The following is a 72,089-nucleotide window of genomic DNA, read 5'->3' on the forward strand; positions in this document are numbered from 1 at the left end:
GGTGTCCTAGGGGTCATAGGATAGCATATGACACATAACGACATCATGTGGTGTCCTAAAGGGTCATATGGTGTCCTAAGGGGTCATAGAACACCATATGACCATTAGGACACAATATAACCCCTAACAACACCTAATGGGTCATATGGTGTCCTAAGGGGTCATAGGACACCATATGATCCCTTAGCACACCATAGGACCTATAACAACACCAACTAGTGTCCTAAGGGGTCATATAGTACCATATGTTGTTGATATAGGTTGTATGGTGTCCTTAGGGGTCATATGGCATCCTATGAACCTTTACAAAACCATATGGTGTCATTATGGGTTGATGGTCTCCTAAGGGGCCATATGGTGTCCTAAGGGTTCATAGGACACCACATGACCTCTTGGGAAAAAATATGATTGATAACGACACCTAAGGGGTCGTATTGTATCCTAAAGGGTCATAAGACATCATATGACCCCTTAGGACACCATATGACCCATAAAGGCACCATATGGAGTCTCAATGAGTCATATGGTGTCCTAAGGGGTCATAGAGCACTATATGACCTCTTAGGATACCATACGACCCATGACAACACCTAAGGGGTCATAGGACACCATATGGCCCCTTATAACACCATACGACCCATAACAACATGAAATGGTGTCCTTAGGGGTCACAGAACACCATATAACCTCTTAAGACACCATACAATCCATAAAAACACTATATGGAGTCCTAAGGGGTCATATGGTGTCCTAAGAGATCTTAGGAGACCATATGACCATAACAACACATAAGAGGAGAAATGGTATCTAAAGGGGTCATAAGACATCATAGGAACCCTTAAGACATCATACAACCCATAATGACACCATATGGTCTCCTAAGGGGTCATAGAATAACATGTGACCCCTTAGGACACCATATAATGACACCAAATTATTTTCTAAGGGGTCCTATAATGTCCTAAGGTGTCATAGAACACCATATGATGTCTTCGGACATCATACAACCCATAACAACACGATATCGAGTCCTAAGGTGTCATATGGAGTCCTAAGGGGTCATATTGTGTCGTACGTTAGGATACCATATGACCCTTTAGGATAACATACGACCCTTAAAAACACCATATGGTGTCCTAAGGGGTCATAGGACCCCATATGACCTCTTAGGACACCATACGATAGATAATGACACCATATGGTGTCCTAAGGGGTCATAGAACACCATATGACCCCTTAGAACAACATATGACCCATGTAATGACACCTGATGGGTCATATGGAGTCCTAGGGGTCATAGAACACTATATGGCCCCTTATAGCACCATACGACCCATAATGACACCAAATGGTGTCCTAAGGGGTCATAGAACACTATATGAACTCTTAGGATACCATACAACCCATAGCAACACTATATGGACTCCTAAGGGGTTAAATGGTGTCCTAAGGGGTTAGAGGAGACAATATGACCCTAATGACATATAAGGGGTCATATGGTGTCCAAAGGAATCATAAGACACCATAGGAACCCTTAAGACACCATCCAACCCATAACAACAACATATGACCCCTTAGAACATTATATAACCTATAAGTACATCATATAATGATACCAAATTGTGGTCTAAGGTGTCCTATTGTGTCGCAAGGTGTCATATAACACCATATGACCTTTTAGGATATCATACGACCCACAATGACACTATATGGGGTCCTAAGGGGTCATATGGTGTCCTAAAAACCCTAACGACACCATATGGTTTCCTAAGGGGTCATATGGTGTCCTAAGGGGTCATATAGTGTCCTAAGGGGTATTAGGACCCCATATGACCCTTTAGGACACTATATAACATATAACAACACCATATGGTGTCTTAAGGGTCATATGGTGTCCTAAGGGGTCACAAGACAACATATGATTCCTTAGGATATAATATGACCCCTAACGACAATTAAGGGGTCATATGGTGTCCTAAGGGATCATAAAACACCATATGACCTGCTAGAACACAATACAACCCATAATGACACCATATGGTGTTCTAAGGGGTCATATGGTGTTTTGAGGGGTCGTGGGACACCATATGACTCCTTATGACACCATATAGTCTCTATCTCTTTCCCTATAACTCTTTTTACCTCTCTCCCTCCCAATCCCCTTCTCCCTCTCACCCTCTATCTCTATCTCTCTCACTCCCCATCTCTTAGGTGTCTCTCTCTCATTAAATCCCTCTCTCTATCTCTCTCCATCTCTCCCTACCCCTCCATTTCCCTTTCCCTATCTCTCTCCCTCTCTCTTAGTTGTCTCTCCCATTCTCTCTATTCTCTCTCTCTCTCTCTCTCTCTCTCTCTCTCTCTCTCTCTCTCCCTCCCTCCCTCCCCCATCCTCTATCTTCCCTCTCCCTCTATCTCTCCCATTCTTTCCCTCTCTACCCTTCTCTCGCTCTATCTCTCTCTCTCTCCTTCTACCAGGTCTCTCTTCCCCCCTCTCTCTTAGGTGTCTCTCTTTCCTATTCTCTTCATCTTTCCCTCTCTCCCTCCCTCATCCTCTCTCTTCCCTCTCTCTCTCTCCTTCCCATTATTTCCCTCCCCCTCTCTGAAGTGTCTCTCAGTCACATTCTTTTCCTCTCTCCCTTTCTCCCCTTCTTTTTCTCTCTCAAGTCTGTCTCTCTTTCCCTCTAAGACTCTTTCTTTCTCTCCCATTCCCTTTCTCTTTCTCTCCCAAATATCTCTTCCTCTCACCCTATCATTACCTCTCTCTCTCCGAAGCCTAACCTTAGAGAGAGAGATACCTAAGATAGAGAGGTAGAGACTAAGTGAGAGGGAGTAAGGGATGGAAAATGAGTATGAGACTAGAGAAAGAGCCTAGGTGAGAGAGATGGGTGGAGGAAGGGAAGGGTTCAAAGAGAGAGAGAGGTTGATGGAAAGAGAAGAAGAGACTAGAGATAAAGAGATACCATGTGAGAGAAAGGGAGAGAGGAAGGGAAGGGTTGAGAGAGAGTTGAAGTGAGAGGGCAGGAGGAAGGGAGGGGTTGAGGGAGGGAGAGGGGGAGAAAGAGGGAGGGAGGAAGGTAGGGCTCTCTACTTTTTTCCTTCGCACTTCATCCTTCCTTCCTTCCCTGTCTATTTTTCTTTATCTTAGACTCTTAAAACTCCCTCTCCTTCTCTCTACCTACCACTCTTTTCATCCCTCACTACTTTTAACTCCCCTAAATCTCTACATCCTTCCCTTCATACTCTCTCCCTCTCTCTAATTATCACCTCCACTTCTATCTTTCTAGCCTATCTATATATCTCTCTCCTTCTTTTTTCACCTATCTCTCTCTCTCTATCTAGATATTTAAATAAATATTTTAAGGGGTGAGTGCAAAAAGGTAGGTAGATTATGTAGATAATAAGAGATTAGTGATTATTAAAATTTGATTATGTTTGATAAATTATAATATCTAAAGGTTGGGTAGCGAGGAGACAGTGAGATAGAGAGAGGTGAAGAGAAGATGAGAGAGATAGGGAAATAGATGGGTCTAGAGCTTAGGGGAGACAAATAGCGTGAGATAGAGAGAAAGAAAGTGAATGATCATACAAGCCTACTGATTACTGAAATTTGACTGTCTGAAAAGTTATAGGGTCTCTTAAAACCTAGAATCTGCATTATGACTCCTAGAGATGTGAAACCACTCTCAAACATCCTGACATTGTATACATAAAATATATCTTAAAGTATGAAATGCCACTTATACTTAAATGTTATATTTTATGTCTATATCTTACTAAAAAGCCTAATGAAATGTTAAATGAATTGCATACAAGTCCATATTACTAATCTAACTTTATTAATTTGAACCCTGTACATGGTTTGTCTTCTTAAAACCTTGTATGCAGTTTTGTTTATTAATACCCCATATGCAGTTTTGTTTATTAAAACCCCATACACACTTCATATTCAAAATACCTCGTATGCGCTTTAGTTTATTTAGGCTTGTGAATAGGCTTGGATGACAAATTTGAGAGTTGTAATTTTAATTTCCTCCATTTCCCTCCTTTTTGACATGTTTTGTTTTATCAGCTTGGTCTCCCAATAGGATCCTGGTGCTTGACGAAGTCATGCTTTTGTCAGACACTGCTTTAGGACAAGCAATATTGGGAAGGGTGAATTATAATGTCCCCTTTCTAGCACATGTTGTATGAGGTTGTGGTTAGCCTATTTCTTCATGGTCCCATAGGCTAACCATGACATTTAAGGGATCTTGAGGATATTTGGCCTAGACAATTTCAGTTGCAAGCGATTATGAGGTGTTTTGGTGTGTTTTTGGGATACTAATTATAGTAAGTCAACTGGGCCAGGTTTGGATCAATAGAGAACTCATGTGAATAATATCATGTTGATGTTAGTGTTGATTTTCACTAAAGATTTTAATAATCTCTTGTGATTATTAATTTATTTAACAATAAAGTTAAGTTATAAAGTTTATTTAAATATTTACCTTTATTAATGTGGGAACTTAAGTCAAGGGAAAATTTATTTAAAAATTAAAAGTTCCCTTCCACTAGAAGTACTTGGAGACTTGAATATTAAAAAGAAAAGTGTATCTATTTATCCCACATTGGGTGGAAAAGTGTGTGAGATCTCCCAAGTGTAAAGTGGAAAATTTGTGCTTAGAAAATTCACCACATGGAAGGGGGAAATCACTAAGATGATTTTCACTTGGAGGACCTTACATTGAAAAGAGGGGATGAATAAACTAGATCCAATCCTAAATTATACAAGGACTAAATAATAAGTAGATTGATTATTTAACCCTCTTTTGTAAGTTGAATAAGTAAAGTGTTGAAATTGAAGACAAAGTAACTGGAAACAGTGAGCTACAGATTCAGGATTTCATTGTGCATCTTGATCTAAGAAGTTTGAGAAAATTTGGAGCTACTTTGAAAAATCAACCAAAAGTAGTAGGGACTATGTGTTCAGACCTGGTTGCCCACCATCTTGGTCCTTCGAACTTTTCGCATGTCGAAAAGTGTTTTTTCGTCTCTACAAATAAAGCTTAATTCCAATGGTACAGCTATACACCTATTTCCTACACACAAAAAGAAGAAGAAAAGGGTTGGGAATAGAGGTTTGCCTAAGGCAAACCCTAGTTTGGAATCAACCTTCAATAAAATACTGAAAATGCTTGAAATAAATAATGGAAAGGTATACCATTAAATCTACAATAGATGATGATGATTATTTGCTTCCTATACGTAATCACATATGTTGTATTAAATGGCATGAACATGATAAAACCCTATCTTACACATGCTTGAAAATGAATGATGTATATATGTGTGTGTGTGCGTGTGTGTGTGTAATAATGCTCGAATGGATAGATGAAGAATATGTAGCCTTGAGGAATGCTTGATGATGAATGTTTGAATGCTTGAATGTAGTCTCCTTGCCTTCTCCAACTTGTCATGCTCTTTTAGTGTATGATTGATGGATGGAAAATATGAGGGGAAAATCTCCTTATATACTTGCCATGGGTGATTTATTTCTCTCTCTAATTTGAGATAGGGCCTAGGGGCTAAAATAGGTCCTGATTAAGGAGGACCAAGGCATGGTGCCCTAATCCTACCCTAATTTAGGCCAGGAACAAGGGGTTGTGAAATTTACAAGATGCAAATATGAAGCTTGGTTTCATAGGGGAGACATAAACAGGTCCCAATTAAGCATGGAGATGAGAATGATAAGGTGAGGGCCCAAACTACGGTCAAAATTGCAAGGGGTGTAATTTTCGGACGCTGCACTAGGAAAGTTATAAAGACTCTTAAGAGTTCATTTTTATCATTCTTGGTTGGAGATTATTTCTCTGAGGTTTGTGAGGATGAAAACCCTCATAAGCAACATTATTCACTCTATTGCAAGATATAGCCTGGAGAATCACTTGGAAATTTCACGCAAGAAGCTCAGTTTTGATTCGCAAAGATTTATATTAATAGAGGAGTTGTAAATTAGTGATAGATTTGAAGTGCATATTTGGAGGAATTAAGTGTTTTTTTGCTGATTTGATACCATTAATGAAGCATCCTCTTTCAAGCTAGTTATTCCTTTCTATTCTAGCCATCCTTTTCCAATTTTATTATACGAACTTATAGAGGTGTGAAGTTGCTGATGTGACTATTTATTGAGGCATTTAAAAGGATATTGAATCTTATATTCACCTATCATTCAGTTTTGATCAATTTATCTTGTTGTGGAGTTGGATGCCTAGGGTTTTGAGCTTGAAAAATGCAAGTTTTGTGAACAAGGAAATTTTCAATGCTACATTTTGTGGGTATGTAATATTTTGATAATAAGTGATATATTTTTATCTAGGTTGTCATTACTTTGAAGAAATGATGAATATTTAAGTTTGAGATTAGATCTGGAATTTTCAACAATGTTATTTCTAGAGTTTCTGGTATGTTCCATTCAATATAAATATAACAATATTTTCTTTGAAACCTACACTTTATTTGGCAGTGTGGACATTGTAAAAAACAAGGCTGGATATTTTGGCATTCATATGTGAGTGTAATACACCTCTTGATATTATCATTCACATGAAAGTAACATACCACCAACTAGCATTATTTTTAACTACTAACATAAAACTAACATCTAATTATCTATTTGTTATCTAGACTAACCTATATTATTGTAATATTTAGCAATATTCTCCTCTTATTATATCAATCTAAATAAAGTATGAAATATTCCAAGAGTTTACCATAACCATTTTGGAGACTTTGATGAAGTTCCTTCACCAACCCCCCTTTTTCACCTAAGAAACGCTACACTAAATCCATCAGTAGATCTCATGACTATAAAACCTAAAAATTCCTTTGCAAAATGAGAGAATATATTTTTTCCCTATCCTCCTTACATAATGAGAAAAATAAATTCCTCTAGGATAGAACGTCTTATTTGAGTGCATAAAAAATTCCTCTAGTTTTTCACTTCAGAGAAAATATACTCTCTGAATGTTAAAATCTTATCAAAATCTGTCACTATCCCTCATTTTGTTTTATAGAAACAATCCCTTGATTGTATAGAAGGAATCACACTTACAAGCTCTTCCATGAAACACCAAGCCCCCATTTATCCTTGAAGGAATACAAATAAAAAAGGTGTTTCTCATGAAATATATCATCTGCAAGAGAGAAGGTAGCTCAAGATAATCTAAAAGACCTCTATCCTCCAATGACTTCAATCTCAAATTTAAGTTTGTTAGGTCGTAACCACCAAATTTAACATAAATGATTCTAATTGCACATAAGTGCTCATAAATAAGGATGTGAAATTCATCTAGTGATGCATTTATTATGGTAATTTTTTAAATATATTTGGAATATTAACTATCTTTGTGTTTTCATAGGGGTGAGAAAGTCCTATATAAACCTAAATCACTAGATCCCCTTAACTTTTCTTGTATGAAACCATTCTTCTAATTGTTCTCCTTATTTTAAAAATACCATACACCCTTCTTTCTTATAAAAATATTTGACTGAAATGAATACAAAATAAATCAGATTTATAACATTATTATTAAACCCTAAATTTCTTTGAATAAAACATGTCAACCTCCTCCATATTCCATGAACAATGACCATTTGTTAAAATTAAGAGAATGCCAATAAATAGAAAGTGGGAGATAAATGCAAGCTAAAATATTATAAGAGCGAATATATCTTTATAATTTAATGAATGAAATACAAGTTAAATGACTTAAGTAACTATTGTTTACTATTTTTAATAGCTTGCATACAATCCAACCCTATAGAAATTACTTTCGATGATCAATAGAGCTATATAATGTATAATCTGGTATAGTGCCTTATTTACTAACCTTTTCTTTTCTTTCACAATATGCATTTCATGCACAATAGGTCTCTACCTTCAAGAACTATCTATAAGACATTATTAAACACTACATAATTATATCTGCAAATACTACTCCAATCGACACCCTCAATAAATAGAAATGAAACTCACAACACCTTCTAGATACATGAAATAACATCACACCCAAAAATAACTATCTTTATTCAAGCTAACTCTAAATGTAAAGAACATACACCTTCTTCACAATAGGTTCTTCATGGACCTTGGGAAATCAATCTCTCTATGCTCTTGTTCAAACAAAAAACCATGTACCATTATATAGAGAGTCATCCTACTCATCAATGCATCATCACTACCCACAATAAATTTAATAGAAATGAAAAAATAAAATTAGATCATTAATACATCTATTCATGATGGAAGTCTATACTTGGGCCTTACAACGTCTCTCCATGACTATGGAAATAATATAATCTATAGTTCTAAAACAAAAATTAATGAAGAAAAATAAAACTTGATAATCACTCGGATGATTGCTACATTCATCTGCAATATCTTATAAAGCCTTTATTTACTATACAAAAATTCTTAAACTTACTCATGAAAAGTAAATCCCACTAACTAACATTATTATTTAACTATTAACATAAAAGTCACAAAGTATTTAATAAATTTATAAATATAATCAAGAAATTAATTATGTTACTATGACCACTTTAATGAAGAAAAAATATACTCAATCCTATAAAAAGGCTAAGGGAAAATATGAATGGGAATAAGTTACGTAGAATGAATATGAGTTTTTAACAAAGAGAAAAACATGGGAATTAGTGGATGTTTCCAAGAGAGAATATGGTAAAAAATAAGTCATTGTACAAGACTAAATTCATGGTTTATGAAAGGTTAAGGGTCTAGATCAATTGGAAAGAGCTTCCTATGGTAAAATATGAGGTCATGAGGTTCAATATCCCCCCAACGAATGTTGTATCGAATGATGTGTCAAGTCGATCTCACTAGACAGGTGAAATTTTTTACCAAGCATGCTACAATTTACAAGGTCTGTTATACTTGATTCTTGTAGTCTAGAAAAAAAACGGTTCATGTTTTATGAAATAATTAAAAAATAAATGGTAAGACTAGTGGCCAAGGATAGTCATGAAAGGAGGGAATTCTCTATACAAAATTTTTATCTAATAGAAAATATCAATACTAATCTAAGTGTTATATAAGTCTTTTCTTGGAGACCTAAGATTTATAGGTTATTCTAATTTGGATTGGGCAGGTTATGTGGATGACTAAAAATCTACCGCAAGATATGTTCTCTATCTTTGTTTGTTGGCATTATTCTGGATTTGGTTTAGTGTTGTCATTGATGTCAACATTGTATCCCAGTTGGAAGCTATCCTGGTTAGACCTATCTCGGTTAGTCTCAGTGATCATCTTGGTTTTGGCTATGATTCTGATCTACTATGATTAGATCTCTGGAATCGGTTTTGGATGCTTATTCTAGATGGTTATATTCTTGCCACATTCTATTGTTTCATAATTTGGTGCTCTAATTGCTATCTCTTTTGATCCCGATTGGTATTTATTGGTATCGGTTAGCTTTACCGGTAAGCGTTATTTGGCGATTTGGTTAGTCAATTTCGGTCTAACTTATGGGAATGGTTTCTATTATGTTTAAGGTCCTTCCTGATCATGTTCTAGCTATTTGATAACTTTGTATTTTTTGGCATGTTGTTATGATGGTCTCATTTGGATCCAGTTAAACTTTCTGTTATTTCATTGAGGGTTTCTATCGGTTGGTGAAGCATGTTGGATTTTGTTCTTAGCGGAATTCCCGATAGATATAATTATTTGGTTACTTGAATTAGGTCCATGCTATGTAATGGAAATCATAATATTGGTTTGTTACTATCGTGTGATGTAATTTTTGTAATTATGGGTTTATGGGTTTATGGAAATCATAATATTTTTGCTTCTAAATGCCCTGAAAGAGCTTCTAGGAACCATGAAAGATTTGTAAAGAGTTATAAGCCTAATCTTGAATATTAGAGCAGACCTAGATTTAGAAGGAATAAGAATAAATCATGCCATTATGCTGGTGATTATGATTTTGGTATTACTGATGATGATGATGATGATGATGATGATGATGATGATGATGATGACCTGTCATTCAAGCAACTCATATTGAGGAAAAGGCTTTGGCTGCTAAAATTGAATAAAATGTTGAATGGGTTATAAACAGTGGATGTTCACATCACACGACTGGTGACAAGAGAAAATTTCTAACATTGCAAGAATTTGATGGCAGACTAGTCAGATTTGGAGACAACAAGGCATGTAGGATCAAAGGAAAATGAACAATCTCATTGGATGGTAAGAATAATAATGATAATGTTTATTATGTTGAAGGCTTAAAGCATAATCTTTTAAGTGTAGGTCAAATGGTGGATAAAGGATTTTATTTGTAATTCATTGATGAAAAATGTAAGATCATCAATAGATTTGGATTGGAATTTGCTTCTGGAACTCAAACTAAAGGTAGCATCTTTCATTTGAACTCCAGTGAGAAAGCTTGCTTGATTGCTCAGATTAATGAAAGTTGGTAATGGCATAAAAGGATGTGTCATGTAAATTTTGATTGCATAGTGAAGATCAGTTCAACATAAGATGTCAGAGATTTTCTCTAGATTTTTCAACCTCAAAATCCGGTATGTAGAGAATTTCAAAGCGGTAAGAAAGTTAGAACTTATTTAAGAAGTATACATGATAAATCTAATGAAATTCTTGATCTTATTCATACTAATTTATGTGGACCAACAAGGAATAAAAGCTTTCAAGGTGATAGATATTTTCTGTTACTTATTGATGATTATTCTAGAATGATGTGGGTAGCATTTTTGAAAGAAAAATATGAAGCTCTTGAGAAATTTAAAATATTTAAATCTATGGTTACAACTCAGACAAGACTAAAGATAAAATGTTTAAGATTGGATCAAGGTGGCGAGTTTAACAAAAGATTGAATACGATAATTGAAAGCATAAATATCAAGGTGGATGAACATGGCACTAATCAGATTAGATCATATGACTATGGACCAAAAGATGAATATATCAGACCTGAACTGGTAATGCAAGAATTGGTTCAAAACAGTGACCTTGTCAATTCGGTAACATCACAAAATTCAACAGTGACATATGAACAACATAAAGAGTCAAAAAATCAAGAAAATTCAAAGACTCCCAGGTATGTGAAACTAAATCATTATGAAGATCGGATCATTGGAGATAAAAGGAAAGGTGTGATGACTAGAAGAATATTAGCTACTAAAGAGGTATACTTAATTCCTCAAATTGAACCAGAATCATTTAGTAAAGCTAGAAAGGATGAAAATTGGATTAAAGCAATGGAAGAGGAATTAGATCAGATAGAAAATAATAATACATGGGAACTAGTTCCTAGACCTAAAGATAATAATATTATTCCATAACTAAATGGGTTTTCAGGAATAAGTTAAATGAGAAAGATCAATTTGTGAGGAACAATGATAAATTGATTTGAAAAGGTTATTCATAGGAAGAAGGAATTGATTATGGTGATACTTATGCCCTGGTTGCTAGAATTGAAGCGGTGAGACTTTTTCTTGATTATGATGAATAAAAGAACTATAAAGTATATTAGATAGATGTCAAATGGACATTTTTTAATGGAGATCTTGAAGAGGAATTATGTATTGAAAAACCTAATAGATTTTATTTATCAGAAGATAAGGACATGGTTTGCAAACTAAAGAAATATCTATATGGACTAAAATAGGCCCCTAGAGCATGGTATGCTAGATTGGATAAGTATATTTTAAATCTTGGTTTTAGAAAAGGTAATGTTGATAGTAACTTATATTATAAAATTAAGCATGATAGCATATTGATTATTGAAGTCTTTGTGGATGACATAATTTTTGGAGGAGAAGATAGTTTATTCATGAAATTTGCTGATGATATGAAGAATAAATTTGAAATTTCTATGATTGGTGAGATAAAATTTGTCTTAGTTTTGCAGATTATCCAGACTGATAAAGGTATTTTAATTTGTCAAACTAAATATGTGAAGGAGTTACTTAAGAAATTTGGACTTGAGAACTCTAAACCTGTCGGTACTCCTATGATAACTGCTTGCAAATTGTCAAAGGATGATGAATCTTCTAAAGTGAATGCAAGTAGATACAAATCAATGATTAGTGGTTTGTTGTACTTAACTTAGAATAGACCTGATATAATGAATGGTGTTTGTATTGCCTCTATATTTTAGTTAGATCCTAGAGAAACTCATGATATTGCTATCAAGAGGATATTCAGATATTTGGTAGGTACAACAAAATTTGGGTTATGGTATCCAAAGAATGATGACTTCACACTATGTGCCTATATAGGTTTTGATTGGGAAAGAGATGTGGATGACAAGAAGAGCACTACTGGCAGTGCATTCTTTCTTGAGAAGAAGTTTGTTTCATGGCTTAACAAGAAATAATCATGCACTTCATTATCTACCGCTAAAGTGAAATATGTAGCTGCTGCTACCAACTCTACTTAGATTTTATGGATGAAACAGATGTTGAAAGATATAGGGATAAGTTATGATGAACCTATTTTTATTCACTATGATAATGTTGTTGCTATTTATATGTCACAGAATTCAATATTTCATTCCAAATCAAAACAAATTTCTATAAAGTATAATTTCTTGAAGGAAAAGGTTGAAGCAAAGGAAGTCAAATTAGTTTATGTGCCTACTAAGGAATAGATTGCAGATATTGTAGCCAAACTATTTCCTATAGACACTTTTGAATATCTCAGAGATTAGTTGGGGGTTACCAACCTACCAGAAGAGACTTAGAGATGTAGGGATGTATCAATCTAATGAGCTTATCAAACATATTTTTTTGATCTGGGTTGATGAGATGATGCTGCTACTCAAGGAGAGTAGTTAGCTATTTGGTTCAGTATTATTTGTTTGGTATCCATCCTTTTTCATTTATTTCAAAGGGGGAGAGATGGTATACATGTGAAAAGCAGTTAATCAAAGGGGGAGAGATATTTTAGATCAATCATTTGGAGATCATTGGCATTCCTTGGCACTTGGATGGGTTTTACATTTAGTGTTGCCATCAATGCCAAAGGGGGAGATTGTTGGCAATATGTTGGATTTGGTTTAGTGTTGTCATTGATGTCAACACTGTATCCCGATTGCAGGCTATCCCGATTGGACCTATCTCAGTTAGTCTTGGTGATCATCTTGGTTTTTTCTATGATTCTGATCCGGTATGATTAGATCTCTAGAATCATTTTTAGGTGCTTATTTTGGATGGTTATATTCTTACCAAATTTTTTTGGTTCATGATTTGGTGCTCCAGTTGCTACCACTTTTGTTCTTGGTTGGTATTTCCTGGTATCGGTTAGCTTTACCGGTAAGCGTTATTTGGTGATTTGGTTAATCAATTTTGGTTTGTCTTATGGCAATGGTTTCTATTGTGTTGGAGGTGCTTCTTGATCATTTTCTAGCAGTTTGGCAACTTTCCATTTGCTAGCGTGTTGTTATGATGGTCCTATTTGGATCCAATTAAACTTTTTGTTATTTCACTGAGGGTTTCTACCAGTTGGTGAAGCATGTTGGATTTTGGTCTTAGCAGACTTCCCAATGGATATAATTATTTGATTACTGGATTTAGGTCCATGATATGTAATGGAAATCATTATATTGGTCTGCTGGTAATGTGTGATGTAATTTTGGTAATTATGGGTTTATGGGTTTAGGGATTATCCAACCTTGTCAATAAGGTTGATGATCTATATTTATAGGTGACTTATTCATGTGATTGGCATGGATGGTTATGGGATGGTTATGTCTATATTATCAGAGAGTATTTTATGTGCGAACAAGGTTATATCATTCATTGAAGGTTTGGGAAGGTTTTATATTGCAGGGCAGATATTTGTGCTTAACCAGAACTATATCAAGCATTAGTAGATGCTACTTTCACAGTTCATTCTTTATAGATTGCAGTTCGATGTTTATGTAAGACTGTGAGGCTTCTTTTTGTGATGAGCAGTGAGCTCTAGGTAGTTAGCCTGATTGCAAGTGCAATCCCCATTGTAATTATTTTAAATATTTTTGTAGAAGTATTATTTGACTGTGGGTAGGATTTATCATCGTGGTTTTTCCCTTTACCGGGTTTTCCACGTCAAAAATATTGATGTTTTGTGTATTGCGCTTTCACGTTCTATCTTTCATTGTGTTGGTTTCTTTTTTCTCTGGTTCAAAGGTGATGATATGCTATAATTCTAATTTTTTATAGTAAACTAATTCATCCGCCGCCCTCACTTTACTCACGATATCAAATATGTCTAGCATTTTTATAGCCCCATTTCATTTTGTAATAAAAAGTAATATAGTATTACTTTATCAACTACAATGGATAAATATATAGTAGAAAATGAGATAGCTAAATAAATAACTTGTTGATGCAATATTCTTCAATACTTAAACAATATCAAATAGGACCTTCTTTTCTTCAATCTGATGTCAAGGTGCCACTTTTTAAATCCAAGAATATATTTCTTACTAGAACAAACATATAGAGGTACAAAACCATAATATTAGGTATTTCATCCATCTATATGTACTTCATACATCAATAGGTGATTTATCTTCATTATTGTGGGGCATATGACCTGTTAGTTATTCTTTTCACCAAGGCTTTATGTGATATTGAGTTTATATATCATAGAAGATTCTAGGATTATGAGAGTTCAAGTGAATATTTAATGGTTGTCATTTAGGGGGGATTATTTTGAATGTCTACCAATGTATTAGTGAATAAATTATTTAAAATGGGTACTTAACAAGACTTTCTACAAGTATCCATGTATTAAGATTATGGGGACATTGAAAAGTAATCATTATAATTAGTCTATGGAGATATTATAATAAATTAATTATTGAATTATTGTTAGAGAAATTGTTCTCATAGAACCTATAGTTTCCTATTACCTATTGTCTCTTAGTGTTTCTTACCTCACCATTCATAACAAATATTTGAAATAACAATAATGCACATACATTGCAAAGTCATTAGATTTTTTTACAACAAATGAATATAATGAGAATGTAATTTATGTGCTCTAATTAGTAGAAATGCAATCTATTTGTTTCTTTATGTGTTCTTTTTCTTCTCAATAAGTTTTTTCATTATAGTTAGATTCTCAAGGGAAAGATGGTTGTAGAAGTTTAAAGGTGATAGCCTATTATAAATGCTAGTGAATAATGTAGTCAATTAGATTTTTGCATAATATATTAATATGAAAATATATGTTTATTATTTTCCATGTATTTGATTCTATAATTAAAATATCTCATGACGACATTTAAATGTAAAGGAAGGGTAAATAAGAAGTAAAAATGAGCATATTTTTCATTTGCATGGTTAAACAAACTATCTATTACTTTTAAACACTTTGATGTTTACAACAAAGTTGACATTAGAATTATAATTCTTTAAATACTATTTTATCTATAAAAATTTCATTGTCTTATCAAAATTATTTATTAGTTTTGAATTTTTTTATTGTAATAAAAACGTAAAGATTTGTAAATTTCAATGAACATTGTTTTAATATTGTATAGAAGGAAGCCCATTAATGGGCTTTCAAGGGTTAATCTTTATCATAGTTTAGATAAAAAGACTGTATGGAAACCTCTAGATCAAGGATGGGTTAAGATTAACTTTGATGGTGCAACTAAGGGCAATTTGAGTCCTTCAAGTGCAGGATGTATTGCAAGAGATGGCAAAGGAAATTTGATTGCCAAATGTTTCCAAAATCTAGGAAAGGGTACAAGCAATGTTGTAGAGGCTAAAGTTGCACCACTTGTTTAATTGGCGAGATTATTGAGAATTGCCAATATCTATTTAGAAGGTGATTTCAAAGACGCATGTGGATGATGAGCAACTGAGAACAGTGAACAAACAAGGGGGTTCTTCTAGTGGGAAAGGCAAGGCGATTGTGCTAGCAAGGTAAAAGTTGTTAACATGCAGGTGGCTTTTTCATTTTTTGGCACGATGGTTGTATATTTATGTTATGTATTTATGTATATCTGCAAATGTAAATTTGAGAGGGTTTAGAGACAAATTACTAGAGGAAAGGAAATTAGATATATAATCTTTTGAATTTGCTGAACTCTAAGGGAGATGATCAATCTCTATTAATACATCATGGTTTTTGTATTACTTTTTGATATGAATACAAATACAACAATTACCGATCAAAAAAAAAAAATTGTATAGAAGGAAAACAATCAAAAGCAACATAAAATATAGATTCGGAAAGAAAATTATATATTAAAAAAATGGTGATTTAAATTTTTAATATTTTTTTCTCAATTCTTTTTGAAAAATATTTATTAATCTAGAAATAAATTTTGCTAATTAGAAATTCTATCCTTGTTAAAAATGTAAGGAAGTTCATAAAAAAATGTATACAATTAAACAAATTATTTTTCCACAATCCATGATATCTGTTGTTATTGCTTATGATTTTGATTGTGTTTGATTTTTGCATCAATGTTTTGCATCACACTCTGTGATCCATCATCAAGATGAAAGAATGCTCAAGAAATAAAAAGATGTTAGAATAAATATTTCATAAATAAATGTACATAATTTTTAATATTCATAAATAAAAATAATATTTCTTTATTCTCTTCTTCTTTATCCTATATTATTAAGTGTGATCTAAAACCTTGAAAACAATATACACAATTTGAAGAGAGAACCAATCCTACATAAATATGACTAATTAGAAAACATGAAATTAGGTTCCTCCTCTAGATATGGTAGACATCTACCATAAACCTTTCCCTTAAAACCAGCTACTATTTTGCGGGTACGGAAGAACTTGATATGGAAGGGAGTTTACAGAAGCTATCGCTGTCCTCATCGTCTACCTGATCAACTAGCACGTGTAGAAATCTCGGAATTTGTGGCATCGGAGCCTCCATCGTGCCTTCCAAAATCTTCACTACTTCACTCATGCTCGGCCTATGATTCTCATCGTCTTGAATGCACAACCCAGCCACCAAAGCGGCTCTTCTCACCTCTTCGACGTTTGCTTCACTCACTATCCTTGCATCCGCAATCTCTATTATGTTTCCTTTCTGAACTTGGGATGAAGCCCAGGTAGGAAAGTAGAATCTGCAATCATCAACTTTTAAATCCAGATTTCTTCGGCTGGATATAATCTCCAACAATTTCACGCCAAAACTGTATACGTCAGCCTTGGGAGTGATAGGAAGGCCGGAGATCCACTTGGGAGCCAAGTACCCCCGAGTTCCTCTTGTGGTCGTCAGGATGCGGCTGAATTCTCTACCTACCAGCTTCGCTAGCCCAAAATCTCCCATCTTGGGGCTGAAATCGCCATCCAGAAGAATGGTTTCAGGCTTGATATAGAAGTGAATAATGCGATCCCTGCATTCCTCATGCAGATAAACTAATCCTCGTGCAGTGCCCACTGTGATCTCAAACCGGGTCCTCCAACTTAGAGAAGAGGAAGGAGTTTAGGGATCCGTTGGGCATGTAGGCGTACACCAGTAAATTTCGTGAATGCTCTACGCAGAATCCCCACAGCCTGACCAAATTCACATGCTGTATTCAGACAGTGGTGATTATTTCTTCACGGAATTGTTTCTCTGCTTGCGTAGAACCCTCTAATCTTTTAACCGCAACAAGCGTGCTGTCTGGCAGGGTTCCTTTGAACACAGAGCCGAATGCTCCGCTACCCAACTTATGCTTGAAATTATCTGTTGCAGTTCGCAGCTCTTTGTAAGTGAACTTTTTGAGCGACATTGGTACCTCCTCTTCCACTTTCTTCTTCAACAGTCCTCGACGTTTCCACAGAAAAATGCTACCAACAGCAGAGCTGAAACAGCAATAAAGGATGCGGCAGCAGAGCTGAAGCAGCAAGTGCAGAGGCTTTGATCCTTCGCTCCGATGTGCAGTTTCGCAACTCAGATGCAGCCAGCCTAATGAAGACGGATTGGCCCTCCGATGAAATGTGAATTCCGAATGGATCCGAAATAGCGAGAGCAAAGGCTGTGCAGGAGCAATTGTTGAGACAAGAAGTACGGTAGCCTTGTTGTGTCTGCTCGTTTTTGTAGAAGACAGCTTTTTTTTCGGACAGGTATTGGTTCTTTTTTGTGCCCTCTATGACAGAGCAATGCAGGGGCCTTCGCCGTGTACACCCGCTTGACCACCAACCTTGAGAGCCGTTCTTGGGCGTGAAACCCTGGACACAACTACACACATCATTCGCAGATTTAATAGTCAGTGCATTCACCTCGGTATGTCAACGACCTTAGACTCCATCCACCATCATCCATCAAGTAGTAAAATTCAAATCCGCCATTCTCAGGTAACAGGAACCGTCCCGTGAGGATATGATCTATCTGGTTAATAACAAAACTAATGTATATTCTTGAAGGAGAAAGCCTCACACAGGACGCTTGAAATTTGTTCGAACTTTCCATTACGGGCTCGTTAGCAAAAAAATCCCCCGTCCATTCTCCACTGGACAAATATGGAACAGTGTTGTTATATACCATCATCACCCGCGTATTTCCTGAAGACATGTCCTTTCGGAAAAGAAGAGCCCGCTTGCAGGATCTGAAGACCTCTTCCAGGAAGTTAGGTTCATGCCTTTCCACATCTTCATGCCAGGCAACCATGTATCTGTCGGATGCGCGAAACTCTCCCAAACAATCGCAGACACGTTGTAGGCGTACAGCATAATAAAATTACCAGAGTCCATTATCACTCTTCGTGATCCTTTCTGGCCAATATCAGCTAACCAAACTGACCGGCCATTTCTATCAAACAGTCTAAGATAACCATCACTTGAAAATTCCAGAACATCGGGTATGCTTCTGACTGGATTCTCTCTGTTAGCCACCCAAACTATGGCCTTTTGAGAGTTTCGTGCGTACCAGATGCCAATGTACCAGTTATTCGTTACTCTCGGACTGAAAAAACCAAATGCGAACGTGCCATTCTTTGACATTGTGGTCTGATTTCGAGTGAGTGAAGCCCCTAAGAAAAGCGTATCTCCACCATTCACTGCAAGTGAACTGCAGTAATGCGCTGCAAAAAGCACAGCAATTACATCATGGCTGATTCATTAATAATGCGCTGCAAAAAGCACAGAAATTACTAGGAACAAATACATCATGGCTGATTCATTAATAATCATTGTAGCGTTTGTATTTTTCTAAACAATTGCTTCTAAGTAGGGCGCAGATGGCCCTATGTTTGTAGTATATTTCCGAATTTAAATAGGAAATGAACAGGCTACGCAGCGAAGGACAAGGCCCACGTAGTGCCGTAAATGAATTTTGAAATTTGACATATTTCGCCATTCACGCGTTCTTTCTAGATAATTATTCATGACGACTAGATAAAGTGACTGACCGGGCGTCTGCATCTTAATCTACCAACTCCATTAAGGTCCTCTTCAAGATATTTTTTGCAGTGAAGACTCTAGTGAAAATATAGACAAATAGCCTTAGCCATACAACGTAAAAAGTATAGACAAATTTGACTGACCGGGCGTCTGCATCTTAATCTACCAATTCCATAGCCTTAGCCATACAACGTAAAAAGTACAGACAAATTTGTAGAAGGCACCAAACAAAGATAGCTTTGACAGCGTACTGACCGCACTCCGTTCTTGGTCTCTGCACGCGTTCTTTGTAATTATTCTTGACGACTGAATGAATAAAGGAATTTCATTGATGTTCATGAGACACAAGGGAAGAAAAATTAATATGTTTTCAAAAAAAATTATATCTTTAACCCTGGCCTCCTCAAAAACAATGTGTTTATATGCCACACAAAATGGTAATGAAGTATACGTTTATGCAAAATTTCAAATTCGCATATTATGACGGATTTTTGTAAGATTTTTGTTTATCAGATATTAATAACTCATTATTAATAACTCATTATGACAATCTTATAAAAATGTAAGAAATTGGTGGAAACACACTATGTTATGTGGATTTGTATTTTTTCAGTTCAGTTGTAGGTGTGCCATTTTGTGCGGAGAATAGTCAAAGCTCCTAAAAAAGACATGTCAAGTCTTTTCTAAAGCGGTATATTGTGCAAATCAGTCTTTTATAATTTGCTATCCAACATTCACATCCTACTCTGATAAGCTTAGTTGTGTTTTATTGATGTTTCTCAAAATTAATGAAATATTAATAATGTTTATTCTTATATTATTTTTTTCAAGATTTTAATTATTTTTTGTTAAATTTTTATTTTTATTTTCATTATAAATAATAATTAAATTCAAATATATTCATCATGAAAATAAAAATTATTGTAGTAAAAATTATTAAAAAGTTGAAGAAATATCAATTTTAATTTATAAATTAAATTTTTATTTGAAAATGTTAATGAAGATCATGGTTAACTCATTTATCAAAGTTAAATTGTTCCTTCCATATGCGTACAATGTTATGAGAAACAAATTGATATTCATTGTTTCTAAAGTAATTTATATTATTATAAATTATGTTAATGTCTCAAATTCTCATCTATATATTTTTTTTTTCAATCAACATCTAAATTAATGCTCTTAGAATATTATATTGATGGAATTCATATATAAAAGTAATGAGAAATAATTTGATCAATATTATGTTGTAACTAATTATATTTATTAAAAAAAATTACATATAATTTTATTGATTACCATTATACTTAAAATAAAAACATGTAGAAAAGAACATACTTTACAAAAAGAAAAGACGGAACTAAAATTTAATCCTCTTATATTATCAAATTGAAATAATATAATCCATGTTTAATCATGGGCAATTCACAATCCAATTCTTTAAAACAAAACATCCTTATCACAACTATATGGTCCTAACATTTAATTATTCATGTTTGGTTCCCAAAGTAACTTTACACTCTAATGTAATAGTTTTTATATTATATGATCACTATATTAAGACTACTCCCCACTTAGTTCCTATAGGACTACTCATCCTAAACTGGTATGCGCTATTGAAAATTTATTTTTGTAAGAAAAATATATTGAAGTTTAATTTATTTTTAAAAAATAGTAAAAATGAAAGGGGATTTTTTTAATAAAAAATCTAAAACTTAATTTTTTTAAAATGACAAATAAAAAATGAAAGGAAATGTGACTGCAAATGATGGAGAACAAACTAAATGAAAATTACATTAGATTTATTTAATCATTACATTGACACTTAGTTATTTCAATGAATTATAGTTAGAGTAAAATGACATCATCTATGATTTAGTGTACCATGAATGCAAGATAGACATTTTCATTGCTATAAAGATGAACACAAAATCTTGTGTACTCTTTGATGATGATAAATTTTGTTAACTAGTAATTAGACCCATTGGTTTAATGGTCATGACAAGTTTTTTATTATAGTAAAATAATTGTTAGATATATATATTTTAAAAATAATTTTTAATTATATAGGCATAAGAAAAAAAAAATTATTATAAAGTAAAAGAAAGGTAGAACTAGAAGTCAAATATTATAATTAAAAATCTATCTTGTCTAAAATATATTAAATTAATTTATATCATGTCTAAATTTTTTAATTTGGTATCATTGGAATCTTAATATGAATATGTCTTAGAGGTTGCATTAGACTTGAATTACACTTCTCGATAGAATTTGTAATTTTACATCATGAAAGGGTAAGTAGCTCATTGGTAAAAATCTCACTAGTCATAAGACTTTCTAAGATTTCATGTTATCCTATAAATTAATTTTATTAACGTATATATAATTCTTTGTATAAAAAATATAATTATTACTATAAATTAAAAAAAATAATAAATAAAATTATAATAAATATGTAAAATAAGTAAAATGACTCAAATAAATCTTATATGCAAATGAACATCAATTCATTCTATATTTGACAAATATACATACTTCATTAAATACCTAAAATGACACAAATAAATCATTCTATTGGTAATAAAACAAAAAGAATATAGGCTTAACACATCATCATAACATAGTTAATTACTAAATTATGTTGACAATAATACATAATTCTTCTCATTACATTATCATCTATTCAAAAAGACTATATAAGACCTTTGTATTGCTATAAAATAATGTATACAATTCCATGAATATATAACCCTTAATATATAAGGGGTTCAAGAATGAAACCATCAATATATATGTTTTACAAATGATCATAAAAAAATTATTTATTTGAATAAAGTGGATAGGAGTGTGGTCCATTCTAACACAAATCCCTAATGTAGCATTTGGAACCAAAAAAAATAAAATCGTAAACCTTTAATTTCTTAATTTGGTTTAATTAGGTGACATAATGTAAAGGAGGAAATGTAGCTATCAAAAAGAAAACTGTGTTCCTTTGAGAATCAATTTCACTACATACACTCAAATTAGATGAGTAGTTAAAATTCTTAAAATGAAACTAATTGATAAAAAAATATAACAATAAAAATGACCTTCTAACTACAAAAATAGAAAATAAAAATTATAAAGAATATTTGATAAGGATTTGAGCATCTTGGCCAAGGTTGGCATGATTAATAGATGTCCAAACATAGTGTTATCATCTCATATAGAATTCAAATAGAGAATGCTAATTTAAAAATAGTGAAAAAAAACCTATCTATACAACTCAACCAACCTCTATACATTTGAGTATCTTGGATAAAATTGTGCACACACAAAGAAAGAGGGAAAATTTATGGGATTATTTGGGGACTTACTTCAGTCAAGTCCCTACTTTTATGTTTTGACTTCCACAATATATACATACATAGATAGATAGATAGATAAAATATAAATAGATAAAATGATAAATAATTTTATAGATAGATAAAATATAATTAGATAAAATGATAAATGATTTTATAGATAGATAAAATATAAATGATAATGATCAAAGATACAAGATAAATAGAAAGATATTGCTAGATAAGTTGAAGAAGACAAGAGAGATATAAAGACTACTATTATGTTGGTTCATTAATACAAAAGTCTTCAATTACATTAGTTTATCTTCTCTTCAATTACGTACTATTTTTCAAATATCACAAGGAAAATTCTTTATAGAGATCACAAATAAAAAAATATAGTAATTTGGACTAGTTTTTCTCTTGTATTTACCATGCATAAATCATCATATCAAATTTATGAATCCTAAACTTTAAGAATCTTTTTTTTTTCTAGACATGCAGTATGGATGAGTGACGCATTACATAATAGCATACTCCCTCCTGATGCTAAGAGATGAGTTCTCAAGGCCAAAAGAATTGAAACTTTGTACATCATTATGCAACATTACCACCACTATTATTCTTATAGACCCACTTAGTACCAATATACTTGTGTAATTTAAGTACCCATTTATTCTATTTTCTTACTTCAACTTGTAGATCCTACAACTTATTTTTGTGACTATAAATACATTCAATATAGTAATGAACTTTCTCTCTTTATACATAATTAACTTGCATTGATAAACCTTACCTCCATCTATTATCCCCCTTTCAAGGATGCAATTTTGATTTTCTTTGAAGATCCTTCCTTTTGTAACCCCCTTAAATATTACAAGTAGTTTTAAAAATTGTAATCAACTTTCTTATCTATTTTGCATTGTCTTTTCTTTACAAGGTGACTTTTTTTTTTTGGTGACAACCTAGCTATGAGATCCTTTATGGAAACTAAATTAATATCTTCTTGTAGTGACATTATTTCTTAACATGTTTTGGTTCCTTCCTTCAATGTATTATCTTTCGTTTATAGTGATCAATTGTGCTTCTTGAATTTTAGAAAAATAAAGAGTTGTAGAGAAGGAAAATTCCTCCCAAATATTTTTCATTACCTACAGTCACCATCCTTCCGCAAAAATAATTATTGATGCAGAGCATCATGAAAACGTCAATCAAATAACCATTATCAAATATTCTGCATATATATCAATCCATAATGATTGTAGATCCATATATCATGAATCAAACCTGAATCATTTAAACCCTTCATCTATTCATTTCTTACAAATGAAAACCAAGAATTTGTCCAAACTATTAAATTTACTCTATTCTGGTCATGAAATTACAGTCATGAATAGTCATTAATAACTCTTAAAATATTTTTCACCCAGTCAATCTCTCCGGTCAGAGTCTACAAATTCTAGTTATAAAACTCTCCACAAAATTATAGAAAGATCCAACGGTTAAATAAAAAGTTATGATGTTTGTTCCAAAACTGGTCGCCGTGAATCAGGGTTTTGGGTAGTTCCAAACGGTTTTCACCAAAACTCTCATAACTTTCTAAAAAATGCATGAAATCAACTAAAACCAAAAGAAATAGAAATATTATTCAATATAATACACTATCATGATATAAATACACTTGTTTCCAGGCTGTACATGGCTGTACGAGGCCTGGAAACAAGAGGAAAAACTTCCAAGATCACAAAACAAGAGATTGAAAACAATGAAAATATGATACCAAAATATTTCCAATGCTTTCCAATTCCTTCTCCAATTTTTACATACACTTATGAATGACCATTATAAATGTTTTATAGTCTTTTCATCTTCACATGGAAGTTACAACTACCCAACTTCCTCTTATGACCATACAACTTCCCATTTTGGTCTTTTTACAACTTTTAAAAAGTTGCATTTTACAACTTTTACAACTTTTGACTCAAATGACTTTCAACCTTCAAAATAACCTTCAAAACATATTAGGATGGAATAATAATGTATTTTTCTCACCATTTTATCCCTCCAAGGATATTTTATACAAATTTTACCAAATGACTAATTCAAGACCTTATTAGGACAACTTGGACAACTGATTACAATAGGCTCTTTAAGCCTTACATATTGATTCATATTGACTCAAAATGACATTACAAATGAAAATGTAAATGAATATACTTATGAATTGATTTTTATCCTCTTATGGACTCCTTTTATGCCTTTGTGTTAGGTGCTCCTGCACCAATTATCTAACATCGCTATGCTAAATTCAGCTTAATAATCGTTTATTATTTCCAAATTATTCTCTCAAGGTGCCTATTTGACTCTAGGGTGTAATTTCATTAGAAATAGGCATCTCGAGAAGGATATTTGACTCTAGGGTGCAATTCCATTAAAAACTAATATTTATATCAAAGTTTGGTCTTCTTTGATGATAATCAAATCCATTAATACATGGATGAATAGGCATACTAGTTTCACTAAAATTGTAGAACGTCTTGACCGATTTCTAGTGGCTGGTGACTAGCTAGCTCAAAATCTTATTCTTGAATCAACCATTCTACCCCTCATAGGTTCAAATCATTTCCCTATTTGCCTTAATGTGTCTCTATGACATTCTGAGGGTGGCCATCCTTTCTGGTTTGAGTCGATGTGGCTTAGAGCACCAGATTTACATGATCTGATAGCAGCATGGTGGAATGAACTGGTTCTTGGAAACAACTCGAGGTTGTTCAGGCTAAATAAGAAACTCAAGTTTATTAAGATCAAAATCAATGAGTGGAATTTGAGTCAGTTCCAAAACATCCATATGGAGAAACTCAGGGTTATGGCAGAACTGGAGGAGCTTTCCAATACTGTCATTAAGTCAGGCATGAATGAAGTATTCTTCCAAAGGGAAAGCTCACTCAAGTCAGAGCTACATGAAATCCTTTAGTGTGAATAAATTCATTGGAGATAGAAATCCAGAGAACTTTGGCTTAAGGATGGAGATAGAAATACCAAGTTCTTCCACAGACCAGCTAATGCCAATCGCAGTAGATCCAAAATATCAGAGGTGGTTAAACCGGATGGTAGTATTTCCAGAGATTATGAGGATATTTCTCGGTAAGTAGTTAAACACTTTGAATCTCTAATGAATGGCAATTGTCAGATTAATCAGGAAGAAAGAAACAAAATTCTAGATGCAATCCCTCCTTTAATTACTGAAAGACACAATATAGAGCTCTTCTAGCCTATTGACTTAGAAGAAGTTAGGAAAGTTACCTTCCAGTTGAATCCTGATAAGACTCTAGGCCCTGATGGTTTTCCTGCGGCCTTCTTTCAACATTTCTAGGACATTATCGCCTAGGATTTTCACCTAGCAGTAGAAGAATCTAGGAAAAAATAACTATGCTGGGTGCCATCAACCATACCTTTCTAGCCTTAGTTCCGAAAAGGAAGAACCCTCAGCAAATGGGTGATTTTAGACCAATTTATTTATGCAACTCAGTTTATAAAATAGTAACAAAGATTATTGCTAATAGGATAAAACCTCTTCTAGGAAATATTATTTCAAATGAACAGAGTGGCTTTGCCCTTGGTCGCTCAATTGTTGAAGGTATCATCTCTACTCATGAAACCCTCCACACCTCTAGGAAGACTAAATCTTCCTGTATGATATTAAAGTTGGACATCATGAGAGCCTATGATATGGTGGATAGGGATTTTCTTGTTAATGTATTGAGGAAATTTGGCTTCTGTAATGGATGGATCACTTGGTTCAAGAATTATCTTTCATCCCCCAAATTATTAGTTCTGGTTAATGGTCCATCTCATGGTTTCTCCCCTTCAACAAAAGGCATTCACCAAGGGGACCCTATGTCACCATTTCTATTTATAATTATGGCTGAAGCTTTAGCTCAGATGATTAAAGCTCTTCAATGTGATGGTCACTGGGTGGGTGTCAATGTGGCCACACGAATTGAAGATTCAACCCACTTGGAATTTGCTGATGATACTATTCTTTTTGGAGCCTCTAGCAGAAGAGAGGCAAGGATAATAAATACATGCCTAAATGACTACCGCAAGGCTTTGGGGCAGAAATTAATTGGAACAAGTCAGAAGTATTCTTTATTAATACGATGCCGAATATGCAAGTTGTCCTATCAAGTATTCTTAATTTAAGAGTGGAAAACTTTCTAGGTAAATTCCTTGGGACTCCTCTTTTTATTGGCTGTAATAGGACTTTCTATTGGACACATCTTATCAAGAAATGTAAAGCTAGGCTTGAAAATTGGAAAGGGAAGTGGTTATCATTTGCCAACAAGCTTACTATGATAAAATCAATCCTCTCTGCCTTACTGGTTTTCTCCATGGCTTGTTTGAAGCTATTGGTTGCCATAGAAGATGAGTTAATCACCATAATGAGAAATTTCCTTTGGAATGGCTCGAATGATAAAGGGAAGTTTCCACTCATTTCCTAGGGAAAAATAAGCAAACCAAAAAATGCTAGAGGTGCGAGCATTCGTCAGATTTCTATTATGAATTTGGCTATGGGTGCAAAACTAGTGTGGGCAATTTGCAGAGGCGGTAATCATAGATGGTCAAGAATCCTAAAACACAAATATCTGGACCCTCTTGAGCCTAAAAGGATTCTCATAGTTACCAACCCTCCTAGGGGCTCGGCCATTTGGAACTTTATTCTAGAATGTAGAGAGATCATTAGTGATCAGGTTTACTTGGAATGCATCCTTCTGGTTGGATTCTTGGAGTGGTAATGAAGCTTTGTGTCATAACCCCATTATCCAACCTATATTGAGAGAAACTTGTCGGCTTTGGGGTTACAAGGTATGTGATTATGGTCATTTAATTAAGGAGAATGGTATGGACAAATGGGTATGGAACTCTCTAGACCCATTGGTTCTAGCCCAGAATCAGAAATACCTTCTTATAGATATTCTAAAGAATCAAATTATTCATCCATCCCTAGATGAGGACATCGTTAGATGGTCTGGCTCTTTTGATGGGAAGTATAAGGTATGTTTTGTCTATAAATTGAAAGAAGCTATTGTGGATAAGAAAAATTGGCCGGTTAGGCTATTCTAGCACAAACATCTTCTTCCTAAAGCACCTATTCATTTGCTTAGATGGATTTTCAAAGGAAAATCTTAACTAATGAAAGACTCCTGAAATTAGGTATAAATGGGCCTAGTAGATGTGTATTATGTTAGAATCAAGAGGAAACAATTGATCACCTCTTGCTACACTATAATTTCTCTAGTAAATGTTGGTGGCATTTAATGGGTAAGTTAAATCTGGTATGCCCTTTTCCGAAACTTTTGGATGATTGGTTTCTACTCTGACCAAAATCAAAATGCAAGGCGTTATTTAGGGAATTATTTGTTATCCTTCCCTCACTGATGATTTGGGAAATTTGGAAAGAAAGGAATCATAGAATTTTCTAGGATAAAGGGATGGGCTAGTTAGCCCTCTGTGGGAAAATTGAGAACCACCTCATTGAACTCCTGAATGAAGCAGCCAAGTCCAAATTGCTGAAAAAGAATCTATACATTGACTGGGATTGGAAGTTAAAGCTTGCGTTCCCTAATTTGAACATCCCCTTTCTTTTTGGTAATGGTAATCCTGAGATACTAGTTAATCCAAGATTGAATGTTAAGTGGGAAGCCCCAGAACTAGGGTGGCATAAGATTAACTTCAATGGTGTCTCTATAGGGAATTTGGGGCATAGTGGTATTGGATGTTGTATTAGAGATTATGATGGCATCTGCATTAAGGAACTTTCTAAAGACATCGTTCTAGCCACTAACAATAAGGCTGAATTCTGTGCAACATTTAGAAGTTTGCAATTGGGGGCTGATTTGGGGATAAAACGAGTCCATTTGGAGGGTGATTCATTAAATGTTATCAATGTTGTTCGTAATAACCATACCCCCAGTTAGCGTCTCAACCTAGGGCTTTTACCTATGTTGGGTTTGCTTGAGACCTTTGAAGATTTCTGGATCAGCCATATCTATAGAGAAGGCAATGTGGAGGAAGACAAACTATCTAAGTTGGCAATTGCAGATAGTGGTCTTGATCCAGGCATTCAGCTCAGGCATAGGTAAATCTTGATTATAGCAATCATTATGGTCTAAATGCTACATTTATTTTGGTAGAGGTATGAACCACTTTGGTTCCCCAAAGTTTGATCTCTATGGGTCAAGAGTACAAATTGGGGGATGTACCCTTACCGGGTATGGGTCTCCCTTTGATGGTGGTCTTTTTCATTCATACTGGTAAGGGTATCAGTCAAGGCTTTTCGATCTTTACTAGTTAGTGTTTCCTTTATTTACATAGGCCTCTTGCACCTTTCCCCCCAACCGGTAATTTTTATGCTCTAGTTTAGGATTTCTTCAGAGTTACTCCAGTGCCTTTGTTGTTACCGTCAGAACGATTTTCTAGCAAATTTTTGATAAGTGGCTGCATTCGGGTCTCTCTCTAGATACCCAGTTCAGATGGAGGCACATATATATTTTGATTATGATAATTATTATGGATGAAGTGTTACATCAGGTCCTAAGAAGGGATATATGTGTTCCCAGTGGCTTGGCCCTTACCGGTTGGTAGTTCTCATCGGGAGATGTATTCTTACTGGCCTCTCGACTATCCCTAACCGGTATTCTCTTTGGTTTCGGTAGTATGACACCACCAGGGTCATTAACTCAAGCTTTGGTTGAGATGTTGTCAGAACATATCTAATTTGTATCATTACTTTTAGATATGGTAAAGTCAGATGGTAGCTGCAATCAAAGAGGTAATCAATTACAATTAAGGTGGCATGCTTAAAATATACCTTGTTTGTGCTAATTAATTTGGCTTGCTTAGCTAAGCCCTCGATCTCCTCAACCATTTTGAGCTGGCGAGATAAATAAAGGATGACCTACTTATTTTAAACACATCAAACTCTTCCCATTTCTTGCTCTGTTTCTTACAATGGAAACACCAATTTCATTGGAGGCAACTTGTCGTTAGATGGCATTCCTAGGCAAAATCTCTGATAAGCGCTTGCTATTGATTCTCTCCTTGAGTCACACTTTGATTCTACACTATGTTAAAAGGATTTTGGGGGAGGAATTCCTTAATGCATATCATAGATACAAAGCTAATGCAGACATCCCAACTTTCTTCCTAGCCATGCTGCTCTACATGGGGACTAGCAAGAAAAGTGCGAAGCTTCTCACCCAAATGGTGTTTGAGCATCGATTTTTTGGGGAGATTGATGCAGTTTTGGATAATGTTGATGGCAATCTCAGATTTCCCTTTCCCCAAAACTATTATATGAGTTTGGGAAATGGTGTGGAGGTCCAGAAAATGGTGATCGTAAGCTCTCTTTACTTCAATGCCTTGGAAGCCTCCTGGCCCATTATTACTAGAATTATTGAGTTCCTCTACAAGATTTCCGGTATATAGCCCGACTTCACAGTTGCTTGGAGATGCACCTATATATAGGAGGAAGGGCTTGCGGGAAGAGAAGACATTTGTATTACGGCCAATGGTGACATAGTTGAAGGCAATTCTTGGGGGCTTGGCAGTGGAGAAGAATGAATTCCAGATGATGACTTTCACCTCTGGGAGAAAGTGGAATCACTAGCCCATGTAGCTTGCAGGAATGATTGCCCAGTAATTTTGGATGCAATTGCTACTCCTACTCCCGGTATCATGAACCCAAACTCAAATTCAAAAGAATCCTGATTTCCTTGTACCAATTTATGTCTACACCTTTGGTCCAACTGGCTCTTTTTCTCCTCTGGTTGCTTTCTCCTTGCTTTTTAGCATTTCGACTAGTGTGGCTGGACTTTTTGTATTTTCTGTTGGAGCAATGGTAGGAGGTTTTCTTACTGTTTCTTTCCCCCTATGACTCTTTTTGAACCAGCTATGTATTTGTCAAGTTTTGATTAATACAAGGGTGTTGCCCCTCTGTAGTTATTAATCTATTAAAAAAAAAACATGTAGAAAAGTACATTCTTTACAAAAAGAAAAGAAGGAACTAAAATTTAATCCTCTTATATTATCAAATTGTAATAATATAATCCATGTTTAATAATGGAGAATTCACAATCCAATTCTTTAAAACAAAACGTCCTTATCACAACTATATGGTCCTAGCATTCAATTATTCATATTTGGTTCCCAAAGTAACTTTACACTCTAATGTAATAGTTTTTATATTATATGATCACTATATTAAGACTACTCCCAAATTAGTTCCTATAGGACTACTCATCCTAAACTGGATAGCATTTAGTTCTTATGCACTAATAAAAATTTATTTTTGTAAGAAAAATATATTGAAGTTGAATTTATTTTTAAAAAATAGTAAAAATGAAAGGGGAGTTTTTTTATAAAAAATCTAAAACTTGATTTTCTAGAAATGAAAAATAATAAATGGAAGGAAATGTGACAACAAATGATGGAGAACAAACTAAATGAAAATTACGTTAAATTTATTTAATCATTACATTGACAATTAGTTATTTCAATGAATTATAGTTAGAGTAAAATGACATCATCTATGATATAGTGTACCATGAATGCTAGATATACATTTTTATTGCTATAAAGATGAATACAAAATCTTGTGTACTCTTTGATGATGATAATTTTTGTTAACTAGTAATTAGACCCATTGGTTTAATGGTCATGACAAATTTTTTATTATAGTAAAATAATTGTTAGATAGATATATTTAAAATTAATTTTTAATTATATAGGCATAAGAAAAATATTTTTTATTATAAAGTAAAAGAAAGGTAGAACTAGAAGTCATGTATTATAATTAAAAATCTATCTTGTCTAAAACATATTAAATTAAATTATATCATGTTTAAATTTTTTAATTTGGTGTCATTGGAATCTTAACATGAATATGTCTTAGAGGTTGCATTAGACTTGAATTACACTTTTCGATAGAATTTGTAAGTTTACATCATGAAAGGGTAATTAGATCATTGGTAAAAATCTCACTAGTTATAAGACTTTCTAAGATTTCATGTTATCCTATAAATTAATTTTATTAATGTATATATAATTCTTTGTATAAAAATATAATTATTACTATAAATTAACAAAAATAATAAATAAATTATGATAAATATGTAAAATAAGTAAAACGACTCAAATAAATATTATACGCAAATGAACATCAATTCATTCTATATTTGACAAATATACATACTTCATTAAATACCTAAAATGACACAAATAAATAATTCTATTTGTAATAAAACCAAAAGAACATAGGTTTAACACATCATCATAACATAGTTAATTACTAAATTATGTTGACAATAATACATAATTCTTCTCGTTACATTATCATCTATTCAAAAAGACTATATAAGACCTTTGTATTGTTATAAAATAATGTATACAATTCCATGAATATATAACCCTTAATATATAAGGGGTTCAAGAATGAAACCATCAATATATATGTTTTAGAAATGATTATAAAAAATATATTTATTTGAATAAAGTGGGATATAGTAGGGCCTTCGGGCATCATTTTCTTTTGCTGAACAACTTTAAGCACAAAGTAAAGATTTATTTCCTCTTCTTTCTAGTTGCGTCCATCAATGCCAACATTAAAGACCATAGAAAGAACAAAAAATTTCTTGTTCTTCATGGAGGTTTTCTTTTCTTGGTCTATAAACATATTAAAACACTTCCCTATTTTTTGTCTAGGGGTCCTAAAGGTTACAGTGAGTCTAAATAAGATGATCATGTTAGCCTCACCTCTGAGGAAGAATGGAAACTGAGATGGAAGAATTTGATTTTGGGTCAGAATCTTCCTTGAAGATCGGTCACAAAGATAAGAGAGGTAGAGCATCCCCTATGTCTACTTGTAATTATGATCCTTTGCCCTCCCCTAACTCTATCTCAGATAAGTCTGATCCTACCCCAACCAGGATTGATAGACTCCCATTCCCGAAGGACCTCAATGTAAATTCCTCTTTTCTCAACTTGGATAGAGAGAACCTAGATGACGACCTATCCATCGCTCATGATTTATCCATGGTAGTTTTAGGATGTTTAAATGGGCTTTCCATGAGATTAAGGAGATCAATATCAAACTTCAGGTAATCAATAGAAAACAAGAAAATCAAGGTGCAAAATAGTGGATGGTGGACTATAGAAAATAAATTGTGGACTCCATGTAGAAAATGGTGAGCATTCTAAGTGAAATGAAAAAGACTATAATAGAAGAAACTCTTGTCTAAAGGATAAAATCAAAAAAGAGTATGAAGGCGGATTGAGTCAAATGGAGAATAAATTTTAGAAATTTAATTAGAACTTGATATCTTTGGTCAATTACAGTCATAAAATGGTGAAGAATTTTGTTGAGAGCATAAACACAAAGGTTGGGAAGCTCAAAACTCTCCATCAGGAAGGGGCTACTATAGATGTGGATTCCAAGGATAAAAAATAGGAGGAAACATTTGAGCCTTCTAAAAGAACTAGAGCTAACTTAAAGAAGAAATCTACAAACCTAGAAATTCAAGAACTCAATAAAATTCCTCTAAACATGACTCAGTTGGATACTAAGTCCATAAAGGCCCTTAAAAAATTGTACTATTTTTTTCCTTGTTGTCTTTTTGATAGGTTTTGGTTTGTTGCTAGTCTTTTGCTAACTCTTGGCTACTTTTTTAAATGGGTATATCTTTATGTATCTTTCTGATGTAGTACCTTGTTAAAGGGTTTTGGGTCCCTTCAAAACCTGTTTGTTCCATAATAATAATCAAAATTGTTCATATTATATTAACTACGAAGCTTTGAATGGCCTACATATTCCAATAATTCTCTCTCTCTCTCTATGCAACTTAAAAGTAATGTAAATCTATGATTAAAATTATTTTTGATGTCATCTTTAAAACAATTAGAAAGTGTAGTAGTAGAATTCGTTCTAAGTGTACCTTTTCCCATCTCATAAAAAAATATGTATTAAAAAAAGATAAATGGTGAGAAATTATACCCACTAGAATTTCTTTAAAATGGTTATTCCAAGCACTTTTATTTATTATTCCATATATACTAATTCAAAGGAGCATAGTTTTGCATATTAAAAGTTGCACTCAAATTTGGATTAAATGTATTTCATGAAGCACTCTTTCTAATTCTTTTAATATTTTGCATTTAATAATATTATTATTTTTTATAGATGCAAAAGGAGACAAAAATATACAACAACATTTAAGTTTTTGTATATCATTGTAGATTTAGTTTTTATTTTCTTAAAATTTATAACATGTTTTATATTTTTACATGATTTTAGCACATGCAAATTAATTTGTAAATTTTGACTTTAAAATTTTTGAATTCAAAGAATGTCTTTATATTTAAATATTTAATCAAAAAATGGTTTGTATATACAATTTTTTTGAAAATTTAATATTCTATTATTCATTTTCATATATGAAAAGCATGTTTATTTTAACTAGCTTAATTTAGAATGCTTATTTTGATTGTTAAACGTATACAGTAGGGCTCTTTGCAAATTGGTTGATAAATTTCTATGAATACTATCATACAATTGAAACCATTTCATAAGAATAACATAACTCAAATAAATCTATCATTAAAGGTGACTTTATTTGATTAACATCATATAGGATGTATCATCAACATGAACCAAAATATAATATAGATACTTTAATGTCAAACATCATGTCAATTTAGTTGACATAATAATAGATGAAGTAAGTAAAGGGTAAAAGAAGACTGAAAAGTATTTATTTAAGTTTACTTTATTTTATTTTCGTTACGCTAGAGGTATCCCCATGAACCCGGCTAGCACCCAACCCGTCTTACCTTGGAAAAGTACTTATAAGTTAATATGCTATCTTCATAATGTGAAGGAATATTAACATTATATAATCTATCATAAGGAAAAAAATAACCATGAATAACAATTTATTCATTTGAAAGAAAGATGTAAGACAATAATAGAGTTAGGGTTAGAATATGTTTTATAAATATGACATTCACTTTATCAATTTTGGACCTATCCTCTTGGGATAACAACAACATGAGGTGGATAGAAAATGAGAAAAAGATATATCAAAATAACTTTCCTAGATTCTATGGTTGTAATCTCCCTAGTTATGGGTGATAGTTATGCCTATGTATCTTGTATTCTCATAGGGTAAATGTGAGATTATATCTTTAACATCAAGTTTGATACTGTCAACACCAATGCTGAAATATTTTTAAAAAAGAGGAAAGAGATGCACATTTTCAACACCTCAACCCATCGTGCTATCTCATTGGGGCTAAGGAAGAATGTCACTAGATCCACCTACTTAGCTTAACAATGTAATTAAATGCAAAAGCTTTATTAGGGCATGGAAAGTGAGAAATTTTAGGTATCCATAAGTGAGTGCTATGTTAGAGAACACATGGATGGGACTCCTATATGGGAGAGGGACTAGTATTCATGAGGGCTAACTTCGTCAACATGTAGCCATCACATGGAATATCGTAAGACCTCCATTTTTTTTAGATATGTAAAATGGGAACTTAACTATATACAAGTAAGGTTTGAATACATGACTCATCATGCAACTCGCTAATATAATATGTCTAGTGCGAAGTGTCTAATTTTATATTTTAAAGATTCGACCAAAACTTAATCTAAAAATCCCTAGTAGTTGAATAAAAAAATATTATTTGTAATTAATACAATATCATATTTTTATTTAAAATATAACTTATATGCAACTTAAATAGACCAAATGGCTATTAGTAATAATAAGTTTGTGTTATATCTAACTTTTATATCTAACATGAAAGGACTAATAGTTGAACACAAAAAATTATTTTGTGTTATAAAAATAAGATATTATTACATAAATCTGGTAGGTTGTGGGGGAGTTGGCAGTGGCAGTCCCTCTGGGCACTCAGACAAACCATTATGCTGAGGCAAGTGTGGCCTACATTGTGTTTAAAATGCCTATCCATGGTCGATTCAAGAAAGTCTGGTTGGATAGTGATTTGCTAAATATGATCAACTGTTTGATAAAAAATACTATCCCCAACAGGATGATTAATCATTTAATGTGGGAGTGTTTCGATATGATTGCTAAATTTGAGGCAATTCAAATTTTGCACGTTTTGAGAGAGGGTAACAGGCCTGCAGACCACATGGTCAATCTCAACATAGCTAGAGATGATGAAAAGTGGTCATGGGAAGGGGATTCCTTTCCATTTCAGTTGTGTGATCTGGTGAGAGAGACTACCAAAAATCCCTCTCCATTTAAGCTTTAATTATGATAACTTTTCACATGTGTAAATCTATTCATAGAAAATTGTGGCGGCAACCTTCCATATTTTTCCTATGGGTTTGGTTTGGTTTTGTCTGTCTAAAACTTGGTTTTAGTGTTACTAGCAAAATTTAAAGGGGCAACACTCTTAATGGGGTAGACAAGAACAAATTGGAGTCGTCTTCATGCGAGCTTTGGGAGAAAAATGAAGAGGTATGGAGGGAAGTCATGGATGGAGGTATGGAACCATTTGTCAGAAAACTCCATGGTCACAACCACTAGCTCACAGATTTGTTTGTTAGAAATTGGAATAATGGGATTCTAAGTGTGTATGGAGAAGAGTTCATGATTGATGAACCCTTCATTGCTGAGATTTTTGGGCTAAGCATGGAGGGTAAAAAATTCTATAGGGAGAGGAAAAATTTAGAAGAATCTCTCTCAATTTTCTAGCATAAAAGAGGGAAAGAAGCAAAGTGAAGAAGAACTTGAATGGAGGCTACAATCAAAAGGACCTTCTAAAGCTCTGGGCGAATATGGAAAAATTTATCATGAGGTACAAAACCCTCGATGGCCTCTTTGCTAATATCTTTTCCTATCATTTTACTATCCTGAACCACTTTAGGCATGATAAAGGAATTTCAATCCTCTTTTATTTGTTGTCATCTCTTCAGAATTTCATTCATAAGCATCTTGAGAATAAGGAAAACCCAGTTCTGCATGAGGGATTAATCCTCCTGATTATGGAGTTCGCTAAAGCTCATGAGGTTAAACCCTCTCTTGCTATGAGAAACCCTAAATCCTTAGCTAGCCAGGAGGTGCATGATGTTTCAGATATGGAGTTTTGAGAGGAGGAAGGTGAAATTGCTATGGACTGGAATGACATCCATATTTCAGATGATTTAGAATATAAGCCCTCAGAGGATGATGGTCCGCCGCAGAATTCCACACCTAGCACAAATAGTAGAAAGAAAAATCCACCTAGATGGGCAATGAAAAAGTTGAAATCCCTTGTATCGCATCCCCAAAATCTAGGCCCACAAAATCCTAAAAGATAGAAAACTAGAAAAAAGGTGGAGATTCAAGGAAAAGGGGAAAATGAAATTACACTTGATATTCCCCTTAATGTGGACCAAAGTGAGATTAATTGTGATGAAATGTATGTTAACAAGCTCCTGGTAAATTCATTGACTAACTAGGAGAAATGATTCTGATGGGTTTTTGGTGAAATTAATTTCCTAAAGTAGGGGATCAAGGATATTGTGGACTCTTTCACTGTGAATCTGACACTTGATAAAACTAACAAACTCATAAATCTATCCCAAAAAATCATGGAAGACATTAAGGCCATGAAGATAGAATATGAAGCTAGGATTGACAGGTTGGAGAATGAAATCCAGGATTTAAAGAGTAAACATAAGGGTTTGGTGGAAGTTAGTAAGGAGGAAATGTATAACAGTGTCAAAGGCCTCAAAAGAGTCAATGAGGAAATCACCTTGCAGAAAGGTCACATAACTAGGACAAGAAAATACAAGATACACAGACATCTATGGGGACCTCTACTAGGACCAGGAGAAAAAAACAAGAAAGAGGCAGTTCGAGGTTCATCATGGAAGAACTCCAGGAGATCAATAACAGAGCGATCCAGAAGAATACTAAGCTTATGACAGATCTTACTTAGTATTTTTGGTTGGTGTTTCTTGTTTCCATTATGTTTTTTTTTGTTAGACTTGTTGGGGTGTGTCCCCTATATTTGTTGTCATTTAGCAGCTAGTTAGTTTTTGGTTAACTCTATTTATTGTTTGGACAGATTTAGGTTTCGAGCCCCTAAAAAACCCATTTATCTTAATAAAAAATATATTATTACATAAAATACAACTTATATTAAACACAAAGGGACTGATTGTTGAACACTAAAACCTTTAGAAAATCCCTCATATTTTATGAAAAAAAACAAGGTATTTATTGTGTTCACCTTTTATATTTATGATAAGAAAAATAATTAATATGAAATACTCCAATGCATATACATTGCTACCCCAATAATTGTACATATAATAATAATATTTTTTCACTATGATAACAACTCTTGTTTAAGTGAGCATCTTATTAATGACACACTAATAGTGGATAGCTATGATACTTTATTTGAAACAAAAAATGATTTATTTCACTCATTAATTAATGTATTTATGCCATCCCTCGCTTACACTAGGGGGGATTGTTGCGACCAACCAAGAACCGCAAATCAACCATGCAGTCCCAATCCTAGAGTGCTCAATGACCCAAAATAATCATCAATATGCAACCTTGATATGGTTGAGGCATCTAAAAAGATTAATATCAACCAACCAATCCAATATCAAATCTTTCATATCATTTATAACCCTTTAAATATTATTCAAGACCCAAACAATACATCATGTTGTCCCACTTAATGACAATCTGATAGACCCGAACTCTGTTATTAATAACTTTCCAACCCAAATATATTTTGAAGATCGCTTCGGTCAAGCTATAGAAAATAGGTTTATAAATCCACATCCCAAATTGATAAAATCCAATGGTGGATTTACGAGTTATGGTCTCTGTACTGAGACCATTTCGACTGTTACAGAAAAAACAAGAAATTTGCATTCCCAGTCCACCTAGGGCATCAAATATCTCATAAAATACTTAGCCAATCACATTTAAACTGAATTCATTTGAAATATAATTCAACCCTATATCAAGCACCAAAGTTACAACAATTTCCAATGGTGCATTCAAAATATTTTAGTGAAACTCTCCATAAACCCCAATTTGGAGGGTTTTTTGATAGCTTTCACCAAATCTTGCATAACTTGCTTCAAAATGATTGAAATTAAATGAAACCAAAGGGAAAACAAAGTTAACTCATGCCATTATCATATCCAATACATTTCCCATGGAGATAAATGAATTTTAATAAATAAAAACGTGAATGATCAGACTATTATACCCAAAAAATAATGTCGAGTGTGTAAAAGCTTCAAATGTTATTCATTTCCTTCCTCCAATCTTTCACACACCCATTGGATTCGACAAAATGATGGTTTTTATAACCTCCACACATCCATATGGCAGTTAAAACTACCCAAGATCAATTATATCCTTGGTTAGCAACTTTATAATGCCATTTGTGCTTGACAACATTTTTGACACAATTGACAATTTTGACATTTTGATAAATATAACCCCTAATCTTTGCCTGTGCACTTCAAATACATTTAGATGGTCTCAAAAAAACATTTTAAATCTTCTTTACCCTTCCATGAATTTTTAATACAAATTTGACCTCTTAGACCTAATTAGGACTCAAATACACATCTTGAGAAAATGTCTTACAATGCTTCAAAAAATGACTCAAAATACATTAAAAAGACCATATAAACTCAAATATGAGTGAAATGATTCATGGCATGATCTTTAACCTCTTGGTGTACATTTGGGTTAGGTGCTCTTGCACCACAATCAAAGGATACCACCAGAATTGGTTTCTCTGCATATGAGGAAGGTGAAACCTCTGGAGCCAAGAGTAATGCACCAAAAGAGCAACCAGTATCTAAGAGCAATAGGAAGGGAAAAGTTAAGCCAAAGTTTAAACTTGTATGCTTCAACTGTCATCAGGAAGGACACACTGCCAATGTATGTAGGAGCAAGGCTTACAATAATTTTCCTTACATACAAAAAATGGTGGCTAGAACTGGTAGATTTAATGGTCACTGTTATGCATGCAACAATTTTGGGCATAGAGATTTTGAGTGTAGGTTGGTTATGAACAACTCTTGAAGTTATGCACCAAGATCTAAAGGAGTTGTTTGAGAACCTCCTATGAACTAGAACCCAAAACGGTACAGAACCTATGACCATTGGTCAAATGGATATGGAGTGGAAAACAGTTGGAGAGCAACCTGTTTGATCTGTCATGGTAGCAGTCACACTGCTGCAACATGCAGAAGGAAGAATGGAAATGTGAACACTGGACCATGGAGAACACCTGGTATGGTATGCTATCATTGCAAAAAACTAGGACATACTACCAAAGCATGTAGACTGAGAAAGAATCCATTGGGAGACATATCAATTGACATAGAAGGGAAGATCGATGTTCAAACAATTCAGGTGGATATGGATAAAACTTGGAAAAAGAAATCTGAAGAGAAGCCACAAGATGTACTAGTTTCCACACCCAGTCTGGAGACCCCTGAACTGGAAAAATGAGCTCCAAAAAGCTTAGGCTGAACATATTGGTAACAATGTTTCAAAACCTTAGAACATATCGGTAAAGTGCCTTCATCGGTATTGGTTACCTGTCAACCGATAGAAGAAACGAAGTGGTAAAAACAAAATTTAGGGTTTGTTCCCTAATGGTGATGCATTTATTATGGTAGGTAGGAGCATATTTAAAAGTGACTTTCATCATCATTTTTACTTACTTATTTTCAAAGAAGGATTTTTCTAGCTTGAGCAGAGCTACAAGAGCGATTCATCTTGCATTCGAAAGAATTCAGGAAGATATCTTGCACAAGATTTTGCAGTCATTCAGAGTGGAGGTCGGAGTGGTAAAACAAGCTTTTGGAGAAGCGTGTTGTGTTCGACATCGGTGTACCTTAGTTCGAATTCGAAATCGATGAACCTTAGTTTGAAATAAAAAAGGTATTTTTTGTCGAATCACTCTCATCATTTGGAATTATATAGACATGGCTTCTACATCTAAAATGCTTCTAGTTCTACTGAACCTGAGGAATCATCTAAGTTTCTTAGGAAGAAGGTGAAATATAATTCCCTATCTCAAAATCCTGTCAGAGTCATTGTCAAAGGGGATTTTTCAGGATATATTGATTGCAAACTGGAAGACCTAGAGTCTCTAGTGATTCACTCCTAATTGAGTTTGTTCTATGGAGATGATAAGAAGATTAAACCTGAGTACAACATAATTGAGAAGAATAAATGTCACAATGCAGTATATTTTCTCGAGGAATTTACAAAAGAACACATTAGGATTATTCTAAGTAGGGCTCATGGTGACAAGATGTACCTTGAGCGAACCCATGATATTACACCAGAGACAATTCATGTCGTGACTGGTTTCTGCAATGTTGGGGAAGTCCCTATTCTTCACAAGATCACCAAAACCAAAGTGATAAAGCTCACCAGTTTTGTGAGCAACCAGCCAAAAATGACTGTAAACACCATAAAAGATGACTTGGTGAAATATGTGTGCATGGTAATCAGGTATAGAGTACTCTATGCTAGCAGAATGAATTATGTTCCTACAACTACAGTGCATGTTGCTTATAGGATGATCAAGGAGAATGTAGAATGTGACTTATGTACCTGCATGCATAAACAACTCATGGAGACCCTAAAGTCCATCAAAGTGGACAAAACACTAAGGTTTAAGTTTAGTCAACTTCTTGTTGGTTTGTTTTTCTATTTTCAAGGATATTTTCCAGGAGTTGGTGATGTCCAATGGTCGAGTGACCTACCGGTTTCTAGACAAATAAAGGAGAGTCTGCAAGTAGTGGGATCCGAGTATCTGGAGACATTGAATGGGTATTTTGATGAGTTCAAACTAAAGATGAACCAAAGAATGAGAATATCTGGTGATCTAGTTAAAAAAATATGAAGATGATATTTGTTTCACAATCAAAATAGATCATTGCATAATGCAAGCAGTTGAGCCCAGAGAAGATGAAGTTGAGCCTATGGGCTATGAAGTGGTAAATGATATACTCATAGGGAATTCCTCTACCCTACTTGCTTCACCACTAGATCCAAAGAAGAAGAGGACCGGTACTTACTCTGAGAGGATCAAATATATTGAGGTATCAAAGCAGAAAAAGAGTAAAGCAGTGCCATCAGCATTGGCACCAGTTACATCTGCTACCAGTCCTAAAGTGACCAAGAGGTCACCAGCCAAAAAGAAACCAGATGCTATTTCAACAAAGGTATTCAAAAGGAAGAGAAAAACCAGGAATAACTCATCGGATTCAGAAGACATTGAACCAAAGGTAGAAATGAAGAGGACAAGGCAATCAAGCAAGAAGATGAAGTCAACTGATAATGTACCAACAACCTCTGCACTAGTAAATATACATGTTGCTTCTTACCAGCCTATGACACATTTTCAAAGAATTATGAAGAATATTAAAAGGAAAGTACTTGACGATCTAAAAGATTATTTTGATGATCTTAGTGATAGTGAAAAGGAAGAAGTAGAGCTAGAGGTCATTAAATATTTGTGTGATAATGATTGGTCTCTGATTGACATTAAATTTGTTGCTCCTAATTCTTTATATAATTATTTGGATAATAAATGGCACATTGTCATTGAAAAGAACCAAGAAAATAGGGAAGAAAGTTTTGCCCAATATTTTCCTGATGTCTCTAGTTCAGAATTGTTTGAGATTCTAAATCGGTACAAAGGCATATTTTTCATGAAAAGAAGAAGACTTCATCTACTTGGAGGCAAAACCTCTGAAGTGGAAAAAGACACCCATCTGCAAGTTAAAACAGTTGTAAAAATGCAGAAAGTATCTGAAACTAATCGGTAGGCTAAGCAAGAGCCTGACCTATCCATAGCCAAACCAGATGAAATCTTTAACAGTCTAGGTGAAATAATAGAAGAACAAAATGACCCCATTGATGTCAGTGCACTAGATGTTGAGGACACCACTCCAGAGAAGGAGAAAGCTGAAGAGGAGAGAATAGACAAAGAAAAAGATGAGAAAGCGACAAAAGAGGTAGGAAAAAGAGAAACTAGAAAAAGAGAAAGAAGAGAAAGAGAAACTGGCAAAAGAGAAAGTGGAGAAAGAAAAACAAGAGAAAGAGCAAGTGGAGAAAGAAAAACAAGAGAAAGAGCAAGTGGAGAAAGCGAGATAAGAGAAAGAGAGAGCAGAGAAGGAAGAAGAGAAGAAGAAGGAAGAGGAGAAGAAGAAGGAAGATGAGAAGAAGAAGGAAGAAGAGAAGAAGAAGGAAGATGAGAAGAAGGAGGAAGAAGAGAAGAAGAAGGAAGAAGAGAAAAAGAAGAAGGAAAAAGAGAAGAAGGAGGAAGAAGAGAAGAAAAAGGAAGAAGAGAAAAAGAGGGAAGAAGAGAGGAAGAAAGAAGAAGAGAAGAAGAGAGTGGAAGAAGAGAAAGAGAAGGCCGCTAAGGTAGCCTAGGAAAAAGAAGAAGAAGAGGAGAAGAAAAGACAAGAGGAGATCAAGGCAAAGGAAGGAGGAAAAATTCCTAAGGCAACCAAAGATCAAGCTCAGCAGGTTGATCCCACCTGTCCCACCGAATTGACTCTTGCTTGTCTTACTCAATCGGTTGATGAAGGTGAGATACTGAGGAGCATTCAACTAGCTCAGGTTAGATTGGAAGAACTGAGGAAAAAGAAAGAACAGGATTTCATTCAATTTGTTGCTGACACTCTTTCCAATCTAATCCCCGGTACTAACCTTCCCAGTACTGATTCCTCGCTAGACAAGTTAAAACTTCTTTGCACAATAGTAGATGATCAAGTGCAATCTTTAGAAGATGTTGCCCAGGTTTCTGTAGAGAAGAAGCATGAAAGAGCTCTGAAAGTTTCATTAGTAAAGAAAATGGATGTAGATAGATTAAAACTACTTAAGCATAAGGCTGATATAAGTTTATCTATGGGTGAAGGTAACCTACTCTTGAGCAAAATCTAGCAACCTCACCTATTTTGTGATGATGCTCTAAATAAGAAGAGTCAACTCCAATCAGAGTTACAGAAGTATATCGGCAACTTAAAATTGCCATATGATTCGTTCACAGTGTATTGACAGATTGTTCACACTCGCCAGCATCAGATTGCAAAGATTGAATCAGAGATCTGCAAGCGGACTCAACATCTTCAGGAGCTCTAGTTGCTTCTATTACCAAAATTGCAGGTTCTTCAGAAGTGCCTCCTAAACTTGGAGGCTATTATTGTAACTCAAGAGATGAGCACTATTGATGCAATGGAAGAATTATCCTTCCAGTTGAAGGCCGAGAGTGAAATTGCTGCCTCACTTCTTGATTCACAATATTTAGACATGAAGAATTTTTTGAAAAACTTTAAATCTCTTTTTGAGAAGTTTTACTCTTTATTGTCATGAACATACACTCTGTTTTTTAGTTATGCAATATAACCTTGGTAAATTTGGTGAAAAAGGGAGTGTTTTCATTACTTTGTCATTGCTGGCAAAGGGGGAGTAGTATTGAAAATTTCATCCACATACTTGTCATTTTTGCAAAGGGAGTAGTGTATATGCTTAGGGGGAGTAATTTTGATTATGCCATCTATTTTTGTTTTGTAAGCACTTAGATGTCAATTTTTTCCTAAGTGTTTCCATCAATGTCAAAGGGGGAGATTGTTGGTATTTTGATAATGTTTAAGTTGTTATTGCCATTGATGGACACACACTAGTAATATGTGTTGTGCTGTTCACACTGGTATTATATGTCATTGTATGTATAGTCTTTGTTTGTAGATGACTATTGGTGTTTTGCAGAAGATGCTTACCGGTTGTAGTAGTATGAAAACCTCAAGCGGAACAAGGACCCCTAGCGAGAGTTAATCTTTTGGATTGGAACATTATGTTCCAGTTTTCTAGTCTTTATTCGTTAACCGGTAATCAGTATACTATGCTAAACCGGTATAATAGTGAAGTGTGATGAGTTATCATCCACCGACACTTTAGCAGTGTTTCTATGCCATATTACCAAATATGTCTAGATGCACTGTACCTAGGAAATTGTAGTCTAATCTTATTGGACTGACATGAAATCAGATTCCTATATGAGGACATCATGTCTAGGGTTTTGAAGAGTTGATATGTGTGAGTATTGTAGAGCAGACTAGGTCTATGCGAAATAGGTATCTCACTACAGAGATTGTAAGTGCAAAGGATAGAAGACTAAAGTAATGCTGTAATGCATTAACAAAGAACTGTCAAGGATCTAATTAAGCATTTTGTGCTACTTTATAGATCATTCACTTGTTGATTACTAATCTCTTCAATAAGTTTGAAACTCTAAACCGAGCAAGCCCAGCCAAGCCTATTGTAAATCCTCTAACAAGGTGGTTCATAGCTATGGATCTGAAATCCTTTAATAGGGTAGTCTTTAACAGGACTTATCTCCTAACAAAGATCTAGATTCCTAATAGGATCTGTTCTGGTGAAGAACATTGTAAGGCCTTAACCAGTCTAGCCTTAACTAGTCTGGTTACTATTCTGCAAATAGATGACTTGTGAGTTTTACTCACCGTGGCTTTTCCCATGTGGGTTTCCACATCAAAACATCTTGTGTTATGGTGATTGTGCTTCTATGGGTGAATGCTCTATTTTCTATTTGGCTTGTTTACGTTTTAATCAGTTTGTCATTTAAACTACTACACCGATTTGCTAAAAAATTGTTTTAGAGTTTGGTTTAAGTTTTTAGGCATACTAATTCACCCCCCCTCTTAGTATTCATCATCACTATACCATTAACCAATCCCCTCCATGTCTTACCTATCATAATTTTCCATCACTTACCATTCATTTAACTCCATGTCCACATTCAAACCTAGCTTTCATTTATCTAATTATATAATTGTTTTATTTTAGTGCAACTTTGTATGCACATACCAATTTTTTATCTTGGTGTGGGAGTTGGAAGGGTAATTTTTTATTTCATTAAAAGGGTGACATGGATATTTTTGTCCTTGTATGAGGAAATAGGTATCACATTTGAGGTGGCATTATTCTAACCATGTGTTGATAGCTTTTGAAATATGTAAGTGGTTATTGCAAGTTATGACAAATGAGAGATTCTATGAAATGTAAGAGATATGATTAAAAGGAAATGCTATGATATGTTATAAAATATATGAAAAGTCTCATAAAAGATGTGCCCAATTTGGGATATGATGGGTTGTAAGAGAATCAAGTATTTTTAGTTAGTTATGATAGACCCTAGATGGTGTATGGAATGGAATTACTAAATTCATTTCAAAGTATCAGGTTGTTGAGTCTCTTATGTTTGGGCATGGAAAATCAAGGTGTGATCTACTAAGAAGGAGGTGGTTTATCATTGCATGATAGTGATATTTGAGAAATGAGATCATTTCCTAAGAATGTCAACTTAGATCCCAAATCTTCCTAGTGTATTGTTAGAATAAAATATAGGTTTAGATATAGTCCTAATAGGAGAGATGAACACTAAGGGTTTATGATTCGTTTGTTGCAACAAAATTGATGCTGTGAAGTGTGTGTGAATGAAATAGATTAAATGATAAGCAATTGATATCTTTGAACCAAAAAGGTGAAATTCAGAATAAAAAACCAACATAGTAGCTCAAATCTAGAAAGAGGATATAGAAAAGAACTTGTCACTATAATCTAGGCCCAAAACTATCAAAAATAGTTGGAGGGTTCCCTAGTCTAATGTTGTCTTTGTTAATAGAAATTTCTAGTTTCATGATCAAGAGGTTTTGTAGGTCACTCTCCTCACAATTCAGCCAAAAAGTGTTAGAAATAGTTGGAGGGTGCCCTAGTCTAATGTTGTCTTTGTTAATAGAAATTTTTGGGTTCATGATCAAGACGTTTTGTAGGTCAATCTCCTCACAATTCAGCCAAAAAGTTTTAGATATAGTTGGAGAGTACCCTAGTCCAATTGTTTTTACCTGCTTCAAAATAGGATCATCTACCACTATCTTCTTTGCACATGTGTAAAACTCTCTATAGTTGGATATAAAATTTCACACATAAAAATGGAAAAAAATGGTTTTTTTGTATAGGGTTCCCTAATTAAAATTTCATTTTGATGTTTCTACCTCGAGAACAACTATGATTAGTGAAAGAAAAGCTTATTCTCAAAAAGGACAGAGGTTAAATAGTAATTCAAATATTGAATTGAAATGATTATACCTTAGGAATTGAAATAATTGTGAGAAAATGCTCTTTAGACAAGTCCTTCAAGTGTTGATGCAATATCATGATAAGAAAAATAATCAACATAAAATCAGACTTAAATATAGGCTACTATATCTTGTGAGTCAATATGTTGAATACTTTGATCTGATGTACTTACTCAATAATGCTCGATCAATTTTATTGTAACTTATACCTTTTAAATGATAAAATATTTATGTATATAGGGTTCATTTGATATTTGCAAATTTAGGCAGATGACCAATGATCCAATGAAAATACTAGGATTGGATAAAAAATGATGGAGGCTGATAGTCACACGTGTTTGTATTTGGATGCCTCTTAGAAGGACTAGGGCACTTGATTCCCTAGTCCACTAAAAAATAGATTGATAAATGGGGTGACAAAGTATCAAGATCTAGAACATAGGACCTAGACTCAAAGTTAACATATGATGATAACTGAGTTGTGGATTTAATTCTGGATTTAATAATAAAATTATGGAGTAGGATATGACCCAAATAGGCTTAAAATCACCTAGGAGAAAACACACTAGATGTTATATACTTTTGATAAGTTTGTTGGTGTAATTAAGGTATGTTACCTTGAGTTTTTCTCTCCTAGGTCATAATTACACTTTTGATGGACTTGTCATATTATCATTTGCACTTGATGTGGTGTCTTCACCTTTAGTGCTTTTATCACATTATCACATCCACCTTTCGTAGTTTCACTTTTCCCCCTTTGGTGGTTTATCCACCTTTAGTGGTGTTATCACACTATTTATTTTCACTTTAGGTAGGTTGAAAGATTATCTATTTTTGTCTCATTGCATAAGATTATGCCTACTAGTCATAATCTTATACACTCCTATGTATATTCATGGATTCTAATCAATTCTTTATATCATTGGTGAGAATATACTTTGTTCTTATCACATTTGTTCCCTCATTTTATTGCGCTATTTATTAGGCCTCTAGATCTTGGTTGACTATATTAATAGTCAATTCTTACATGATATCAAAGCCATTAGGATGTATTTTTATTATCATCTTGGAGATACCTTGGTGTAGTTTGATGTTTATTGGGCATGGCAGTTTGATGTTTATTGGGCATTGCCATTATAGTCTAGAGGTCATTTCAATAAATTTTGACAACAAATATGCCTATATTTGATTGAAAAAAAATTGTACCATATTTTTTGTCAGTTTGAGGGCCATCTAGCTCCCCCTTAGCAATAAATTACAAAAAAATATGTGAGTATTATTTCTGCATATTTTTCATTCAGTTCAAAATATTTTCTATATTGGACAATATTGTGTTGGGTGCACTATATTGTATTGGAAAATTGTCTTACCATCCGATCTGCAGGATTGATAATCTCTTTGCCCGAAGTTTTTGCCAGATCAGTGTATTGTAGTGTTGGCAATTTTAGTGCCAAATCGAAGGCTTTGTTCTCCCTTGATTAGTCATTGATTTAGATAGGGATTTCTCTTTTGTGTGATCCTCATGTTGGCAGCCTTCAGTCACCCGCGGTTTATTTGTGATATGTTTGCCTCTTATATTCATATCAAGTGCAGATCACATTGATTTCAGCTGTGAATATTGTTGGAAGACATAATTTCTCCCATGTTTATAGCCAGTTAATCTTTGAAGATTCCTTGTTCAAATTTTCCATGCAAGCGGTCAGATCCTCCATGCAAACAGTCAAATATTTCTAATGCTTCGGTCAATTCCTGGGAACATGCAGTTCCACCGTTAAACTTCACACCGCCACCGTGAGCATGCAGTTTCTCACGTCTCCTTCATACTCACCATGAAATAGTTTGTTTTTCATGCATGTAATAAAACAGTGGCCAATCCACGCATGCATAGTTTAGTAGATAGTTAGCTCTAGTTAGCACCGATCCACTGTAAAAACTAGTATGTTAAACAATTGGTTTTACATGTCATATCTCCTAGTCGGTGGTGTCAAGACTCCTATTAATAAAGGCTATGTAATCTGTTTCAAGGCATCAATCAATAAAACTAAAACTATTTTGTTTTCTGTTTTATTCTTCTTTCCTCTTCCTTCAATTGATATCAGAGCTAGGTTTTATCAGAGTTGGTCCGGACCTATCTCCCTTAGTGGAGGGCCCGGAACCATGAGAGAAAGAGCTTGGTGTAAACTGTTGTAGCAGTCAGAAGGAGCCCGCTACCTGCCAAGAGATTTGGAGATCGTTTTAACGATTCATTGGCCATACTGAAGTTGTAGATTGAGGAGGGAGAGCCTGCATTGCTAGTCATGCACGAGGTCCAGAAGAGATCAAGAGTAGAAAAAGAGCCTGAACAGCTCAAAGATTTAGAGAAATTTGATGTTGAAGATCCTGATTCATCATTAGAGGAAGGAGATGATAGAGGTCAGCTATGGAATTCGACAAAAAAATCAAAGGTAAAGAGGATTGTTATTTGTAGTTGTTTGAAGAGTGGAGCATGGCAGAGTAAATCAATTTGTGGTAAAAAATCTGTTATCTTATTTGTGTGGAAGAGTCAGCTGTAGCTGAAGTTGAAGACTAAAAGAAAAAAAGATCATTATGTTTCTGTATGAAAGCAATGTTTGAGGCCAGCAAAGCCCATTGATAGTAAGATCTTCGCGCACCTGCAGTGTGACTCTAAAGGACTGGTGTTGATAAAACAAGTGAATCACACCTGAACCTATGATGGACTGGTAACCAATAGGGCCAGAGCTCGTGGTAAGAGCATTCCAATAGCAGCATGGGATTTCTTAGGGTCGATCTCTAGAATTAGAAATTTTTCAATACAGCAGCATGAGTGAAAGAGATTAAGAATGCAATCTAATTTCTCCCATGTTTACAGCCTGTTAATATCTGAAGATTCCTTGTTCAAATTTTCCAGGCAAGCGGTCAGATCCTCCATGCAAACAGTCAAATATTTCTGATGCTTCGGTCAATTCCTGGGAACATGCAGTTCCACCGTTAAACTTCACACCGCCACCGTGAGCATGCAGTTTCTCACGTCTCCTCCATACTCAGCATGAAATAGTTTGTTTTTCATGCATGTAATAAAACAGTGGCCAGTCCATGCATGCATAGTTTAGTAGATAGTTAGCTCTAGTTAGCACCGATCCACCGTAAAAACTAGTATGTTAAACAGTTGGTTTTACATTTCATATCTCCTAGTCGGTGGTGTCAAGACTCCTATTAATAAAGGCTATGTAATCTGTTTCAAAGCATCAATCAATAAAATTATTTTGTTTTCTGTTTTATTCTTCTTTCCTCTTCCTTCAAATATATGGCATATATAGTAGAGGCATGTATTGAGAGTTTTATTTGCTAGTTGCTGCATCATTTATCTTTCCTTTCACTCCTTAGTCAGCCCGTGTCTCGTGAAGATTGAATGTGTTTGATCGGCTGTAAGCTTGTTTATTATCAACTATGATCACTATGGTTTTTGGCAATTCCATTACCTTATTTGATTGACTTTCCGGTATTGAGCCTCTTTTCGCTAGGTGTAGAGTTTTGCAGGCCATAGCAAATTTTTTATTGTTGTGTTTCCTTTATTTGGCAACCTGTGACTATTGTCTGGTTCATGGACTATACCTTGGCGCCACTTATAGGCATGGCGATGCTTATATTGGACTCTACCTCTGTGCACCTTCTATTGCTGGTAGTTTCATATATCCACATAGGTGATTGACCTCATACACAACAGCATCAATTTTTAACTAGAATTTATGATTTGAGTCAGTGACTTAACATTTTTGGCAACACCAGTGTACCACGGTCAACGAACCAAATAGAGTCTGCCTGAATATTTGGCATATTGTTTGCTTTGACAGTTCTCTGGCTGGATCGACTTCATTCTCTAGGCCATTCACATCATCCGCGGTTATGAGGGAGTGTTCTTTGTTCGCTAATCAGCCTATGCTATCCTGCTATTATTACCAGCCCATTTATCTCAGGCCTGAGCTACTTGTTGGGACCAACAATTCTAGTTTGAGAGGCAACATCTCTGTTGTGGTTCAGTGTTGATTTTATGTGTAGGCCTGTATACTACCATCTTTGGCCAGACTGCTTCTTGGGTCACTAGCCTTTGACCAGAGTGACCATCTTTCCATTGTATGCATAGGAGTGTTGTGGTTGGTTTGGTGGCGGTTGACGTACCATATTTGACAATGCATAAATCGAGTACCATCACCGGGGTCTCTTTGATTTGTGATCAGCCATTTAATTAATGTTCTAAGTTTTTTTGTTTGAGCTCATTACATTCTTTCACAACCTCGTTGCTCGATGTATTTACTAGTATTGCTTGTGGGCTTATCTTGTAGCAGATAATCTGTGTGGTTCGAGGTTAGTGCATTATCAAGAAGTTTCAATCGGTGCATTACGTAGAGCTTGGGTAGTTGATGTGTTGGCACCAATACTGTTTTGCCTTAGCTTGTGATTTGGCTTTCTGGGGCCCACATACTTTTTTTAACGTTTTTGATTGGCCATGGATTGGCGCTTTGGAAGTGGTGCATAGTGCCCAAAGTGCCTAGTATTAAAAAAAATTCAAACTCACGCAGGCAGTGGTGTGTTTTCTTGTGATGGGTAGACGAGATCAAATATAAGCCTGTTGTTTGCTGGCATCCACACTATGTCAGCAGATTTTTAAAATTTTATACCCCGTTCTCAAATGCATTTTTGATTTTGCATTCAGAGTTTGCAAGCCCATAACTCAATCATTCTGAGGTCTTTTTCAGTGCGTTTTTTTTTGTTTTTTTTTTAATTATAGTTAATTTTTTGTGATCTTCATAGTGGTATCGTTAGTTTTAAATTTTGGTTGATATGTAAAGCTCAGATCTCAATTTGATCTTTTGCACTAGTGATCTGAGTTTGTTATAGCATGATTATGGTAATTGTAAATAATGAAATCAGAGTCCACTTTTTCTTGTTTTGCAAGTGACCATTGTACTCGCACTAAATATAAAGTGCCAAATCATTATTTATTTATTTATTTTGTGGGGGCGAGGAACCCGTGGGGGGTTTATTTGATTGAGTGGATTTTGGGGGTGTCTTATGTTATTTTGCCCCTCTCTCTCTCTCGTTTGTGCTCTTTTGATTTTTAGTTATGGGTTCTCTTAAATTTCCAAACTCCACATAATTATGCAACTTGAAAATTGAATGCATGGTATAAACTAATGAAAAAGGTTTAAGCCATTATATTGATGATAATATTTCAGAACCATCATATCCTAATGTTGATGCTAATCTGAAATGAAATGGCTCATTAAAAGTCCTATAGCTCTTGGAGTGTTGAGAAAATATATATCACCTGATCTTATCTTTCATATTGATAAGTGTAAGACAATCAAGGAGGCTTGGGATAAACTTGGACACTTGGTCAATTGTATGGTCAACTTGATGAGATTAGAGAGTACACACCTGAAAGTGATCTCCTAAATTTTCATACAATCCAAGACCATGTCACTAAGGAAAATGAGCTAAGAGCACAACTGAAAGATTGTGTCATTGAGAAGAAGAATGCATAGTTGGTCCTTAATTTATTGGGCAAGCTTCTTTCTGAATATAATTTTTTTGTGTGTAGTTTCCACATTCATTGGTTGCTAATGGGGAGTGCCTATACTAAACCATCCTTTGATTCATTCATTTATATGTTGATTCTTGAATAAGAAAAGTTGAACACAATAGGTATTCTCAAGTCATCCAAGTCACATTCATTGGTGGCTAATCATTAGAAAGGTTCCAACAAGAAGCAGAAGCGAGAAAATCCAAAGTTGCAAAAGGATAGAGAAGAATCTTCCTCTCCTGAACAAAGAAATTATACATCCATTCCTATGGGGGAATCATCTAAGGCGGCAAATTCTACATGTGTATATTGCAAGAAGTTGGGACATGAAGAACACCATTTCTACAAGAAGGATATTGATGAATTGAAGCATCTTCTTGAGAATAATAAAATTAGTTTTCCTTCTAGAATGTCTACTTTAACTTCTTCCAAAGAAAAAGAATTTGATAAGGGAAAGAGTCACGCTTTTGGGACAAGTAAAGGATAAGCCCCTTGTGCTACTACAAGTCATGATTCAAGAAGATGGCTTCTTGGTTCAGGAGCTTCTCATAATATGGCATCTTCATAGTCTTTCTTCTCTTCATTTGAGCCTTGTAACATGCCACTGATTTTGATGGGCAATCATACATATATGAATGCAATTAAGAAGGGAACTATTAATATTGGGGATGGCACCTTTAATTATGTGTTGTGAGTACCTCACTTGACAAATGATCTTGTTTCCATCTGTGAAATCACTCATGGTGCAACAAGGAAGACTTTGGAGTTCACTCCTGATTTAGTTATCATTAGAGACTTGGAGACTAGAGCTATCATTTATACTAGGATGGTGGATCATGCATTTTATTTGTACTTCTTTAGATGATGATCACACTTTTGTGAATTCCAATATTAAGGAGAAAATTGGTTACTTGAAAGTGGATGTTCTCATCTAAGATATAGTTCTTAAGCCTTCTAGTTCATATCCTCCCATGGATATCATTTCTATTGTTTCTCTTGATGATTCTTATGTTGCTCTAGTTTTGACTTCCTATGATTTAAAGTAGTGGTATATACTTTGTCTTCTAGCTATAGTTCCTTGAGATGATTACTGGACAAACATTGTAGGTTTATTCATTGTGTCCCACATTGCAAATTTGGGAGAAATCATAGATGATATTCATCTTCTTTTTTATGAAGACAATCCTACTTTAGTTGTTGTCACGGAGTACTTAGACCCTCTTGTTCATTCTCTATATGATTATTCTTTTGCGTTTGATGTTATTGTGGATAATTATGTACAACATTTGAAGGAGGTCTCTTTATTTTTAGAGGAGACACTTGAGTCTTTGGATCATGTTCCACATTCATCTTCACTAGATCCTAGATCTTTTTTTCTAACAATGTGGCCTAGTACACCTATTTTGGAAGGAGAAAATTTTAGCATCAACATGGGGACCCTTCATAAGCTTTCAAAGACTTCATAGATATTGAAATTTCTTCTTATAGATTGGGGAGATTTCATCCATACACCTTTGGTTTTGTTTCTTCCTAAGGGGAGGAACGTTGTTTGATAATCGTGGAGCATCTTCTACATCTATCTTGGAGTTTCTACCATTGGTGCATATTCTACATTAAAGTGGGTTTGCTTGGTTTCTCTTCGTCACTCCTATAAGGAAGAATTTTTCGTCACATGGGGTTTTATCATTCTCATTCTCTTTTGAGGTATTTTGTCTTTTCATCTCTATTTTTTAGTGAATTTTTTTCCCACTACATTTTCTCCATTTGTAAGTGATTGTAATTCATTGTTTATGGGTACTTAACATGGCCTAGTAGCCAGGACCTATCTTGTATTATTGGATTGTGTGTACATTCCCCCTAAGTTTCACTTAAGCAGGGGGTGTTGGTGCAATCTAGGTATGTTACCTTGGTTATTTCTCAACTAGGTCCTAATTACATGTCACTTAAACTTAGAGAACTGCATAGGAGTTTGTTGGAGCATCACCACTGTATGTAGAATTATCATGTTAACATTTTCAATTTATGTGATGTCTCCACCTTTAGTGCTTTTATCACATTATCACATCTACCTTTCGTGGTTTTAGTTTTCAACCTTTGGTGAGTGATCTACCTCTATTGCTATTATCACACTATCTTTTTTCACTTTAGGTGGGATGATAGGTTATCTCTTTTTGTCTCATGTCATAAGATTATGACACTTGTCAGAATCTTATGCATTCCTATGTTGTCACCTTGGCCTATGTACATTCATATATTCTAATCAATTATTTGCATCATTGATGAGAATATACTTTGTTCTTGTGACATTTGTTCTCTCACTTTTTTATGTTATTCATTAGGCCTCTAGATCTTGGGTGGCTGCATTAATAGCCAATTCTTACAAAATTTTAGGATGTAAAATTGTAAGTGTGTTTCTTCTTCACCTACTCCATGATTGAAGTTGACTAAGGATATGGAATGTGAGATATTGATCCTATCTTATATAAGCAACATATTGGTGCTCTTGTTTACTTGAATCACACTTGAATAGATAATTTTTTTGGATTAGGTGGTGGTTAAAAGGTTTTTGATTTCTCCTAAGGTTTCAAATTGGATGTTAGAAAAAATAATATTGAGATACATACTAGGTACTTTGACTTTGGGTGTTACTATTTTGGGGACCTAATATTTATAGAATATTCTAATTTAGACTAGGTAGGTTATGTACATAACTAAAATTCTACCAAAACTCATGTTACCTCTCTTGGTTCTAGTCCCCTTTCATGGTGTACTAAGAACTAATCTACTATTGCTTTATCAACTACAAAGGCTAGTAATATAGTAAAGTATGAGATAGCTAAATAAATAAAATAGCTACAAGTTATTCTTCAATACTTAAAACATATCAAAAAATGTCTTCTTTATTTCACTATGACAAGTAGGTGCCATTTTTATATCCAACGATATAATGTTTCATACTATATAACATATCATATAGAGTTCTATCACCATTATATTAGGTATTTCAACCAAAAATAGGTGATTTGTATTCAAAACTATAGGACATTGGATAAATTAGTTGATATTTTTACCAAGGCTCTATGTGAGACAAAATTTGTATATCACAAAAGTCTTTTAAGATTATGTCAAATGAATATTTTATGGTTGTCATTTAGGGGGGATTATTGTGAAATTCTACAATTATATTGGTGAATAAATGATTGAAAATGGATATCTAATAAGACTTTGTGTTAGGACTCAAGAATCTGACGTTCTTCACCCAACCTTTCCTTCCCAATCGTGACAGCCTATAGATAGTAGGGGGCGGGGGCATGGGGAGATATTAGAGTAAATTAATTATTAAATTATTGTTAGAGTCCATTACTGACTGAACACACATAATTGCTCGTTGCCTATCACTTCTCACTATTGCTCACCTCACCAGCCATAATAAATATATAAAATAATTGTCATGCACATGGATTGTAAATTCATTATGTATTTTTCTATAAAATTAATATAATAAACAATTAATAACTATCCACTGTCATGCACATGGATTGTAAATTCATTATGTATTTTTCTATAAAATGAATATAATAAACAATTAATAATTGTCCACTAATTAGTAGCCATGAGATCCATTTTTCCTCTATGTTATTTATATTCTCAATATGTTGGGCAGTTATTGTTAGGTTCTTAAGAGAAAGGTAGATGTAGAAGTTATAAGGTGACGATCTATTGCAAATGCTAGTGAATAATGCAATCAATTAAATTCATATAATATATTAAAATGCAAACATTTTTGCTATTGTTTTTTATGTCTTTGATTTTATAATTAAAATATCTCCTAACTACATTTACATGTAAAGTAAAGGTAAATAAGAAGAAAAAAAGGCTATATTTTTTATTTACGAGATTAAACAAGCTCTCTACTACTTTCAAACACTTTCATGTTTACAATAAAGATTGTAAGAATTTCATAATTCTCTAAATAATTGTTTAGCTATGAAAATTTTATTTTCTTATAAAAATCAACTATTAACCTTGAATTTCTAATTTTAACAAAAATATTAAGATTTATATATTACAACTAATATTATTTAAATATTATAAACAAGGGAACAAATCAAAAGCACCTTACCCTATATAAATTTAAAAAATTATATATTTTAAAAATAATTATATATTATTTTTTTCACTCAATTTATTTTAATTTTTTTTAACAACATAGAGATAATCATTACTAACTGTAAATAACTATAAATTCTATTCTTATTAAGAATTTAAAACACTCATAAAAATAAGCAAAATAATTTATATTTATAAATTAACAATAATATATTTTTTATAATATTCGTATATTTCTTCTACGATAATTGATCACCAAATGTGATGCAACATATTAAAAAGAAATATTCACAATTCAAACAAAAGCTTAGACACATTTTTTTTTTTACCTTCATTTATACGGACCCATTTAAACCATACTCTACAGAGCACTCGGGTTCCTATTAATTAGCAAACATGACAAGAAGTAACTATTTTGCGGGTACGGACCCACTTGATATGGTATGAAGTTTGTCGCAGCTACCATTGTCGTTGTCGTCAAGCTGACCCACTAGGACCATTAGAGACCTCGGAGTTTGTGGCACAGGAGACTCCATTGTGCCTTCCAATATCTTCACCACTTCACTCATGGTCGGCCTCTCATCCTCATCGTCTTGAATGCACAGCCCACCCACCACAGCGGCTCTTCTCACCTCTCTGATATCCGCTTCACTTGCTATTTTTGCGTCCACAAGCTCTATTATGTTTCCACTCTGAATTTGAGATGAAGCCCAGGTAGGAAAATACAACCTGCTCTCCTCAACTTTCAAGTCCAGATTTCTACGACCCGATATAATCTCGAGCAACATCATACCGAAACTGTATACGTCTGCCTTGGGAGTGATTGGAAGCCCGGAGATCCACTCAGGAGCCAAGTACCCACGAGTTCCTCTTGTGGTCGTCAGTACGCGGCTGAAATCTCTACCAACCAGCTTCGCTAGCCCAAAATCTGCCACTTTTGGGTTGAAGTCGCAGTCCAGGAGAATGTTTTCAGGCTTGATATCGCAGTGAATGATGCGATCCCTGCATTCCTCATGCAGATAAACTAATCCTCGTGCAGTGCCCACAGCGATGTCGAATCGGGTCTTCCAATCCAACACCTTGTCTGAGTCTCCCGACTCAGAGAAGAGGAAGGAATTTAGAGAGCCATTGGCCATGTAGGCATACACTAGAAGCCTTCGAGAGCCTTCTACGCAGAATCCCCACAGCCTGATCAAATTCACGTGCTGTATTCTGCCAGTGGTGATTATTTCAGCACGGAATTGTTTATCTGCATGCGAGGAACCCTCTAATCTTTTAACCGCAACAGGCGTGTTGTCTGGCAGAGTTCCTTTGAACACAGAGCCGAAAGCTCCGCTACCCAGCTTATGCTTGAAATTCTCCGTAGCAATTCGCAGCTCTTTGTAACTGAACTTTTTAAGCGACATTGGCACCTCCTCTTCCACGTCTTTCTTCCACATTCTTTGACGTTTCCACAGAAATAATACGGCCGACATGAGACCCGCAACAGCAAGAAGGGATGCGGCGGCAGAAAGTGAAATGGTAACTTTAGGGGTTTTGCTGGTTTTCTCTGATTTCAACTGCGGCAACTCAGAAGCAGCCATCCTGACGAAGACGGATTTGCTCTCAGAAGAAACGCTCATTCCGAATAAATCGCCAAACCACAATCTACAGACGGGTGGATCAGAAATAGCGAAAGCAAAGGCTGTGCAGGAGCAATTGTTGAGACAGGAAGTCCGGCAGCTGTCCTGAGTTTCCTCGTTGTATAAGACAGCTTCTTTTTCAGACAAGTATTGGTCCTTTGCTTCCGAGAAGCCGTCGGTTGTGCCTTCTGTGACAGAGCAATGCAGGGGTCTTTGCCGAGCACACCCACTTGACCACCAACTCTTTGAGCCGTTCTTGGGCGTGAATCCCTGGACACAACTGCACACATCATTCAAATTGCAAAGTCCATAGGCCCCGCAGATTTCATAGTCATTGCATTGACCTTGGTATGTCGACCATCTCACACTCCATCTACCATCATCCATCAAGAAGTAAATTTGAAATCTGCCATTCTCACTTACCAGGATTCGCCCCGTGAGGATATGATCTATCTGGTTTATAACATATTTAATGTATATTCTTGAAGGAGAAAGCCTCACACAGGACGTTTGAAGTTTCTTAGAACCTTCCATTTGGGGTTCCTTAACAAAATAACCCCCAATCCATTCTCCACTGGACAGGCACGGAACCGTGTTGTTATAGAACAGCATCATCTGTGTCTTTCCTGGAGACATGTCCATACCGTAAGAGAAGAGCCCAGTTGCAGGATCTGAAGAACTCTTCCAAGATGTCAGCTTCATGCCTTTCCACATCTCCATGCCAGGCAACCATGTATCTGTCGGATGCTTGAAACTCTCCCAAACAACCGCAGAGTTGTTGTGGGTTTCTAGCATAATGAAATTGCCAGAGTCCGTTATCACAGCTCGTGATCCTTTCTGGTCAGTATCAGTCGACCAAACAGACCGGCCCTTCTTATCAAACAATCTGAGCTGACCGTCTCTCGAAAATTTTAGAATGCCAGGCTTGTTTCTGACAGGATTTTCTCTGTTAGCCACCCAAACAATGACGTTTTGAGATATTGGTGCATGCCAGATGCCAATATACCAGTTTTCCGTTGCTCTCGGGCTGAAAAATCCCAATGCAAACGTGCCATTTTTCGAAATTAATTTCTGATTTCCAGTGAGCGAAGCCCCTAAGGAAAGGGTATCTCCACCATCCACTCCTAGTGAACTGCAGTAATGCGCTGCAATAATCACAGTAATTGCTAGGAACAAATGCTTCATGGCCGATTCAATAACCATAGCGTTTGTATTCACTTAACGATTGCTTCTAAGTAGTGCGTAGATGGTGTATCTTCGAATTAAATAGAAAAAAAAAGGCTACGCAATGAACGAGAAGGCCCAAGTACCGCCCGAGATGGAATTCAGAAGTTTGACTTCTTTGGTCATTCACGCATTCTTTTTATTGAGGGTAATTATGATATTGTGTACTTTTCTAATAAAATAATTATATAATTTTTTAATCAAATTTATTGATTCATTTTTCATGATTAGTGATTCACAAGAATCAAACAATTATATAATCTTTGGATCAAATTGATTGACTCTATTTTATGAATAGTGATTTCGAAGAATCTATCTCTCACAAAGATGAATGATACACTAACACTTATTACATCTAAACAAGTGGGAAATGTTTCTTATAAATAAACTTAATCTTTTCTAAATGCGTTTAACATTCATTACATCTAAATGCGTGAAAAATTATCTCTTACAAATAAACTTCATTTTTTTTAAATGTGCTTAATACAAATTACATCTAATGACCTAAAAAAATATCTACTACAAATAAACTTGATTTTTTTTACACATTTAACACTCATTACATCTAAACACTAGAAAATTATCTCCAATTATCATTGACTGAGGGACCCTAGTCTTTTTTTTAACATATGTATTGGTAAAGTCAAGTCTTCTATGTATTGGTAGAATTTTTTAGTCAAATTCAACGCTAAAAACTTTTCTGAACACGCTTAACACTCGTGAACATGTCTTTACAAAAATCTTTTCTAAACGCTCAGTCTTTTTCTAAACCCGTGTATTGGTAATTCAAGTCTTCTGTGCCGGCCGTGAGACGGACACTTTGCTATTGGCACAGAAAAAGTAGGGCAAAATTTCTTCACAAGAAGTCGTATATCGATGTCTGGCCATGTCTCTGTCGAAATTACTCTTCTCAACTAACTCTTATTTCTTCTATCGATGTCTGGCCATGTCTCTGTCGAAATTACTCTTCTCGTTTAATTATTATTTCTTGAATGCACACCAGAACAGAGGAATATGAATAGGTGACATTTATTTTTGGTTGGTGTGTTTTCAATGTATGATGGTCTCCGTGAAAAGCTGCAGTCCGCTACGACTGTATTCGATCCATCCATTTGAGTAACATTACTATGACAACTTCTCTAGCTTAATAAATTATAATTTGAATACCATTCATCACAGGTTATAACTGACCAACCCGTAAATTCATTCTCTGCAGATTGAAACGACCTCCCGAGACCACTGTTTCGTTCAATAATTATTTTAATTTAATTTCTTATTAAGAAATTATTTAATTTAATTTTTATTTAAGAAATTATTTATTTTATTTATCTATTTATTTTTTTGGTATAAAATGTCATCAAATGGAAGCGTTCTTTATTACTAATATGTTGTGATGCTCTGCAAAAAGGATTAGAAAATCTGTTTGATGGCAACACACACAAGAGCACAAGAAACAAACATTAGTGTTAGCAACAAAAGATTTCCTAAACAGGCATATCAAGAGAGATATTAAGCATGAAATAGAAAACATATAAACATAGAATAAAATAGCTAATCAAGATGCTCATAGTTGCTCCTCCCTTGTTCCTCTCCTCTCCAAGTCCCAAATGAGTATAGCTCTCAGCTTTTAGCACTAGCCATGGATGCCATATGGAGATTCAAGATGGTTGAATATGATAAGCAAATACCATGCAAGAGTAGATAGTGATGCTATGAAAAAGCTCTATGCTAATGCCAGTATAACAACAATACTCTAATGCTTCTCTCTTTTGCTTGAGGAGAAGGGTTCTATTTATAGAAGAAATGGGGAAATGAAGGGTTAAGATTGAATGGTTTAATCAAGGGCCAAGTTTGAAAGTTGGGGATCCATGTGCACAATTGGCACCAATAAAATGGTGACAAGTGTCAACATAGGATTGGGTTGAGAGAAGAGGTTGGAGGCATTAAAGGCCTGAGAAGACCTCATGGTTATCTAGAAGCTAAGGGTCAAGTCCAAATTAAGATTACCCACTGGATTAAGAGTTAATCCAAGGATAAACCTTTGTGCAAATGTTTAAGAGATAATCATGGTCAAAGCATTAATGGCCCGATGAGACCTTTGGGTTGGGTAGAGGTTGAGTCAAAACAAATGTTTTAACCATGTGGGAGGGTTTGAGGTAACCATTAATGGTTATTGGAGACTTTGGGGATTAAGTGGTTGAAGGTTGAAAGCTTTCAAAGGTTATCCAAGACTTTGAGGGTTAATTTGTTGAACACACAAAGCATTAATTGCTTTTCAAAGACTTTGGAGTCTTTGAGAAGTGGCTCCAATTTGCTTAGGAATGTGACAATATTTAGGGGATGGATTAGGCTAATTAGGAAGGGTTTAGAAGAATCTAGAAGGGGTTTAGGCATACAAGTGGATTTTGTAGGAAAATGCAAGTGGGAGAAATTTTGGCATTTTCAATTAAAATAAAATCATTTATTTCAATTAAATGGTGTAAGTTGCATTTGGATAAATATTTAAATAAATATTAATTTATTTAAATGAGAAAAAGAAGATAAAGCATTAAAGGCTTGAAGACTTTAAGGAAAACCATTAAAGTCTTAAGAAGACTATAGAAGGAAGCCATCAAGTTTGAAGACTTTAAAGCCATCAAGTTTGAATACTTTTAAGGGAAACCATTAAAGGTTTCAAGTGGGTGAGGATAAATAGGATTTTAAATAAATAATTTATTTAAAATAGTTGTGCAACTTGCTTTTGTAGGAAAATACAAGTGGGTGGAGGATAAAGGTGATTTAAATAAATTATTTATTTAAAATAATTGTGCAACTTGCATTTGTAGGAAAATGCAAGTGGGTGGAGGATAAAGGTGATTTAAATAAATGATTTATTTATTTAAATGTGAGAGGTGGGATTTTGGGGGATTTTATTTATTTAAATGTGAGAGGTGGGATTTTAGGGGATTTAAATAAATATTAATTTATTTAAATGTGAGAGAAGATTTAATTAAACAAATATGATTTATTTATTTAATTAATGGTATGAATTTGGTTAAGTGAATTAAATCAAATAAATTGAATAATTTATTTAATTAATAGGAGAAGAGGGTTAAGATGAATTAATTAAATATTAATTTAATTAATTATTAATTGATGGTTAAATAATCAAATAAATACTAAATATTCATTTAATTAAGTGGACAGATTTATGTGACTACATTTGCCCTCTTTGAGACGGTGCAGTTTATCGCGTCATTTCAAAGAAAGAAAAATAGGTGTGAAGAAATGCCCCATAAAATGTAAATTTAATGGGTGGTATGCCCCCTCGAGAGATGGGCCGAATTTTTTTTGAAAAATCGGGCGATCTCTTGAAAAAGAATAAAAAGTGGAGGGGAGGTAGAATAGAAAAAATTAGAACTAATGATGAAAGAATGGGAGAAAATGGAGTGAATATGAAGAAACAACAAGTCAGTGAGTACCTTGAGGTCATGCAAGAGATACAGAGCAGATGTAGTGTGGGGTTTGGATTGATGCTATACAATTGATCAAAATTGGTTGGACAATCTGGTGCAATCGGTTGAATTGCCGCGGTCAAGTCAAAGCGTGATAGTTGATGTCAGTTGGTCGCTTGGACATGATAAAGTCTGAGTAAGTGAAGCAAAGTGACTTGATGTGACTTAGACAATTGATGTAATTGCTCGATGAAGTCAAGGTATATGAAGCAAAATACTCGTTGAGACGTAAACAATTGATGTAATTGTCTGTTGGATTGTGTTTGATTGGTTGATCAATTGATAGTGTGTGCGTGTGATGGATGATTGTGGTGAATCATAGCAACCCCGTTGAGACTAGGTCATTATGATAAATGCCTGATGTAGTCTAGGATTACCATGATCGATTACCTGTTGAGACCCGAAGATACTTGATCAGAGTATCTGTTGATAGTCTAGGTGTGTGGGAGTCGATATATCTGTGCAAATAGAGTAACTTTCTTGACTTATTGGATGACTTAGGATAGGAAACACAATCCCTCTGATTTAGAGATGGATGGTGATGAACGTGGCTTGATTAGGTTGATTGGGACATGATGTAGGGTATGTGATGGTGATTATCGAGATGGGGAGGGTGGGGGGGTTCAATATTAGATAGAAGAAATGGAGGACCTATTACATTCCTATGGAAGAAGAGGAAAATAGAGTATCCATTGTCATTACTATGTATGAATGATATGTAGCTATTTATGAATGTATGGATGGATGGAATGCAACGGAATGCAATATATACAAATGAGATGGAATGATGATCCATGGTGCATTATTTTTCATCATTGAGCTTTAAATTGTTGTAAGAAAATACAAGCAACTTGACATAAAGATTCAAGATGACCAGAGTCTTTCTTACATGGATTTTGATATAGCAAGTTAATATAAGCAACTTGATATAATGGATCAAGTTGACCTGAGTATTGCTTGCGGAACAGGCAAGGATTATCTCCTTTCATGCATGACTTGGATCGTCCTCCTTGATCTTAGGCTGATCATATCCTGAGACAAGTGCATACCGTAATAAGAGATAAAACCTTTATCCAGTTTGGATGAGGTAGGAGGAACCAAAGAAAAAGCATTGTACCTGCAAACAAACAGTATATACATAAAGAATAAAGAATATAGATCCTTGGTAATGGTTCATGCTCATATGGTCGAGGTATACGCTGTAGTCAGCAAGCTGTAGTGATCTATGACTGTATTTTGCATAAGATCACGTAGCTTGGTGAACTTCCCATGTAGACACCATTAGTACATGCCCCAGTACTTCATCGGAAAAAATGCGCAAACGATACAAAACAATGCTGAAAGATCCTGATACAGATAAACAAACGATTGTACTCATAAATCAACCAAGTATTTGATAGCTTAACATAATTTTCTTGTCAAAGAAAACGTCACTTTTGTCTTTGTTTTGGTAAGGAAGGATGCATCCTTGTTTAAAGACAGTTTGATTATTGATGTTGATTGTGTGGTTAATTGATAAGTGGTCATTTTATGGAGTATATCACAATGTTTGTTTGGTATCTGCGTGGACGAGTATGTACAATGTGTTGCCATGTTTTTGTGTGATTTTCGATGGTTTTTTGATGTTTTTGGAATTTTGTGGAATAGTTTTGAATGTTTTTGGATTTTGTGAGACATTTTTGAATGTTTGTTTGGATTTTGTGAGACATTGTCGAATGTTTTTGGATATTTTTGATGATTGCCTGAATGAAGAGCATAATGACACATAAGACAATGTAGAATCCACTTCCATCAATAGGTTAAGGGTATTGCCCCCAGTTTTTAAACCTAACTATGAAAAGGTGGGATGCTAGACGCATGGAGTACTTTCTTAATGACAGATGAATAACAAGCCATGGCTTTGGATGGATGGATGTATGTATGAAGTAAATGTGATCGCAACAAGTCTGAAAAGATAATGGAGCCATAGCCCTTACGAGTGGCGCCTGTTTGCCAGGTTTTTACCATCGCACTTACCCAAGGTGCCACCGGAGTGGTTGTTCACCGTTTGGATGCATGATTTTTCTTTACTTTTTGAATGTTTTTGTATTTCTTCATGGACATTTTTCTGAATGTTTTTGGTATTTTCTAGTATGTAGGGGAGCCGGATGCTCTGTACAGCTTAGGTATAAAACCGTTTGAGGTGCATGCTATTGATTGGATTTGCGAGCGGTTCTCCTTCTAATGTAGCCAACTGATATGCCCCGGACCCGAATACAGCAGTGACAACATATGGGCCAAGCCAGTTTGATTCAAACTTGCCTTGATGTTCTCTGTTTGGTTGGTTGCGAGGATTTTCTCGAAGAACAAGATCACCTACCTCAAATGTACGAGATCTAACTCGGTGATTGTAGCTTCTACTCATGCGCTGCTGATAGGCTTTGAGGTGATTGTATGCAGCTTGTCGCTTCTCATCTAGTAACTCTAAGTCCTGAAGATGGGATACTCTGTATGCTTCATCATCGATGAGATTGTGCAATGAAACTCGTAAGGATGGTATCTCGACCTCAATAGGTAAGATAGCTTCAGCACCATAGACCAATGAATAAGGAGTTGCACCTGTAGGGGTCCGAATGCTAGTTCGATATGCCCATAATGCTGGATTCAGTTGAACATGCTAATCACGGACGACATCATTGACTGTCTTCTTTAGGATCCTCAATATGTTTTTATTGGATGCTTCAGCCTGACCATTGCCTTGTGGGTAATAGGGAGTGGAAAAGCGGTGTTGGATATGAAATTTCTCACAAAGCTCACGGACATCCTGATTTTTGAAAGGAAGACCGTTATCTGTGATGATGGACATGGGCACACCATACCGGCAGATGATGTAGTTGAGGATGAATGAGGCGATTTGCTTGCCGGTGACTTGGGTAAGTGGAACAGCTTCGATCCACTTTGTGAAATATTCGGTAGCGGTAATAATGAATTTATGGCCGTTGGATGAAGATGGATGAATCTTACCTACAAGGTCAAGGCCCCATTGACAAAAAGGCCATGGTGTTGTGATTGGTTGCAGTTCCTGGGCCGGTGCATGTATCAGGTCGCCGTGAACTTGACATTTTTTGCATTTCCTGACAAAGTAGTAGGAATCCTTTTCCATAGATGGCCAATAGTATCCAGCTCGCATGATCTTCTTGGCTAGTGATGGACCACTTGAGTGAGTCCCGCAAATTCCTTCATGTACCTCTTCCAAAACCTTTGTTATCTCACCTTGTTCCAGACATCGAAGGAGAGTACCATCAAGACTGCGTCGGTATAGGGTTTCGGCAATAATGGTATATCGAGTAGTTTGGCGAATGAAGGTTTTACATTGGTTATTTGATTGGTTGGGAGGAAGGGTGTGATCGCAGAGATAGGTGTAGAACTCACCGTACCATGGGGATTCAGAACCGACAAGGTGACATATCATGTCGGATTCGGGGATATCATAAGTAGGAATCCAAAGCTGTTCTACCAAGAACTCGTAGCATGTTGAATTTTGCGGAAGATCTAGTAGAGATGCGATGGTAGCCATAGCATCAGCAGTTCGATTCTGATCTCTTGGTATCTGCTCAAAGGTGATAGTAGTAAATGATGTCATTAGAGTGTCCACCATTTGCTTATATGGCATGAGTTTATCATCTTTGGTCTGATACTCATCTGTTGCTTGTCGAATGACTAGTTGGGAATCGCCATATACTTGTAGTTCTTGTAATTTCCATTGTATGGATAGCCTGAGTCCTGTGATCAAAGCCTCATATTCTGCTATGTTGTTTGTGCATGGAAATGTGAGCCTGTAAGACTTCGGAATGCTATCACCTTGAGGTGTGATAAACAGAATGCCTGCCCCCGAGCCGTGCCTAGTGTATGAACCATCAAAATATAGTTTCCATGATTGTGCTTCTGTAATCATTAATATCTCTTCATCTGGAAAATTGGAAATGAGAGGATGATCGCTTATGAGTGGTGCATCGGCCAACTGATCTGCAATGACTTGACCTTTGATAGCCTTACGGTCTACATACTCGATGTCAAATTCACTTAGAATCATCACCCATTTGGCCAAGTGACCTGTCAATGCTGCTTTGCTGAGTAAATACTTGAGTGGATCAATCTTTGCAATGAGTTGTATCTTGTGTGTTAACAGGTAGTGCCTTAGTTTAGTGGCTGCCAAGATTACTGCTAGGCAAGCTCGCTCAATAGGTGTGTAATTGAGTTCATAGCCCACTAGTGTGCGAGAGATATAGTAAACAGCACACTCTTTTCCTTCTGCATTATGTTGTGCCAGTAGTACACCCAATGCTGTACTTGTTGCTGAGATATAAAGTAACAACGGTCTACTTGGATCTGGTGGCATCAGCAATGGTGGATTTATGAGATAGTCTTTAAGTGCCTGAAATGCTTGCTGGCATTTGGCATCACACCGAAAGCGGATGTTCTTGTGTAGCAAGTGTGTGAAGGGGTGACACTTATCAGCCAATTGTGCAATAAATCTATGGATGGATTGAAGCCGCCCTTGTAATGTCCTTAGCTGTCTGATATTCTTTGGAGGTGGCATGTCCATGATAGCTTTTACCTTTGCTGGGTCAACCTCAATGCCTTTGCTTGAGACAATGTATCCTAGAAGCTTCCCAGAGGTCACACCAAAGACACATTTCTTTGGGTTGAGTCGAACATGGTATTGTTCCAGTCTATCAAAGATTTTATCTAAGATGTGGAGATGCCCATCTCTAGTGAGCGATTTTGCTAGTAAGTCATCCACATAATCTTCCATCATAGTATGCATCATGTCATGGAAGATGGTAGTCATTACTCTTTGATAGGTCGCTCCTGCATTCTTTAGACCGAAAGGCATTACATTCCAGCAGTATGTGCCCCATGGACATGTGAAGGCTTTCTTATGTTGGTCCTCTGGTGTGATCTTTATTTGATTGTATCCTGAAAAGCCATCCATGAGTGAAAGCATGGCATGTCCTGCTGTCAAGTCTACTATGATGTCAATATTTGGTAGAGGGAAGTCATCCTTAGGACATGCCTTATTCAGATCTCTGAAGTCAGTACAAATGCGGATGCCCCCTTTTGGTTTGCCAACTGGCACAATATTGGAGATCCATTCTGCGTAATCAATTGGTCTAATGAAACCAACATCTAGGAGTTTCTTGAGTTCTGTTTTGACTAGCACGGCAATCTGAGGATGCATCTTACGAAGCTTTTGCTTGACGGGTTTGGCTCCTTTTGCTACTGTAAGATGATGTATAACTAAATCAGGATCAAGCCCAGGCATGTCTGCATATGACCATGCAAAGTTGATCTGACGTTTCTGGAAGAACTCTATAAATTGAGGCTATTCCTCTGGAGTGAGAAGAGATGCCAAATGTATGATATGAGGGTTTTCAGGAGTCCCCACATTGTATTCTTTGGTCTCCTCAATGAGGATCGTTGATCGTTCCTGTTGTGCATTAGCAGGGAGAATGTCAAACCCTTCATCCTCAGGTGCCTTAGAGAGGTTTTCACCATTGGATACGCTCTTTCTTTTTACTTTTGTTGGATCAAACAGTGCCACAGTGTGGTTTTCACTGGAAGATCCTATGTTTTATTGTTATATTTTTGCAGCTGAAGGGTTTGGCATCCACCCCGAAGTATGCGGCACTATTAAGTTCAATAGTGAATCCAGCTTTGTGATCCCCGCTTGGTAGATTATCCCTTAATTCCAAAAAGTCAATGATAGCCTCATTGTTTTGGAAGAGGTCAAGACATGGAGGATTTGATTGGTTCCATTCGATGAGTTCAGGGTGGATAATGGGCATTACTTCATCGATTAGGTTAAGTTTGTTAGAGGTATCAGTGAGGGTTAAGACAGTGTGGTGAAGGTTGTTGATGGTACTCTCCCTGTCAGAATCAGGCGTAGGATGAGACGTAGGGTCTGTGGAAGATGTTTCCAGCTCAGGTACCCAAGTGGTCTTTATCTGTGCTTCTCCGTAAACAGGGATGTCTTTGCGTGGTGGAGGTGGTGTTGTGTCTTCCTCATCTGAAGTGTTAAGCTGTACAGAATCAAATTCCCACTCATGTGAGTCGGTCTCTAAATCACTTTCCAGCATGCAATTGCTATACCATACTGGGATGTCACTGGAGTTGAATACTGCAGGCGTGATCGGTTTATGTACCTTTGTAGTGACTGGTGCTGCAGGAACTATGATGGGGATTAAAGGTTTTGTTGCTGAAAGTATCGACAGTGTTGACTTAGTGGCTTCTATTGGAACGGCTGGTGCCATATATGTTGCTGCGAGTTCCGATATAGTTGCTGCTATGAATGATTTTATTGATGTGATGACTGCTGTGGATGGGATTACTGGTTCGATTGGTGGGATGTTTGGCACTGGTGATGGTTGCGGTGGAGTCGTGAGCCTCGATGGGGCAGTGGGGATAGTGCTTGATGGTGCTTTGATTATAAAAGGTGTCCACTTTGCAGTAGGTGGGCAAAATGGTTTGTTGGGTTTGCCTTTGAATCTGAGTTTAGGAAGGATCTCTTTTTCAAAGCCTAGGCCGGTATTACCTTTGGGCTTAAATTTTGGTAGCAGAGGTTCGTGTCGTCCTTGTTTGCAGTATCCCAAAGCACTTTGACCATCATATCCCATTCTTTGCATAATGAGGAGGCCTTTGCCATACTGTTCCATAGGAAGTGTAACTTGCGGTTTATCAGTGGTGATGGGATCTTTATAGATCCATTCCACTAGGTCCTCATCTTGTGTCTCTTCCTCTTGACTCTTTCCAAGGATGAAAGGCGTCAAGGCACATGTTGGCATGATTAGTGGTTGCTGGAGTAACTGCTATGGTTTACCATGTGTTCTAGGAGAAGTGGGCATCTGTCCCACACAAAAGAGTTGACTCAAATTGTATTCTCCGGGACCTTCCTCTGCGACTTTCATCTTAAGCTTTTCTTGCTTGGGTATAGGGGTGTTCGAACTGGCAAGAGAGGCGGGATTTACATATGATGTGGAGGAAATGGCTTCCCTATTATTGGGAACAGTAATCTCTGGTTGATGGTTGATATTATGGCAAAAAGCAAAGGGATTTGCATCGCCCAAGATTGTGATCTTCGTACTGTTATGTGGGAACTTGATACATTGATGGTAGGTGGAGGGAACGGCTTGCATGGCATGTAACCAAGGTCTCCCTAATAATAGATTATATGGCAGAGGAAGGTCCAGAACCTGACAAATGATGTGCTTTACCACGAGGCCCACTCGGATTGGTAGTACCACAACTCCTTTGGATGAACGCTCTGCATCATCATAGGCCTTGATGGTGATCTTCTTGCGAGGATCCACTGATTCTATTGCATATCCCAATGCTGTGACCAATTGTAGTGTACAAATGTTTAGGCCTGCTCCATTATCTATCAAGACTCGCTTGATCCTGTGTTGGTTGATAAAGCCTTCAATGTGTAGCGAAGCATTATGAGGTTGTTGGAAAGAAGAGTTGTCACTTTCGGAAAAAGTGAGACAAGGTGATGACTTTAGATTCCCAACCATGGCTTGAAATTGGTCTATATTCAAATTTGCAGGGACTGACGCCTCTTGGAGTGCTTGATCCAAGATAGTTTTATGAGATGGTGATAGGCGTAATAGCTCTAAAATGGATATGAGCGCAAGGGTTTTGTCTAATTGTTCCACAAGGTAATTTTGCTTTGGGATGGAGGTGGTGCCTTATGGAGCTGCCTTTATGGTAACTTTGCCGTGACGCGTAACAACATTGCAATTGGAGTTGGGATTTTTGAAGGTTATAGTTGCAATTTGTTCACTGGCATCATACAGGTGATTTACAGTATAGTTATACGCAGCCTGTGTATAATCAGTGGTATCAGTGCCTCACCGGGAAGTGGAAGGACCCCTTTGATCTTGTGATGGAAGTGGATTCTTGAACATCAGATGATCATTATTGGTCATTTTTGGGTCATGTCCTTCAATTTCAATTTCTCCTCGATCAATAAGATCCTGAATGAGATCTTTCAATCGGTGACAATTACTTGTCTTGTGTCCTCTTCCTTGATGGAACTCACAGTGTTCATTATCTCTCCACCATGCCGGTTTGACCTGAGGCTCATAGTTTGATAGCTTAGGTAGAGTGACCAAATTTTGAGAAATGAGTTGTCGCAATACTGTTTCAATGGGTTCCCCTAAGGGAGTGTATGTGCGTTTCTGTTTTTGCTGACGAGGTCTAGGTTCATCGTGAGATGTGATGTGACCTTGATTAGAAGGAACATTTGTGTTGTTCTGAGGTGGAGGATTTTGTCCTGCAAACCGAACCACAGGTTGTGCATTTTGGATAGTTCGAGTATCTACAACCCCATCGTTGATGATATTCTTATTCTTGTTCCAGAAGTTTGGTTTATCACTATTGAAGCGCGGGCGAGGACCATCTTTTGGTTCATTAAAGATTTTGATGAGTCCTTTCTTAATGAGTGCCCTTTCACATTTTAAACCCTTGGTGATCATATCGTTAAAAGAGTCTGTGTCTTTGACATCCAGGTGAAATTCCATTTCTTCGTTTAAGTTGGAAATGAATATTTCCACTAGTTCTCGTTCAGGTAACTGAAGAGAACGTCTGCTAGACATTTGACGCCATCTTTGCAGGAATACTGAGAATTGTTCACTTGGTTTTTGTTTGGTGTTGCACAGATCAACCATGGTGATGTCGCGTTCAATGTTATGAGAGTAATGAGCTAGGAACTTCTGGATGAGTTCCTCAAATGTTCTAATGCCACCTGGTAGTCGGGAAAACCATGATGTGGTTGTTTCTCCCAAGCTTTGGGGAAAAAGGCGCATTAGGTAGGTGTCTTCATATGCCACTTCAAGACAAGCGGAATGAAATTCTCTGACATGATCATGAGGATCTCCCTTTCCTCTATATTTTTTGAATTTTGGTGTTTCGAACCCGCGTGGAAAGGGTGGCATATAAAGATTCCTATCAAAAGGATAGGGACAGATGTCGTTAAGTGAGAATTGATTGGTCTTAACACCACTATGAAGTTGTTGGGCGAGATTCTCGACTTGTTGCCGCAACATCTCCATTTCATTTGGAGGAGGAGGTGGTGG

The 72,089-nt window shown here is 35.3% G+C and overlaps 3 protein-coding genes across 3 annotated transcripts; all 3 read right to left on the bottom strand.

Moving 5' to 3' along the window:
* Positions 1 to 16,796: 16,796 nt before the first annotated feature.
* On the bottom strand, positions 16,797 to 17,321 carry LOC131859232 (G-type lectin S-receptor-like serine/threonine-protein kinase At2g19130). The gene has a single exon (XM_059212808.1). The coding sequence runs from the start codon at positions 17,319 to 17,321 to the stop codon at positions 16,797 to 16,799; it is 525 nt and encodes a 174-aa protein (XP_059068791.1).
* Positions 17,322 to 17,571: 250 nt separating this feature from the next.
* On the bottom strand, positions 17,572 to 19,331 carry LOC131076063 (G-type lectin S-receptor-like serine/threonine-protein kinase At2g19130). The gene is made up of 5 exons (XM_059212809.1): positions 19,261 to 19,331; positions 18,591 to 19,085; positions 18,290 to 18,486; positions 18,046 to 18,205; positions 17,572 to 17,839 (listed from the first exon to the last, which is right to left on the bottom strand). The coding sequence occupies exons 1-5, from the start codon at positions 19,329 to 19,331 to the stop codon at positions 17,572 to 17,574; spliced, it is 1,191 nt and encodes a 396-aa protein (XP_059068792.1).
* Positions 19,332 to 56,912: 37,581 nt separating this feature from the next.
* Positions 56,913 to 59,539, bottom strand: LOC131859659 (G-type lectin S-receptor-like serine/threonine-protein kinase At2g19130). Its single transcript, XM_059213687.1, has one exon. The coding sequence runs from the start codon at positions 59,456 to 59,458 to the stop codon at positions 57,044 to 57,046; it is 2,415 nt and encodes an 804-aa protein (XP_059069670.1). The 5' UTR covers positions 59,459 to 59,539; the 3' UTR covers positions 56,913 to 57,043.
* Positions 59,540 to 72,089: the final 12,550 nt, after the last annotated feature.

The sequence above is a fragment of the Cryptomeria japonica genome, chromosome 10 (assembly GCF_030272615.1).
Source record: "Cryptomeria japonica chromosome 10, Sugi_1.0, whole genome shotgun sequence".
NCBI lineage: Eukaryota > Viridiplantae > Streptophyta > Pinopsida > Cupressales > Cupressaceae > Cryptomeria > Cryptomeria japonica.

Excerpts from the sequence above, each read along its gene's own strand:
- LOC131859232 (XM_059212808.1), bottom strand. The coding sequence starts at position 17,321 with ATGGGAGATTTTGGGCTAGCGAAGCTGGTAGGTAGAGAATTCAGCCGC.
- LOC131076063 (XM_059212809.1), bottom strand. The coding sequence starts at position 19,331 with ATGGCGAAATATGTCAAATTTCAAAATTCATTTACGGCACTACGTGGG. Across the intron at positions 19,086-19,260 it reads TGTCCTTCGCTGCGTAGCCT|CCATGATGTAATTGCTGTGC; the intron begins GTTCATTTCCTA and ends TTAATGAATCAG. Across the intron at positions 18,206-18,289 it reads TTACTACTTGATGGATGATG|GGTTTCACGCCCAAGAACGG; the intron begins GTGGATGGAGTC and ends AGTTGTGTCCAG.
- LOC131859659 (XM_059213687.1), bottom strand. The coding sequence starts at position 59,458 with ATGGTTATTGAATCGGCCATGAAGCATTTGTTCCTAGCAATTACTGTG.